Source organism: Mustela erminea, chromosome 3, assembly GCF_009829155.1.
Source record: "Mustela erminea isolate mMusErm1 chromosome 3, mMusErm1.Pri, whole genome shotgun sequence".
NCBI lineage: Eukaryota > Metazoa > Chordata > Mammalia > Carnivora > Mustelidae > Mustela > Mustela erminea.
This window is the reverse complement of record NC_045616.1, coordinates 27,830,360-27,902,448: the sequence shown is the minus strand read 5'-3', so window position 1 is coordinate 27,902,448 and position 72,089 is coordinate 27,830,360.

Genomic DNA, 72,089 nt, shown 5'->3' with positions numbered 1-72,089 from the left:
TTGCACAGCAAAAGAAACAGTCCACAAAACAAAGAGGCAACCCACAGAATGGGAGAAGATATTTGCAAATGACACTATAAACAAAGGGCTGATATCCAAGATCTATAAAGAACTCCTCAAACTCAACATACACAAAACAGATAAACACTCAAAAAATGGGCAGAAGACATGAACAGACACTTCTCCAAAGAAGACCTACAAATGGTTAACAGACACATGGAAAAATGTCCATCATCATTAGCCATCAGGGAGATTCAAATCAAAACCACATTGAGATACCACCTTACACCAGTTAGAATGGCCAAAATTAACAAGATAGGAAACAACGTGTGGTGGAGAGGATGTGGAGAAAGGGGAACCCTCTTACACTGTAGGTGGGAATGCAAGTTGATGCTGCCACTTTGGAGAACAGTATGGAGATTCCTTAAGAAATTAAAAATAGAGCTTCCCTATGACCCTGCAATTGCACTACTAGGTGTTTGCCCAAGATACTGATATACTCAAAAGAAGGGCCATCTGTACCCCAATATTCATAGCAGCAATGGCCACAGTCACCAAACAGTGGAAAGAACCAAGATGCCCTTCAACAGATGAATGGATAAGGAAGATGTGGTCCATATATACAATGGGGTATTATATCTCCATCAGAAAGGTGAATACCCAACTTTTGTATCAACATGGATGGGACTGGAAGAGATTATGCTGAGTAAAATAAGTCAAGCAGTCAATTAACATATGGTTTCACTTACTTGTGGAGCATAAGGAGTAACATGGAGGACATTGGGAGATGGAGAAGAGAAGTGAGTTGAGGGAAATCAGAGGAGGAGATGAACCATGAGAGACTGTGGACTCTGAGAAACAAACTGAGGGCTTTGGAAGGGAGGGATTGGGGGGTTGAGTGAGCCTGGTGGTGGGTATTGTGGAGGGCACATATTGCATGGAGCACTGAATGTGGTACATAAACAATGAATTCTGGAACACTGAAATAAAATAAAATAAATTTTTAAAAAATATATTGGTTCATTAACTGTAAGAAAGATATTACACTAATGTCAGGTGTTGGTAGAGGGGAAACTTTTGGAGTGGTGAGGTGAGAGATGGGCATATGGATTGTTATTTATTATCTGCTCAATCATCCTAGAAATCTGAAATTGTACTTTAAAAAAATGAAACCTAGCAATTATAAAAAATAAGGCAACAAGCACCAAGGGAGTGACCACTGATAAAGAAAAAAAGAGGCTCAAAAGATTTCCTGGCGCACAACATTGTTTGAAGTTTGACAAGATGAGAAGGCACTAGCAAAGGAGATCGTGCGGGAGAGGCCAGTGAATTGAGAAGAAAGAGAACATGATGTCCTGGGAGTAATGTGTTGCCAGGAGGAGGGAGTGAGCAGACAGTACATGCTCAGACATGTCATGGCAGACAGTACAGATGAACCAGGTATACTGAAGGCATTTATCATATTTAGCAAAGAGGAAGACATCATTCACCTTGAATAGTAAAGTTTTGGGGGAATAGAAGGGGGTAAAGCCCTGATTCTACAATCTTAAGAGAAATGGAAGGAAGAGAAGTAGAAATCAGGACTGGAGACAAAGCTTTTTAGGAATCTGGCTGCAAAATGGAGTCAAGAAAGGGCAAAACTCAAGGGGATAGAGGAATAAGAGCAAGTGTTTTAAGACGGGCAAGTTTTCAAAGTGCAGATGTAAAGGAGCCAATGAAGAGGAGAAAGAATGATTCTATGAAAGAAAGAGGGGGAGAAATCCTAAAATGGTGAACCACAAGGAATGGCATCTTGTCCACAAATGGATGAAGTGGGGGACCAAGACCAACACATCCCTACTCATAGCATGGAAAGAATAGTCCATGCGCACAGATGCTGGTAGCTGGGATGACGGAGTCAAAATTCTCAGCGTCGGGGAGTCTATTCTCCCAGATAAACAGAATACATAACTGACCACTGGAATGGATCATGGGGCAAAGGGGGTTGGAGCTTTGTAGAAAAAAGGTATAAGCAGCTATCCAGGGGTGGGAGAGTAAGAGGCAATAGGATTGCCAGTAAGTAGTTGGAGCCAAACTGAAACAGCACAGATTGTAATGGAGGACGGCAGGCACGGTTATGTATTTTTTTCCTAGCCTTGTTCAACTGAAGAGGTACAGGCTGAGGTTAGTCAGTGTGGAATTAAACCACAGAAGGTTTGCTAGATGATTCTGCTCCGAGATAAGACAGAAGGAAGGGATCACCTTGGGCGTTGATGCAAAAGGCACAGAGGTGGGCAGAAGTTGAGTGACGATACAAATTAGGACATAGAAGGGGAAGTGGGCGATAATTAATGAAAAATTTCTAAGAAAAATGGGTATTGTGTCCTGGAGAAGGAGGAACATATTTTTTAAGAGTCATCATCCTGGAAGGAGTGAAGTTAAAAAAAATAGCGGGTTGTAGTCAGGGAGGGAGAGACGTGAAATTGTGAACATGGAAAAGTGGGGGAGACTGATAATGAGAAGCTCTGGGGTATCCCCACTGAGTGAACTAAGCTTGTCATGGACCATATCACTGGAAGACGGGAGGTGAAGGAACTAAGAGACCAGGGTATTCAGAAAGGTCACCTTCCTGGACGGAGATAGGAAATCACCAAGAACTGTTACGTGTGGTGAGCACTGGGAGGGGAGACAGACTTGGCCCCGTGAAAGCTGCTTATGTGGACATATTCAACTCCTGGCAGATGCCGTGTTTGTCACATGAGTTGCAGAATTCTTGTGCCTTCACTCCTGAGGAGATATATTTTGCCTCAGGTACTGTGCATTTCAGGGACCAACCAAAATAATGACACATTTCACAAGAGAACAGGACCAGGATCAAGGTTATGGAATTCAACAAATATGAACTGTCAGATGCTAGAGGATTGGCTTAGTAGTAGAGACCTCAGGGTCAAATACTCAAGTTTCCCTGGAACTAGAGATTCCAATCTCAAAAGCTTCGACTCAGTCCTTCACCCTTTGAAGGCAGATAAATTGGGTTGCACAGAATCGATTGCCTAGGGTCATTGAGATGACACCATAAGACCAAAAGCTCCATCTGCTTTCTTAGGACATCAGGTAATTTGTGGCTTTTTTAGGAACAAGAATTAAATTTAAAATTTGACCAAAATTTTAAATTTGAGCAAATTTTAAAAACTAGGTCAAAGTAATGGTAACATCAATTTTCCTTTGGAATATATTCGCACGTAAGTCACCCCCCCAAAAGTAAGCAGAGAGTGACAATAAGCTGTCAAAGTGAGTAAGTTCTATATTGCTGCCTAGCTCAGTAATGCAGTTGTCAGTGTGTGTATATGTGTGTACATGTGTATGTAAAACGTGTGCGCACATACACACAATCTATTCCACAGGGAACAAAATGTCAACCCTGAACAAGGGAGGTGTTTTGCATTTTTTTAAGGTGGGGGCAAAGAGAATTCTAAGAAACAGAATCATCTTGGGCATTTTCAGAATTATTATTACCATCCCCTACTAGTAATTCAATATAGGGTGGGTGTCAAACAGATTTCATTGTCCTATTTATTTTTCAGCATGGTCTGAGAGTACAATTATCCAGTGAGGCAAACCCATGACCTATAATGAATGTAATTAAGAGAATAGGGAATTTAAACTGCTTGCAAGGGCATCGTATCTCATTAATAGAAAACTGATCACATCCAACTCATCACACGGCCGCAGACTTTTCAAAGTACCAAAAGCAAGTTCAGTGCTTGGAAAAATCGACATGAGTATTTCCAGGTTGCTAAGCTCCTGTGGCACTTATAAATACACGAGGTGTAGGTCAAACTGCAGGCAGGGGCAATGGCTGTGTTGGAGCATCAGGAAATTATCACAGATTGCAGAGAGGAAACTGTCATCAATAATGGCTTTTCTTATACATGGGTTTGTTCATGTTTTGAAATGCATTACTAGTGGGGCGCCTGGGTGGTACAGTTGGTTGAGCATCTGACTCCCGGTTCTAGCTTAAGTCATGATCTCAGGGTTGTGAGATCAAGCCCCGTATCAGGTTCTGTGCTGAGCTTGGAGTCGGCTTGAGTTTCTCTCTCCCTCTCCCTCTCCCTGATGTTCACATGCTCTGTCTCTGTGTGTGTGTGTGTCTCTTAAATAACTAAATCTTTTAAAAATGCGCTACTAGACATAAACCAGCATCCTGACCATGCAGACCTTCTCATGAATTTCTGTCACAAAAGTGGACCAAGGATTCCAAGGAGGACATAGCTTCGGACAAAACAGTCGACCAGTTACCAAGTCGGTTTGGTGAAGTCAAGCGAGGTTGCCTTCTTCCGACATTCCTGCTCTAGAAATGTAGAGCAAGAACTCAAGCACATTGTCCACTGAACCCATTTTTCCCTAACAAATTAGGATTAAATGATGGCCCTGGGTCAGTGCCACTAAGTGACCCGTTAAACAAGCTCTGCCTTCCTTCCATTTATTTCTATCAGGCAGTGATGACTCACTTCATAGCCTATAGCTTATATGGCAGCTATGTAAAGTGTAGATCTGTCCAAAATGGTGGTTACCACCATATTATATAGTTTTTATGAGACCAGTGTGTGTCATTTATGGGGGAGGGGAGGGAAAGCATTTGGAGATGATTAAAAATGAAAACATAACCAGACTGAAAATGAGGACTGTATCTTCACCCTTAGTCATACATAATTACCCAAGGCATTAGCTGTGGCCATGTTCCATTGTTCTTTGTGCTCCTGTGGGCTATAAATTAGTGCTAAGGAAATGGGGCGGGAACTAGAGACCCCGGCCTTTAAGGTAAAATGATACTTGATTGTATCCATGCACGTGGTCCTGTGCTTCTTGGCCATTAATCCTTTATTTTTCAGATGCTAATTCACTAACCTCCTCATGACACTTCATGTGCCAAAACTCTCCTCAATGTATCCTGTCCCATCTTATGATAGAAGAGTCCTGAACCTAGGGAAAGATAAATGCCTTAATCTAGGTGTTGGCTGTATTTGACAGTCACTTGCGTGTCCACAGAAGCAACATTTTCAAGCAAGGTAAAGAAGGGATTTTATGATTTTTAAGTCTAGGCATATGCCTTTTAAATCTAGGCACAATGGCTAATTCTGTTCTGTTAGTGCCTAGTTCTCCTTCGGTGGTAGGGATAGACACAGGAGGATACAACACTCTACAGCTGATGATTATCTTTAATTTGGAGTTCTCATTTTTGCTAAAAGCTACCTTATGCCCTCACCGTCCGTGAAGTTATAGGAAGGCAATATTAAGCCAAATCTTATGAATGTGAATGTAAAAATGACAGCATTGTGGAATTAACCTGAAATTGAAAACACATTTCAGGCCTTCAAATTCCCTTGCCTGTTCTTTAAACCCAGCAGTCAAGGTACGTTCCCCTCCGGCATTGTCTCAAGTAATTTTATATACATTCTTAGGGAGCAAAGATGAGTTATTCAAACTGGCCTTTTAAAAAATCTACTGGTTAAACACTCAGATCAATGCCAAGTCTATTTCCTAGAATATTCTCCTAGCCCCAGGCTGAGCTTGTAGCATTACTCAAGCTTTCTTGCTTCCGAGATGATAGTGGATCCATCTCACAGCAACTGTCATTAGTGGTATTGGGCACTGGTATTGCCCATCACTATCTCCAATGTTGCAGATTAATGAAAACTTTGGCATTCATAAATCAACATTATCACAGAACAGTTATTAGCTACATTTAAAGCACTCTGAGAAATGTAAAACTTGTTTAGTGAAACATTAATTGCAGTTTTATCTAGAAATCCTATGTGATCAGGCTCTTGGGGGTTTCTCTGACACCATCCAATTCTTCCATTCGCGGACACCAAGAGGGCATCTAACAATTCAATTCAATGAGGAAACTCCTTACAGCAGGCACAGACTTGACTGGTTAAGGACTAAGTCCCACAAGGCTGCTCCCACTTCAAATGCCAGCCACAAGCCCAAGGCCACTTACTGACCCACTGGTTATAAATAAGGGGGAGGGGGGTTTCCCATGACCTTGTTCTCAAGTTTAATAATTTGTTAGACCAAACTACAAAACTCAGAAGACATTTTACTTAGGCTTACGGGTTTATCACAAAGGGTACAAATGAAGAAACAGATGAAGAGATTCATAGACCAAGGTCTGGAAAGGTCCTAAGTACAGAAGCTTCTGTCTCTGTGAAGCTGGGGTTACTGCACCCCCCTTTTGGCACATGGAGGTGTTGGTCAGTCAAGAAGCTCCTAAGATCTCACTCCAAAGTCTTTACAGAGCTTAGTCCCGATCCCCCTCCCTGCCTCCAGCAGGTGGATAGATGGGCTGAAAGTTCTAATCCTCTCATCACTTGGACTATCTGGTGACCAGCCCCATCCCTTGAGTACCTAGGGACCCCACCCTCAGTCACCTCATCGTGAAAACTCCAGTGTGATCAAAAATGCTTCCTAATGAAGAACAGAAGATATTCCTAATACAGAAGATTCTGAAGATTCCAGAATGTCTGTGCCAGGGACCAGCAATAGAGACTTCATTTATTTTTATTTCTTACCCTACGAAAGATATCCACTTAATAACTATTCAACTCTACTAAATGAATAGATAACCATATACATATATAGAGAAAGAGAGACTTATTAAATGAATCCTAATTTTTTTTTTCTAAAAGACTGTTAGGTCTGGGGATACAGTGACAGAAAAACGATACTATTGCCCCCCAACTGATGGATTCTAGAGGTAGAGGGAACTGACATTAGTCAAATAAACACAGTGGAAAGAAATATCGAGCACCCAGAGAAGAAAATAATGAGCCACATAATGGCTGGATTGGCTCCCCAAAGGCCGGGGCAGGGGAGAAGTTTTTCCTTAGGAAGACAGCTCTGAGCTGAGTTCATCAGAGTTAGGGGTGAATGACTGAGGGAGGGTGGGCCTGACAAGGCTGCAAGGCCGTGTGGAGGTGGCTAAGCAGAGGCTGACCAAAGCCCAGGGAAGATGTGGTTTTCTGACAAGGAGCCCATGTAGGTGTTTCTTCAAATACGTCATCTTCTTTAGTATTATCATAGATCTTTTCACTCGTTACTATCACAGTTACTTACAAGAACCCACTGAGATCACAGAACTAATCTAAACTATGTTCGTTTGGGCCCAAGAGGAAAAAGGAACAGGGCTGCAATTAAATAGACAATGCGTTTCCACAAAACGTGCCACGGTTATCACCATCAAATGAAGGCGTAAGTGCGGTATCCATGAATTTTCCAGTTATGGGTCCACGACAATAGTTACCCAATATCTTAAGCAAGAAGGGAAAACAGCAGCTCCCTCCTATTTTTCTCGTCTTTCGGTTTTTCTCCACACTGGATCCATTCCTAGAGGAGCTGCTGCCAGGCAGTATCAAGGATAGCCCACGGCAGCTGAAAACATCATAGCTCCCTGTGCCCCCGGAAACGGAGGGTTCTTTCCTCCAGTCCTGCAAAATTCTCAGGAAAGGTTCTGACCGGTCTCGAATTGAGTCACGTGGCCATGGGGAAGCCAATCACTGCAGCCAGAAGAATAGAACACTCGGGGGACCAGCTCAAGGAGCATGCCCACTCCTGGGGCCTCTGGAATGGGGCCAGAGGCTTGCATCCTCCCTGGACAAAGGAGGGACCGTTTCTGGAAGGAAAAGATGCCACCGAACAGAAAAGATGTTTGCATGACCACTCTACTGAATTTAACATTTTAAAAAATCAATGTTCTACCTTAAATTTGCTGACAAGACGCAAGCAATACATATACGGGGAGACTCTTTACAAGCAGGCCTGTGTTTTGATCTCTTCAGAAAGCTCTAATGGCCCTTGCCCACACCCTGAATGGCAGTTCGCCTTGCCTGTCTGTTCTGTCACGAACATGACGTGCTTCTGTCCCTCCTCAGCTTAGGCATCTGCATTTCTAACCGAGCACTCCTGTGTTCCCAACGTCTTCGCCTTCTCTCACGGCGCACCCAAGAGGTAGATCTTACCCACAGACGCTCATGGGAAGATTCTACCACCTCTGCATGCCCAATTAGTTGGCACGGCTAAAAACACGAGGCTTCCGAATGGTTACGACAGACATGAAGAGGGGGAAAAGGAGAGAAAGCCAGTTCTCTGGCTTTCTTGGACCGAAATAGCCAGTAAGTCAAATTTGCCTTTGGTGTTTGCCTCACTGTCGGCTTCTGTCTCTCCAGACCCATGGAGCCCCAGCTTGTTTAAAATCACCCTCACTTCCCAAAACACACTTTCCAGGCTGTCCCTGAAACCAATATTCCCTGAGAAAGAAGAAAGTGGAAATACAAAGAATGCATTCAGTGATTTGTTTTACATTATAAAGGGACCTCATATCAATAACAATAAGGGATAATTAATTAAAACCCTGAAAAATTGTCCTTGTTCCTTGTTGTTCTGCTGAATAATTTACCGCATCATCAACCAACCCCACCACAGCCCCAGTGAAGAAGGAGAGAGCGTCTCTCCCTTCAGTTTGGATGTGGCTCTCCCGCCCCTTCCCCTCCCCTGCCTCCCTCCCCGCCCCCTGAATCCTGTGGCCTCTTGGTCATTTTAGTGCTCATCACCACAGTTTTGAGTAGTTCTCTTTAAAAAACGTCAATGCTTCCTTAACTAGTGAAATGCAGTTCTTTTCCATGGACTTTAAGGGACCAGGAGCCACATAAAAGAGACTCTATGACTTTGCGTCTCAAGAAGGACATATCATCCCAGGAGCCACATAAAAGAGACTCTATGACTTTGCGTCTCAAGAAGGACATATCATCCCAAAACAACCCCCAGGGAACCCACGAGAAGCTCTTCCTGACCTCTGTATGCCATTCAGTCTCCCTCCATGGCTTTGTTATTTTGGGACCCTGAAATGACAGAGTTGCGTGCCAAGCTCTTCCTCATAGCAGGTTCACTTACCAAGATTGGCTGCTAAGTTCCTACTTCCCCCAGCTCGCCATCTCTAGGCTTTAAGACAAGCCTGGGTCTTTAGCTCCATCCAAGACGGCCCCCTCAGTGCAGACCATTAAAATGACACAATGCCAATATCATAACAGAGGCACAGCTTCCATATCAGAAGCCAACAACAAGGTCATCACCAACGAAGGACCAAATACAGGCCGTGTCCGATGTCTTTTTTTTTTTTTTTTTGGCCCCCATCACACAGTTTTCAGTCTTTACTCACAGATGAGGGCATTTTAACGTAACTAGAGATGCGGAGAAGAAAAAAAAAAACCAACACATTATGCAAATGTAGTAACAAATGTAAAATGATAAATTAGCAAGCAACTATTTAATTATTACTGTGACTAATTCCTGGAGATGCCACGGCTAATGAACCTGAACTTGTCCGGGTTGACTGCAGTGTGCTGTTGAAACATTTCCATTTGGTTTGTTTGCTGCTGGTGCAGCTCAGTGAAGTACATAGCATCTGTTTAATGAGCTCCCACTTCATTACAGAGTTGTACTACTTACTGAGTCATTCTCCTTAAGCATGCAGGCTGTGTACTCTGCTGTTGTTTTAAAGCAAATACTAATTTATGATTACCTGTCACATTAGGCCACTGAAAATTGTACTCACACTGGCTCCCATGAGCGGAATGCTAATGAGCTGATTATGGACTGGGGTGGTGTCCCTTACTTATAATCCGCGGACATAAATCCCGACTCCCCCTCCAACGTGGGCTCCAGAACAATAGACGCGTTTTGAGAGGACAGACTGGGAAGTGAAAGGGGTGGGGTGCAGTCATCACATGGAAATGCCCAGACTCGAAGGCTGACAGACTCAGCACTGACCTAATTCAATGTGCACGGATCGTCAGAAACACCCGTTACACTGTGTCATGTATGCAGGAAGATGAATGACTCTCCTGCTATTCACTCCCTGCCATGGTCATTATCTAACTGAAGTCTGATGCCCGAGCCAGGCAGATCCTGACACGGGGACTGCCAGCCTCTATTGTATGGAAGAAATCCTATAGATGTGTCCTAAAAGGTACTTGCCGAGAAAATTCCAATCAATGACACTTTTCCAAAATGCAGCTTTTCATTTCCAAGCCTCATATTTACCTGCAGGCTTCAGCACAATGCTCTTTCACCAGGGTTGTGGTTTTTGAGTGTTGGGGTTTTTTTTTCCCCCTGCCTCTCTCCATTACAAGCATGCCATTTGCCCTTGAAAATAGAGTAGTAAGCAAAATGCCTCATTAAGTCTGGTTTGTTTTTTTTTTTTTCTTCTTAGTTTATCCCTTACAATTTGCCTCCATAAGTTAAGACTACGGGAAGTTAAGTGGCTCTTATTGGCTGTCTGCTCTGTTTTTGTTGTCCCAACTTCATTCTGCCTGGGGACATGGTGGCTTGTCTCTGAGATACAGGACTCCAGACTTCCTTAGTAATGTGTGTACCAGTCAGTATCTGTGCTTTAGAAACACTGCTCCCAACATCCAAGGCGAGGATCAGCACGATGCCGGAGGTGCCCAAGAAACATTCAGCATTGCTTCCCACGTGGAATACTGCACTCCAGCTGCCGTGGGCGGCTTCTGTGTGTGCTCATGTCTTCAGTGAAGATAAGAAACCTAACCAAGGGGAACCCCAGGTGGCTCCATCGGTTAAGCACCTGCCTTCAGCACAGGTCATGATCCTGGGGTCCTGGGATCGAGTCCCACATCAGGCTCCCTGCTCAGTGAGCAGCACACTTCTCCCTCTGCCTCCCACTCCCCCAGCTTGTGCTCTCTCTTCCTCTCTCTCTCTCTCAAATAAATAAAATCTTTTAAAGAAAGAAAAAAATCTATCCAAGTTAGCCATGTGCCTACAACAAGAATACAAAGATGAGTACTATTTTACACCTCTGCTTCCCGAGCCCATCCTTCCTTCCTTTCTTTTTACTTTTCTTTCTTTTTTTTTTTTTAAGATCACCTGTTTAGACCATTGAGCTTTCTTCCTGTAAGAGTTTTTAACATTTGCCCTCTCATTTTTCACACGGAGCTGACCAGGACTGACAACTAGAATGGAAGAAAAAGAATAAAAAAAAAATAAATGCCCACCTTTGACATAGCTAAAAGGAAAAACAGGCGAGAATAAGCATGAATTCTCATCTACAGATGTCTGTGATACATTTTAAATCAACTCCCAACTGGACATCAGAAAGCTCGATCGTGCCATCTCCAGCAGCTCTGGATAATGCTTCCTTGAACAAGTTGGTAATTTTGCCTCCCCTTTGTCTCGCCGCAGTGAGGGGACTGAGCCCTCAACAGACAAGAACAGATCTGGGTGCCTGCTCTGTCCAGTCCCGGTGCAGGCCTTGAACTTTGGGCTTTGTCACTTTCACTAAGAGCAGGACAAACTGACTGCTAAGTTTCAAGCTCTGCTATTCTGTAACTCTCCCCTAACCCTGACTAAAGGAGCCCTAATCCACATGGTATCCAAGACTATTAAATTGCTACTATTAATATTGATTGCATTTCAGGTTTACTCTATCTAGGAAGATGGAAACCATTCTTAAAAATCAGCAATTTGGGGGGCGCCTGGGTGGCTCAGTCATTTAAGCATCTGCCTTCGGCTTGGGTCATGATCCCAGGGTCCTGGGACCAAGCCCCACATCGGGCTCTCTGGTCAGCAGGGAGCCTACTTCTGCCTCTCCTACTTCCCCTACTTGTGTTTCCTCTCTCACTCTATCTCTGTCAAATAATTACTTTAAAACAAACATAGAGATTTTCTGCAATGCACCAAAGAAGTGACATGGCTTCTCATGGCACCTCAGGCACAATCTACACCCTGGCAACCTTGACCCACTCTTTCTTTTTTTTTTTTTTTTTAATAAACATATAATATATTTTTATCCCCAGGGGTACAGGTCTGTGAATCGCCAGGTTTACACATTTCACAGCACTCACCCCAGCACATACGACCCACTGTTTCTTAAAAGAAACCATGTTGACTCTGTCTTAGGCCTTCACACATCTGACTCTAATTACAAATTCTAAATTATTGGGCACATTGGCATATCGCTTTTTTTTTTTTTTAACGAAGGTTGAAGAATCAGGATACCTAGTTGTTCATTTTATTGTCTTACTACAAATATAACATTTTAAAAAAAGAAAAAAAAAAACTGAGGTTCTTCAAGAGAGTATTTTTCATGGTATTTATATCTAAACTGCAAAAAAAAGTGGAAGCAAATTAGTTAATTACTGTCTCCAACTGTATGGGTGCTAACAAATTCCTTTTCCTCACCTATAATGAACTCCCGGTGCCCGCCAAGACGGGGGTGGGGTGAACAGCGGTGTGGGGTTTTTCTGTGCAAGTAAATTGCTTTTCCTGATTTACATGGTGTGGGGGGGTGGAGAGACAGAGTGCCTATTTACAGACTAGATAATCCAATTGGCTTATTTTGCAAAACAGTTTCTTCCCCCTCATTGGCAGCGCTAGGCATTGTGCAGGCTCTCAACTGGAGTGAAAAAGGATATGCATTAGATACAGGGACACACAATGACCGTGCTCAATTTCCTAAATGTGGCAGGGTTCACTGAACAGGAAGGCAGTCATGCAACATTGGGAGCAACATTTTGTTTCATGGTATGAGAGGCATATGCATTAGATGTCCACAATGAAGACAAATAGGGAGGAGAAATCTTACCGAGAGGTAGAAAAAAAATGAGAGATTTACATTAGAACTTTTCATTTTGGGGGGGGGGGCTCTTAAGAGACTTGCCAAATAGGATTTCACATGTTTGCCCAATTCCCAAAATCCATTCTTTGGAGGTTAGAATAGAGCTTACGGCTGTTAAATATTCTTTCATGAGACGAGTCAGATAAAATATATATAGATGTGTAGATACAGATGAAAATGTAGAAACACACATGCCCATAAATCAATAGCCAATGGTATTTCAAAAGAGCTGAGGAAGAGCAGTTGGAAAAGGAGGGTGTGAAGGAAGGAACGAGCAGGGCTTGGAAGGAGGGGGGGTTGGGGGAGTGGGATGGCTCAGTGGACTTTGTGTTCTTGTTTTCCACAGCTCATCAGAGAGGTCACATGCAAAATCCTGCTCCGAGAGTCACAGTCCTGCTTTCACACTGCAGTAGGCTGGGAAAGAGAAGTGCACCTATTAGACATGTGATTTTCATGAGAAAGGAAAATCTGAAATGGTCAAGTCGGGTACACAGGGCTTTCTACACGGGCAGTGACCATGCTGTCAGGGACTCGTCCTCCTAGCAGCCAAACCAGTCACAAAGACAAGAAGAGAAACTGGAATGTGCAGAGACAAAAGTGACCAGCATCCCAACTCCCAGAGGGACCCTCCAAATAGCCCACGATGGCAATGCTGTCACCGTCCGGGCCATCATGGGGTCCCGTGAATAAGCAAAGTGACAAGCAAAACTAATTGCTGGCAGCAGTTGATGAACAGGTGCCCACAGAAGAGCCACCACTGAGTGATTCCTTTCTCCAAGCTCTTGGGGACAAACGAGGCTCCAGGAGAGGCTCCCAGTTGGCAAGAGGGACTGTCATCTCAGCGCATGTGGGTACATGCTTGCACACACAGCGTCAAGGGGAGCACTAGGTGAACACGCATATGTTCCATTCCTCCTGTGTACTTCCAGGATGATACAGCGGGCTCGTCCCAAAGTTCAAATGCCACGTCTAAGAGTCTGCTCTGTCTCGTTGTGCCACACGATAATTTCCCGGGGAATTGTGCTTTCTGAATGTGACCGTCAGACCGGGTCGCAAGAAAGAGCAAAACAGGTGCAGAAACACTTAGCCACACATGCACTGCAAGTTGCAGGGGAGGTCGCATGCTCTGTTAAAAAATCCTATGGCTCCCTTGAAACCTATGGGCTCCGTCCTCACCCTCTGCTTTGCAAACAGTTCTACTGGGCAGGGGCATCTTGGGGTTCTCACAAAAGGCACCAGGTGCAGACACAGTCTTCTCCTTCCGTGAGGTCAGCCTCTTCTGGCCCGCACCTGGGGAAGAGGACCTCCCCACCCCTGCGATGGGGTTGATACTGGGTTGGCCTCCATGCCCTGCAGTCAGGACAGGGACCTTTTACCATGGTGCCATGATGAAGACTCTTGGCCTCATCGTCCTTGCTCTGGGTTTTTCCCCACACCATGATTTGGAACAGGAGCAACACCAGCAGAGAAAAAGAAAAGAAAAGAAAAGAAAAAAGGCAAGAGGCTTCAGAGGAGATGGGAAATCACCAGAGTCCTCGAGAAGAAGGAGAGGGAGTCACAGACTGAGCACAGGAAGCTGCTTTCCTTGGAAGGGTTCAGACATGCCGAAGTAATGATCCCGGCAACATGTTAGCAAAACATTAGAAACACTTTGGTAAGCAAATAATTTAATTACAGCCTTCTCCGAGGCCGCGGATATTGCCTGACCCCTGACCTCATATATTGCTGCCCCCCCACCCCGCTTAGCCTGGGATTCACGCTTCCCATTCTTGTCACAGCATCTCTCCATCTTGTACCGTTTAATATAGTGTGCTCCAGGTGTTCTGTGCTGAATGAATAGTTATATTACTACCTGTCAGACACAATCACACTCTATTCATCATTCTCGGCTGGCTGCATGAGGCCCAGCTTCCAGCAGGCTCCCGCTCTATTTCCTTGTTCAAACGTCTGCGGTGCTTTTGGCCCATCTGTCAAGGCTGTCATTTAGAGGGAAAACAGTATCAGCGCTTTAAATATATGGAGTTCTCTATTGAAACAGTGCTGTGATTGAACTGTCAGCGTTCTCAGTATCACAGACAGTAATTCATGGCTGGTCCGGGCTCCGGTGAGGTTGCGATTACGACGGTGACCCTGAGGGGGTCACACAGAGGGTTTGTGCTTCACAGTTTGGTCTATAAATAGTGCAATTAACCTTTCAGGAATTACAAAATGCTCTTGAATTCTCTTTACCTTCGCTCTATGCCCGCACGGTTTCAAGCAATGGGAAGAAGAAGAACAGAGAGGGAGGGAGAAAAAAAAAACCCTACATATTTGCTGAGATATGGGCCATAGAAGTAAGAAATATATATACATATTGTTTGGAGAGCAAGTATTTGAAATGCATGAATGTATTTTAAGCCACCGTTTGCTGTTTGGGAGCGAGATAACATATGCTGAGATTTCTGCTGAAATTAAAAGGTTTCTGAATCTGAAATCAAATATGATGGATATAAATGAAAGGGCTTCTGTTCAGCCTTATGGAAAGGAAGGGAAGGTTTTCAGCTCTCCGAATTGTTACCTTTCAGAAAACACAGGGCTTCTCACTGCTTCCAGCCCCAATGTCGCAAGCAAAACACCTGCATTCCCCCACCAAACCCAGAGCAAACACTGTCGGGAGCCAAATGCTATCTCTAATCTCAGAACACAATCCCCAAGGAAAGAGGATTCTGGATGCTGGTCAGGCAGCCTTCCGATGATTCCCCTGCATTTGAAAGGTTCAAATCACTGCAAGGGTTTGTCTTTTCTTCTTTAGGAAATCAAGACACCTGCTAAAGGCAGCGAGCAAGGTCAGCAGAGCCCAAAATACAAACCCAGACTCCCCATCTCAGCTTTCTGCAAAGGCTTGTCTGTCTGGCCACCGCCCAGCTTCCCTTCTGGAAACCTGACCAGTAAGACAAACCCTTTCCAGTTATCTCTCTATGGACAATGACAGCAGACTGATTCAGAGGAGTCCCTCATTTTGTTCTGGATGCCGGGGAAAGCTCCTCACAGGAGAGGCTCCTGGTGCAGCACGCTTGCCTCTCAGATGAATGTGTGCTCTGTTTCCACTCTTGCAGGATCATTTCATGACCGTATGACGCCAGTTACCCCACAGCACAAAGACGGTCCTTTCCTTTTGGTATTTCACCAAGTTGTTCCATGGACAAAGCCAGGGAGCATTTTTAATGTGGGACCCAAAGATCGTGCGGCTAAAAATAGCCATTGATTTCTGTCACCGTGTTTGTCTTGCTTCAAAGGTAATTTTACCCCCATTTCTTTCTCTCAGGGAAGGAAAGAGATGCTGTGTGTGTGTGTGTGTGTGTGTGTGTGTGTGTGGTGGGAGGGGGGGAGGGCGGGGGGTGCAGAGGAAATCCTCAGACCCAGCAAATGGTCCTTTATGACACCTACTTAGGTCGACCATCCTCTAAAAGCCAAATAACACATCATTTTCTTAAACATCATCATCACCAAAGAAGTGGGAGTGAGCCAGTATTTCGGCTAGCTTAAAGGCTTACAGGAGGCAGAAGGAAGAGCAGAGAGGTATCAACCTTCCCACTAGAGCTATTTTCTGGGAGAGCCTCTCCCGCCCATCCGCAGCTAAGCAGAAGTAAAAGCCTGTGCTTATTACAGCCCCCGGAACAAGGATAATTAAGAGGTAATTTCCAGTTAGAGTGCACTTTCCTTTTAGGAGCCGGTCATAAAAGGCAGACCAAGGTGCCCGAGAACCCCGTGTTGTCATTGTTGCTCGCTTGCGTGACTGTGTCCTTCTCTTCCTGTCCTCAGTTGGGAAGCACGAAACCTTTGCTTATTACAGAGGCAGAGTAAGTGCTGGTCTCATCCCATTAACCGTCCTATTACCAGGCTCGGTGCCATCCCATCTGAGTTGCGCGGAGCATTCCAAACTGCTTAATTATGTACAGTAAAGACAGTCTGCTGAGACTTTCCTCCTTGATTAACATGGGAGGGGTTGAGGTGGGGGGCTTAAGAGTCACCTCCGTGGCTTCCTCCTGCCTCACATAGAATGAACTCCTTGTGACAAAGGCTTTGGTGAGTTAAAAAATAAATTGAGGCGTGTCTGGAAAGCAAGAGGCTGGCATGGGGGCTAAGACTACTTTTGATTCTGCGGGGCTAACCACAGATATTCCCCCCTGCCTGGTGTGAAACTGCAGAGTGCATTCCTTGTCAATTACACCACCACACGTTAATTACAGAGTGCTGACAGTGCTCGTCCTTACCAAGCCTGCTCAGGCTTTGTGTGCGTGGATTTTAATTCCTGTTTGCTCTGTGGAATGAGGCAGAGCTGCCAAGGTGGCTCAGCCGGGTCACTGCTAACATCCCTCTCTGCTAGTCTCTCACACTGGCTCTATTTTTACCCCGATAATACCCCCTCTCGGGGCACCTGCGCATGGTACAGGTTACAGTCTAGAAACTCCAGCGCCTCAGCTCTCATTGTCCGCCCTTCAAAGCCTGGGGCTGAAGGACCCTTTCCTCCTTTGTCCGACCTCGGGGCCAAAACAGGACCGCTCTGGTCTGAGGGCAAGTGGGGAGGGTCTTCCCCAAATTCGAAGGCAGCCTCCTACCCTCCTGTTTGTGGCAACCGCCTGCGGAAGGGAAGCTGCTCCAGATGGGGAGGCCAAGTCACAACCCTGGCTCCTTCCCGGGCTCACCCACTAAGTTTCTATTCGGGATGGTTGGGTCTAGAACCATCAACAAATATGAACACAGAAATCACACTTTCATCAGAAAAAAACAAAAAACAAAAAACAACAAAAAAAGAAACAACCAACAATAACAACAACAAAAACCCTACCACCTAGTGAGCACCTACTACAACCTGGGAAAAAATGCCAGATTCTGGAAAAATAGGGATGAGTCAAACACAGCCTCTGGCCTCAGGGACTCCCAGCCTCAGAAGGGAGCAGAAGGGTAAACAAGGGATAATTATTCCACGTCAAGGGCGGTACCAGAGGAGACAACTGAATTTCTGTCAGCCTCACCAGCCTGTGGATACAAATGCGGCCACAGTTAACAGTAATCATCCAAATTTCTCTGTTTTGTGCACTCCCCAATTTCTGAGTCCACAGCAAGTAATATCTATCCTGCTGGGACTCCAGCTCTTGTGTCCGGCCTCCTGGTGCCAAATGGTCACACCTCCTGTACCCCCTGGGCCATGGTCTCCTATAGAATTTCTACGTAAGGAGCCCACCCTGCTCTCTAAAGTCATTAGAAAAGAATTCACCAAGTGTCAGGCTATGGGACAGACCTAAGGGGAGAGCACTTTCCTGGGCTCTGACGGGTCCTCGACACCACCACAACCAAGCCTTTCCTACTGAGCCAACCTCCCCATGCCAGACTCCTTCCTCCCTCTGGTTGACTTTTCCCACCAAGTTCCTTTGCCTTTCCCTCCTGAGGCTTCTTTTTGGCTGGGCCCACTCTCACAGTGCCTAGGAAATTCCAGCCACATCTGTTTCTTCTTCACACTCAAGCTTTGACGGTGTAGGAGATGTCTTGAAACACTCTGACACTCCACACATATACACACACAACCCAACACACACCACACATTCTTGGTGAATTGTGGGAAGACACACTGATATGGCTATTGCTATCTCTAAAAATCAGTTGTGGGATACCCGGGGTGGCTCAGTCAGTTAAGCATCTGACTTTGACTCAGGTCACAAATCAGGGTCCTGGGATTGAGCCCCACATTGGGATCGCTGCTCAGTGGGGAGCCTGCTTCTCCCTCTACCTGTCACTCTCCCCACTTGTGCTCTCTCTCAAATAAATAAAATCTTTACAAGTAAATTAATTTTTAAAAATGAAAACCAGGGATACCTGGGTGGCTCAGTTGGTTGGACGACTGCCTTCAGCTCAGGTCATGATCCCGGAATGCCGGGATCGGGTCCCACATCGGGCTCGCAGCTCTAAGGGGAGTCTGCTTCTCCCTCTGACCTTCTCCTCGCTCATGCTCTCTCTCACTGTCTCTCTCAAATAAATAAAATCATTAAAAAAAAAAAAAGAAAATCAGTTTTATGGTAAATAATGTGCAACAGTCCATCAAAGGCTCCTTACTGAAGGAGATGAAACCCATCTTCTGTCCATATACAAAAAAGAGCACAAGCAAGCATACACAATGAGGAGAAAATTACTTCCAAAGAGAGGCCCCCCTTAACTCAAAGTTTATTTTCTCAAAATAAAGTGTTAACTGCACCACATACTCCTTGACCCTTTGCAAAGACTTTGGAACCTAATCCCAATGAGTTCAGAGATACCATCATCTCTTTTAAGACTCAACATTACAAAAAAAAAAAAATATATATATATATATATACATACACATATATGTGTGTGTGTGTGTGACACACACACACAATATTAAGTATTTATTCAGAGGACAGAAGCCTACTTTTAAGACAAAACAGAGTCCACTCTGCCAGAAGGCAGAACTCCCTTCCTATCATTCACCCATCATCTCACTCAGGATATGAAAGCTCTTTTTGATGGCTGCTGTCCACACCAAGGGGGATGGTTTGAACACCCAAACATCAGCATGAAGACTTTGTATCCCTTCTTTAGTCTAGCTCATTTTGTGCAAACTGCAGCTTCAGAATGCATGAGTGTTGCTATAAAAACAAAAATGTGTGTACTGTTTTTATGGGTGACTTCAAACCTTTCCAAGAATAAGCTTGTAATATAGCACTTCTGCTTTGCTTGTTGACTCTTGAACTTGATCCCAACATAAGCCACAACTCCAGCGTAGACACTGCTGTGTGTGTGTGTGCGCGTGCGTGCATATGTGGGTGCACAAACTCATTGTGTAAGCATTCATCTGTAGATTTCCGCATACGGATTTATGACTGCACACTGTATAGCTTCCCTATAACCCAGAAGATCGCTTAATTACACATTAAAGAATGCTCTCCTCAACCATTAGTTACATAGTATGACCTCTATCTTGGCTTCTTAGAACAAACTGACACACCTGACCTTCATTGTTTTCTTATAAAACTTACTTTGTATCAGCAACAAAGATTCCTTCTCTATCCCTTAGTTCCCAATGTCATTCATATATATAATGGTAAATATATACATTGACCCTATATAATGCTATAGAAATAGAAAAGGGCATATATATATACACGAGAAACAGAGAAATCTTTCCCCGGAGATAAAGAATTTCATAGTCCCACTTTATATTCATACCCCCACATCTCTAAAGTAGAAATTTTTGAAGCCACTCCCTAGTTCACAGGCAGTTAAGTGAAACTTCTTTCCATTCATTTTTCCTGCCACATTTTTGCCCTTACCTACCTCAAACAACTAAATCAAATTAGACTCAAGTTTCTTCTCCTACTAAAAAAAATTTTTTTTTTGAGATAAAGACTGTGCTAGTTTTATTTTTTTTTCCTGCTCATCTTTCACATAAATTACATATATACAAAATAAATTATTCATTATAAAAGTGTATCTCTGGAAATGTATTTTTTTTAATTAATTTTTTATTTTTTATAAACATATATTTTCATCCCCAGGGGTATAGGTCTGTGAATCACCAGGTTTACACACTTCACAGCACTCACCAAAGCACATACCCTCCCTCCCCAATGTCCATAATCCCACCCCCTTCTACCAAACCCCCTCCCCCCAGCAACCCTCAATTTGTTTTGTGAGATTAAGAGTCACTTATGGTTTGTCTCCCTCCCAATCCCATCTTGTTTCATTTATTCTTCTCCTACCCACTTAAGCCCCCATGTTGCATCACCACTTCCTCATATCAGGGAGATCATATGATAGTTGTCTTTCTCTGCTTGACTTATTTCGCTAAGCATGATACGCTCTAGTTCCATCCATGTTGTCGCAAATGGCAAGATTTCATTTCTTTTGATGGCTGCATAGTATTCCATTGTGTATATATACCACCTCTTCTTGATCCATTCATCTGTTGATGGACATCTAGGTTCTTTCCATAGTTTGGCTATTGTGGACATTGCTGCTATAAACATTCGGGTGCATGTGCCCCTTTGGATCACTACGTTTGTATCCTTAGGGTAAATACCCAATAGTGCAATTGCTGGGTCATAGGGCAGTTCTATTTTCAACATTTTGAGGAACCTCCATGCTGTTTTCCAGAGTGGCTGCACCAGCTTGCATTCCCACCAACAGTGTAGGAGGGTTCCCCTTTCTCCGCATCCTCGCCAGCATCTGTCATTTCCTGACTTGATGATTTTAGCCATTCTGACTGGTGTGAGGTGATATCTCATTGTGGTTTTGATTTGTATTTCCCTGATGCCGAGTGATATGGAGCACTTTTTCATGTGTCTGTTGGCCATCTGGATGTCTTCTTTGCAGAAATGTCTGTTCATGTCCTCTGCCCATTTCTTGATTGGATTATTTGTTCTTTGGGTGTTGAGTTTGCTAAGTTCTTTATAGATTCTGGACACTAGTCCTTTATCTGATATGTCGTTTGCAAATATCTTCTCCCATTCTGTCAGTTGTCTTTTGATTTTGTTAACTGTTTCCTTTGCTGTGCAAAAGCTTTTGATCTTGATGAAATCCCAATAGTTCATTTTTTTAAAAAATTTTTTTTCACAGATCAAGAACAGTTCTGAAAAATCCATCCTTGGTAGGACCCAATTTTTTTTTTCTTTTCTTTTTTTTTTTTTATGATTTATCTGAGAGATAGAGAGAGAGAAAGAGAGAGAGAGAGAGACAGGGAAGTACAGAGGAAGACAAACTTGAGCAGACTCGATACTAAGCACAGACCCAGATTCGGGGTGGCAGGTTCGAAGGCCTCCATCCCACGACCAACCCAGAGATCACAACCTGAGGGTAGGTCCCATTTTGGAAACACGCACACACACCTTTGCTCCCAGCAGACCCTCTGCCATCAGCTTGACCGCCCCACCCCCGACCCCGGAACCAATGACAAATATTCTTGGGCCCTTGAGGAGTGCTCATTTAAATCCTGCTGGGCACAAGGACTGCTAAGCTATAGCAACACTTACTTTCATTCCTGCAGATTTGCACGACAGCTCTGGGAAGCGCAGAGCCAGTTTTAGACATCACTTCCTCCCCACCTCTCTCAGCCAGCTCACCCCTCAACGTCACACACAGCCCAAGGGTCTGGAGGCGCTTCTGCCAGACCCATAGGCGAGTCCCCACCCTTGTACAGAGCTGCTGTTTCTGTCCGAGATTCAGCAACACACCTGGAGGGAAAGCTCTGACCTCCCCTGTCTGCGTGATTACCAAGCACACTGGGGCAAGCAGCTGTAGACAGACAATGACCTTGGCCCTCAGGCTGGACCTTCATGGACTGCACACTGTAAAGCTACAGAGAGACAAAAGGGGGTTTTTTGTCCTCAAGACCATTCACTCTGGCTGTTTTCCTTTCAGTTCCAAGCAGAGACTAGAATGAAGTGACTCCAGCGCATGACTCCAATCACACCACAATAATGAGGTGTCTTTGGCAAGGTGTCAACCACCACCTGACAGGAGCCGGTTTCCAAAGCGGATAAGTCTGATGGGCTGGGCGCGCTCTCAGGAACATTCCGCTCACCTTTCCCGGTTCCAAGCACTAGCCCACCCCAGGCCCCGCCAACTTCAGCTCAGGAACTGCTGACGAGTGTATCTACGCCCAAGTGACCAGCTCCGTGATTGAAATGTGACAGTGATTTCCATCATGTCTTTCGCTCCCCCAAGGAGAAAGCTCTGCATTGCAACTAAGTGTTTTTACATCATCAGCCAGCTTGTCTGACAAGTACAACCAAATGTCATTCTTCGGAGCTAAAAACTGCGCTTAGCCCAATAAAGAGTCAATCAGGTTTCACGTGTCACGAGACAGGAAGAGTTACCTACAATAACTACAAGTAAATAAAGTAGCTAATAAAATGCATGGTTTGAAAGGCTACCTTATTTTTTAGGATGTTTTACCTCTTCGATGTTGACCCAAGTTTCTACAGTTATGGGGTAAAAGAAATCCTGACAATAAAAACCAGGAGTGAGGGGCTCCTGGGTGGCTCAGTGGATTAAAGCCTCTGCCTTCAGCTCAGGTCATGATCCCAGGGTCCTGGGATCGAGCTCTGCATCCGGCTCCCTGCTCAGTGGGGAACCTGCTTCTCCATCTGCTCCTCCGCCCTCCCCCGGTTTGTGCATACCCTTTCTCTGACAAACAAATAAAATCTTTAAAATAAAAAATAAAAGACAAGCAGTGAATTGCAATATATTTTTTTCATTGTAAATTGTGAGCCCAAAGGGAGAACAGGTGATAATCCGAGTTTGTTCCCAAGAAGGGTTGTGAAATGGAGTCTCCAATTTTGATTTTGTGGCCATGATCTCGGTCCGGTTAACAGACAGTCTAAGTACTTTAAACCTGTTTCATAACCCATTCTGGGGTGATCACTAGCACAAGCACCAGCAACTCCACAAAGACAAATCAGATAGATGATTGCTTGTTGTTTTTTTTTTTTCCCCTAGGAGGACTTGAGAGGGAGAATGTGGCTTTCTCACATCCACTGACTCTAGTACCAGAGAGCTTTTCTGGGCGAAGGCACCAAAGGAGAGTGGGCAGGTCTACTTAGAAAAAGTTTCCCAGGTCACTGTAATACTCTAACTCCTTCCCTTCCTCAGGGAGAGCCAGCCTCTGAGGAGAGGGACCATGAGAATGAATGATTTCAGAGCCCTGGTGACAATGAGGTTTAAAAGAGGAGTCATGGGATCCAGGCTGAGAAAAAGAGGGGAGAGAGAGAATGAAATTATAATGAGTTTATAAACTCAGAGACTAGGGGAAGGTCAAGTTTTGGGAAGGGCTTGATAAATGTGAGAACAAACTAGCTGGACAATTGTGAAGAGACTTCTACTTTGCTCCGTTCATTGGGTGTACTGGGTGTGTCTAACTCTCCTGTACTACTATTTTCCTAACTTGATGAAAGTAAAGCAGAAGAGTGTATTTTGCATTTTGAGAATGTCCAAGGGGCGGAGGTGAGTGAGGGTCAGAGCTAATGTTTCTAAGATAGGAGTTTTTTGGGTTTTTTTAAGATTTTATTTATTTATTTGACAGGCAGAGATCACAAGTAGGCAGAGAGGCAGGCAGAGAGAGAGGGAAGCAGGCTCCCCGCTGAGCAGAGAGCCTGATGTGGGGCTCGATCCCAGGACCCTGGGATCATGACCTGAGCCGAAGGCAGAGGCTTTAACCCACTGAGCCACCCAGGCGCCCCTGAGATAGGAGTTTCTAGAGAGTCCTTGTTACTCAGTCCCACCAAAACCCCGCTGGAGGTTGGAGTTAAGATTTCAACTTGCAAGATAACATACAGGATGCCCAGTTAAATGTGAATTTGAAATGAAAAAAAAAGTCACTTTTTAGAAAAAGCAAGCCATGTGACATATTTAACATTTTTAACATATTTAACATTTAACATATTTAACATTTAACTGTATTAAAAATCCTTTATTTCTAGGTTAAGGTCACATTTAATTGGACCTCCCATACTTTGATTAGCCCAATCCAGGGGCCGGAGTAAAATAAATCCTGAATTTAGCAACTAGCACAAACCATTAATTGGTGCTATTTCTCTTGTAATCTCTTGTAATTCAGGATTCTAAATGGAAAGCTATTTCGCCAAGTAATTTACAGTCCTTCTAGGTGGTCAGTCAAGTCTACGAGTGACTCCTCAAAATTCCTCTTTTTCAAACAAAACCCAAGTGTCAAGAGTCATTTCCACTTTGAGCTAGGTTGGGCCGTACCCTTCTTCAAAAGCTCCCTTCCATTTCACTAATAGGATGACAGCCAACAAGGCGTTAACGTGATCTGTGGCCCTTTGGCAGTGAACGTGCTGCCAGCAAGTTTGCGAAAACGTCCATCATTTCTGTCATGTTGCTGGAACACGCTCCGTCTTGTTTCCTCACTGCCATGACTTGTAATTTAAAAAATTTCTTCCTAATCTGCATATAGAATGAAACTCATTAGAAAGATAAATATGATTTCTGTACCAACTGGCAAGAAATGGAGCACAGCATTATTTCAAAGTGTTGTTTATCGAAGTTGGGGAATTTGGGCTCATGGAGACATATGCAAAATGTAAAGCCCTCATTCAGACATTAGCTGACGTGGGCTTCATGGCAAAACAGTCAGTGACAGCTCGACTCCTAAAACAGAGGTCACACCTCGCTCAGTGACCACACCAGTCATTCTCAACCCTCCCTTGGTACGGTTTAGAACTACCTGGGGAGTTTTAAAAAGAATACTAATGCCTGGACCACAGATGCATGATATCCAGATTCCCTTAGGGGCTTGTAGGGTCCAGAAAGAGCTGAAATCCAAAGTCACAAGTATTACATAAATGCATAGTTCTTTGTTTCATGGGAGCTTGGTTGAAGTTAGTCATCCAAAAATGGCCAGAGCTTCCAGTCATGTGGGAGTTTGTTTCTAAATCTTTATGTTTTAAAAACATACTGATCCTATGAGAACAATTAAAGTAGAAAATATTAAGCTTTAGAGTCTATTTAGGGTTTTTTTTTCCTCTTTACAAAGTAACTTCTATTGTTCTTTACCTTTAAGAAGGTTTTAAATTTGGGGCGCCTGGGTGGCTCAGTGGGTTAAGCCTCTGCTTTCGGCTCAGGTCATAATCTCAGGGTCCTGGGATCGAGCTCAGCGGGGAGCCTGCTTCCTCCTCTTTCTCTCTGCCTGCCTCTCTGCCTACTTGTGATCTCTGTCTGTCAAATAAATAAAATCTTTTTAAAAAAAAAAAAAGGTTTTAAGTTTGAAAGCTTCTGAATTTTGAGCCATTTTATATCCTCTCTATCCAGAATGCTCAAGGCTTGGGGCACCTGGGTGGCTCAATCAGTTAAGGCACAGACCTCCTGATTTTCGGCTCAGGTCATGATCAAGCTCCACAGCTTGAGATTCTTTATCTCCCTTTCTCTCTGCCCCTCCCACCTCTTTCTCCCTCTCCAAATAAAAAAAGAAAGAACACTAAAGGCTTCCCATTCTCTAACACCTCACTTTACCAAGTGAACATGTTATCATAGCATTTTAGGTTTTACCAAAGATTTCTTATCAGTCCAGAAGAACAATCAGAGGATTGCTGTAATTTTTTAATGCAGTCTCTTCTCTTTTCAGGTAAGGAAAACTTACTTTCTTACTTACTTTCGGTGGTTCCCTCAGTGCACTCCCTAGACCCACAGCATCAGCACCACCTGGGAACACATCATCAGCCCTGCTCCTCAACAACCATAATAGAAACGCTGGGTATCTGGTTTCATAAGCCCTCCAGGCATTTCTCAGGTTTGACACTGTATGCTCTTGTGTTCGTACTACCTTATTCTTTCTTTCTCATTTGCAGTATTTCATCATGTCGTCTTAACTTCTAGGAATGTCTGATTCAGTACAGGGGGCTTTGAGAATGGAAGGAAAGCATCTGCCCCCAAAACCTCATCATCCCTGAGCTGAGCTTCATGGGGAAGCATGAAGGTCTGTGCACAGACTCTGTGACCAGATGAGGGAAGGAGCAGCTGTGGAGGACAGAGCTCAGTTGGTCCACGGATGGGGACCTGAGCCCCATCTTTTATGAAACCAGTGCAGGCCAAGTTGAGGGAACCCTGAGGAACACCATGCGTGCCTTAAAGGGTCATTTCCTAGAAGGGAAGAGTGACTGTAACTAGCATTCTTTACAGAGACTAAAGCAAAACCACCACTGCTCTGTTCTATGCACATGTCCTCATCCCTTTTCTGCACGGGGGACTCCGATTAGACTCCATCAAATATTCCTCCGCTGTGAACCCTTCTCTGACACTCCTTCCCTCCACCACACTGAACCTCAGTAAGAGGAGGCATTCTTGCTCGTGTTCACTTAACACCTCCGTTGTCCTTTCTGAAGTTAAAAGCGTCTGCCTCTACCATTGTATTTCGAATTTATCAAAAGCAAGGACAATATCATCATCAGATACTCAGTAAATGTTGGCTTAAGAAATTACAAATAGGGCGCCTGGGTGGCTCAGTGGGTTAAGCCGCTGCCTTCGGCTCAGGTCATGATCTCAGGGTTCTGGGATCGAGCCCCACATCAGGCTCTCTGCTCAGCAGGGGGCCTGCTTCCCTTCCTCTCTCTCTGCCTGCCTCTCAGTCTACTTGTGATTTCTCTCTGTCAAATAAATAAATAAAATCTTTAAAAAAAAAAAAAGAAATTACAAATAAGTAGTCAAAGAAACTTTGGGGTGACAACTGTAGATAACAACATTATCCATAACCAGATGCTCTAATGTTATCACCTACTATTTTTTTTGTCTTTACGAAGAATAATTGAGATACCAGAAAGAACTACCTGTGATTTTCAACAAATTTATCTTTTATAATTCGCAGGTCTTTGCAATTTTCCTGAATGTGGTACTATGTCACCTTAGTAATGTTTATATTCAAAATTAGGGTTTTAAGAAATAAAATATGTAACTGTTCAAATGAAAAGATGGTCCTTTTTTATTTTTTTGGAGAAGCAGAAGCTTCCAAATGTTAACATTTACTTCCAGACCATTAAACACGATTTTTTAAAGAAAATATCTCTGAACCGTATGTTCAATCACATCATGCAAAGTTTTTCATTTTCTTCCATAACAGAATGAACTTTCACCAATCTAATACGTTTGGTACTGAACCTTGCCAGTATTGAAATATTCTGAAGAATACTTAACATTCTTTTCCACAGAGAAGAGTGAGAATGATTGCTCTGAGGAAAGAAACAGAAAGTAGGTTAAAAAGGAATAAAAGGGATTCCCACTAAAGACAAGAGAGGATTGATTCAGAGCTCAAATTCTGAGATTATAGATTGTTCCTCTGAGACATTTTTAGTGCTAGAATTTCCATTTGATCTTTTTTTTAAATACATTCCTCTCTCTAGTAGAATTCTCCACCCTATCACACACTTTTCTGAACATATTAATCACAGTTACAATAATGTCTTGTGTTTCAGGATTCTATTATCTGGGAGATCTATGAATCTGTTTTTATAATTTGTTTTTGGTACTGGCCATCTTTTATTAACAGATTAACATTATATATGAAAGACACGTGAAATACAAATGAACAACAATAGCCCTAGAAAACACCTTGCTCCCAACTCCGCTCCCCTTAACATCTCCTGAGCAGGTGAAATGGGGCATTTCAATAAAATCAGGAAGTGGGGTAACTAGACTGCATCACATCTTTTGACTTCTGGTTTGCCTTCATTTCTAGCCTTTGGCTCTTTAGGCATCTCAACAATGACTGGGAGTGTTTACCAGGGTTCCTCCTCCATGTCAGGTCATGCTCTCCTGTTTGTTTTCTCCCCTTGGCTCAGTGAGAATGTCAAAATTTTAACTCAATGCAGCCTCTCACCTCCTGTACCTTAAGAACTTGGCAAATGCTTCAACAGGAAAACTACTGAGTGTAGGTCTTCCCCTTCTGAACTTCATTCTCTCTAGCCTCTTTGCTCTACATGTCTTCGCGGCTTGGGAGCTCTGTGATGCCTTCACCTGGATTTTCGGTGGCTGTTGTATCCATTCACCCAAGAGAAATCAAAACAGAGAAACTGGAAATTATAGAACTATTGATAATGACCACCAATATGGCAGTCTATATAGATGAGACCAATATAGATTTCCGTCAGCATTCAGAAGAAAACGAAGACTTAATGTGTGCGGCAATTATAATTACAGGAGAGGGTGACCTTGGAAGTATAATTATAAAATAAATCAAAAGTCAGGAGTAGGGAAAGAGAAATTACAAAAAAGTAACAAAGACTTCATAATGAAGGTTCCAATTTTCATAATATAAACATCAACTAGTACTGATGAAATCTGAAACATACAGAGGGTGGAAAACCTGACTCGAATCTCTGAACTTACGTCATCTTTCATCTCATCCCTAATGAGATCAGCTGGAATGCTGCAATCATTTGCAACGGGAAAAAAATTCTTCAATTTTCATCAATTCCTTTGGTGTCCCTTTAGTTTTACATTTTACACCCAAATCAAATTCAGTTTGGTAATTGTTTTTAACATTTAAAAGATACAATTCTCACATGAGTTGGGGCTATTTATCTTGCTGCTTATATCTACCTATCCTATCCTACAGGAATTCATGGAGCGATGATTACTTCATGGTTAAAACAGTTATTTCAGAGTTCTAAAGTTTTAGGATTTCCCCCTTTTTTCTTTGTACATCTCTGTACTTCCCTATCTTCTTAAGAACATGTATTATTTCCATATTTGCTGAAGTGGAAGACTTTCTTTTCCTGTTCTCAAGTTAGTAAATTACGAACCGTAAGCTCCCCCCAATGGATTCTTTCCCCTTAAGCCCAGGGATTCTTGTCTCATTGCATCAACTTGCATCCACTGCTAGTATAGGTATAGCCTAAACACAGCAGGTACTCCACAAATTGTGTTGGCATATTTTTAAATTAAATTTTTAATTGATACTCTTTATCTAAGTTGGAGCTTAAATCTTAATACAAAGGACTGAGTATCCTCAGTTACTGAGGAAGAATCCGGTCTCAAAGAAACTAAGGTATTGTAAAACATCACTCGGTTCACATCTGAATAGAAATACCAACCTGTTTTCTACCACGGAAACTCTCTCTACTCCAAAGCCTGTGCTACACATGTTTCAGTCCAGCTCACCCTCTACTTATTTCTCCTTGTTCACATAATCTGAAAAACATCTTTGCCAATCCTATTTCCTCTTAGCTTCGACCAGTACAGTTACTGCTGAGGACCAGGCATGTGCTTCTCCCTCCTCGGTAGGTCATCTCACTGACTCTCAGCATATTAAAGAAAATGCTTCAAACTCAAGAAGTGAAAATCCAGCTGAAGTCATGAAAACAGCAAACGGTAGTATATGAAGGCACTTGACCCTCTACTTGGAGATATGGAGACACTATAAATCAGAGAGCTAAAAATAGGCAAGTGACTCAAAGTCCCAAAGCTGGCTTAATCTCCAAGATCACTTCAATGCATTTACTTGGAAAACTTGAACAACACCAGCTCTGTCACTGCTTGTAGGAGCATCTACATGTACAAATCCCCAAACACACTACGATAAAGCCAAAGAATCTAACTTTTCCATCGGAATCAACTCCAAACGTGAATTAAATCTTTCTTCATCAGAATGTATATGCCATCCAACAATGCCTCCCCTCTTTGTCATACAGTGGTTCTACCTCTTGAATTCATTTATTTTATGTTTTCTGTCCTGGACACAGAATCTTTTTTCTGAACAAGCTCTTATCTCTAAGTTCACTCACTTAGATATAAAACTCCACACTATCCATCTCTTTCTCCAAACCATGTGCAGGGCATTGTTTCCAATTTTCCTGGGCTCCTACTATGGTGGGCTAGATCTGCGCTCTGCTACATCCAACTCCAGCTCTCAGAATACCAGAATACAGGGGACACTTCATGATCTCTGTTCAGCTCATCACTCCTTTCCTAGAGCAGCACAAACTACACAGGCAAATAGTACAGATTTTAAACAATAAAACTTGGATGGAAACATTCTTAAAATATCAACAGAGGTCATTTCTGGGTCGTGAAATGAAGAATTAGTATCTACGTGATTCTCTTTACTCTATTTTCTGACACTTTACCTATAATGTATGTCATTTGCTTCTTTCTTTTTTTAAAAAATTACTAAACATAGCACCATAAGGTATTATATTGCATAAGCATATGCTAATGTATTCAAATTTGGGGTGAAATGAATCTTTCTCAGCAAACTATGAATTTCAAAAACTTAAAGGTTAGAAAGCTGAAACAATAATAAACCAGGAACAAATTGCCAGTTGGCCAAGTCATTTTCTCCATTCCTTACCACCACCACCACCACCACCAACAGGCTCAATGATCTAGAAGCTGATTTGTGTCAATCTATCAAAAGAAGAAAAACTGTCCATGTCATTTTAACTATTTTAGAAAATAACTCGAACACTCATCTAAAAATCTGAAAAAGTTAGCCAATAAATATATAACAAATTAAACTTACTTGTATATTGTTAGCCAAAAATTTGCTAGGCAATAAATACTTAGCAAATAAAGCCAGGAATTTTTTTTTTTCTAAAGCCAGCATAATCTAGTGAGATTTACTAAAAAGGCAAGGGACATGAAATGTTAAAACATCTAATTATATTCTCATTGCCAAATTAGTAATTCAATGAACAAACACTTGAGGAGAGTATTCATGGAGACCAAAGAAGTATTAGGTATAACATTTGTCAAGATTTAACTTAAAAAATTTGTAGAAGGGGTATATAGAACTTAATTTTTTAAGGTATCATGATACTTACATCATGATACTATATTAAATGTAGTGACAACGCTTTTAGATAATGATATTCTGGAAGTACTATTTACTATAATTAAACAATATAAATAAAAAAGAAGTATATTAGAAAAGTGGCATTAAAAATATTATTTATGCCTCGATGGTTAAGAGAGAGAATACAAGACTATCAGCTAGAAAACTAGAAAAAAATGAAAACTCAAAAAAATTGCTTAGAGTTAAAGCACAAAATCTACTTATTTCATACAGATAATGGAGATTTACAAAGCAGAATAAGGTTTAACCACAGTACCAACAGAAACAATACATTTAATAATGAATTTACAGGAGGAGAACTTACATTTGCACAGTTATTAAAAGTAATTGAGGGAAAAAAAAACTTTATTTAATAAATTTTTTAAAATTTGTATCTTTTTCTTAAACAGAAAGAGTTTATATTGGAAAAATGGTGGGTTATCCCTAAATTAAGCTGTAATTTAATGCTGTCCCATCAAATCCCAATAGAATGTGTCTTAATTTGGCTAAGTTACACAGAATAATATAAATGAGAGAATACCAACAACAAAAAAAAATATATGAAAGTAATGACAATGTTTGGGAGAAGCCATAGAAGTATCTTTGTGAAAGATACCAGAATATGGTAAAGTTAATATGTTAGTCTTCTGCTTTCAGCTAAACACACTAGAAAGTACCAACCATGCTCTCCCACTGAATAAGCCTAAAATCAGACAAAGTCAATGAGGCCACTGCTCTTAGGTATCCAACAACAGGTGGCATCAAACTGTGATTTCTGGCAAAAGAAAAATACATGAGCTGAACCCCCTTGTTACCTTGTTTTTCTGCTTGGGATCCCTTTCTGAACCATGGACCAAGAAGTGCAGCCCAAGCAAAGTAGTCTGAGATTCTGCAATGCTAAAATATTCAAGTTCAAGTTCCGGACATACTGGAATACAAAGACCTCCCCGACCACATTAGGCACTCATTTGAGACCCCAAAAAGTCATACATGAGTAAGGACCACACTCTACAGTAGCACCATGATTTAGGATTAAGAGAAAAACCAAAATAGATACACACAAGCTTATCACAAAACAAGGCCTAAAAACAAGCCATGAAGAAAAAAGAAATTAAGACCAAAAATTAAGAAATAAAATAGCTAATGGAGGACTTCCTGTTTCCATTCTAGCATGTACAGAACTTAGAAGTCTCTACTCCATCCCAATAAGTAAAAACCTGCTAAAAAAACTGAAAAATCAACAACTATTCTCAGATCCATCATAAAAGTGAGGTCACCAGACAAACTGCTATCCTCAGTACTGGACAGACAAACAAGGATACACAGAATCACAGCTTACTAGAGCAGAAACCCACAAGCAGAAATCTCCATGGGAACCAGGGCTGGGATAGGAATAACTGAAGTATAACTGGTAGATCTCCAGCAGCTCAGTGTAGACAAATCTAAGGATTTTTTTTTTTAAGATATTATTTATTTGACAGACAGATATCACAAGTAGGCAGACAGGCAGGCAGAGAGAGAGAGAGGAGGAAGCAGGCTCCCTGCAGAGCAGAGAGCCAGATGTGGGACTCAATCCCAGGATCCTGAGATCATGACCTGAGCCGAAGGCAGCAGCTTAACCCACTGAGCCACCCAGGCACCCAAGTCTAAGGATTTTTTAAAAATCTAGGAGGAGCTCCCACATTGAGTTTTATGTCCAGGTTTTCACGTAAATACTAAAGAAAAATTGTGTTGTGCTGCTGACAGGAGGAAAGCAAAAAGTAGCCATTTTGAAATATGCCAGAGCTTTCGGGTGACTCTTTTTTTTTTTTTTTTTTTTTAAAGATTTTATTTATTTATTTGACAGACAGAGAGGCAGACAGAGAGAGAGGGGGAAGCAGGCTCCCTGCTGAGCAGAGAGCCCGACGCGGGGCTCGATCCCAGGACCCTGAGATCATGACCTGAGCCAAAGGCAGAAGCTTAATCCACTGAGCCACCCAGGCGCCCCTCAGGTGACTCTTAACAGGAATTTCCCTTAAAATAAACTATCTAACCAGATCAGAACCTGCTGGGGTTTTATCAGAGGCTAAGTAACCTGAGGGAAAGAAACATTCAACTCCAGCCAGCTCTAGCCTTCTATGCAAGTTAAAGAAAACACAAAACTGAGATCCCTCTAGCCTTCCACATGGAAGAAGGGAATTACCATACACCAGCACCCTCTAGTCATTTGGTTCCATTTTAGACTGGAAAAAAAAAAGAAAAACTGAGAGGCACTAAAGAAATCCACAGCCCAGGGCCACTGGTTCAATTAAAACCCTAGACTGTGACATAGGACAAGAGAATTACTAAAAGCCTATTTACAAATGTTCCTTTTGGTCAGCATATTATGCAACAATATCCATAATGACTTTAAATGTCAATGGTATAAATATACCAATTAAGAGGTGACAGATTATCAGATGGATCAAATAATAAGACTTAACTACATGCTATCTAGAAGAAATCCATTTTGAATATAAAGATATACAAACACTGAAAGTAGAGATGGAACAAAATGTGCTATGCTAACACTAATAAAAGAAAGCAGGAGTAGCTATGTTAATTTCAGGCAGCAGATTTCAAAGCAAGGCAAGTTATATGGAATAAAGATGGCATTATATAATGATAAAAGGCTCAATTCTCCAAGAGAACCGATCAATCCTTAATGTGTATGTGCCTAACAATAAAGTGTCAAAATACATGAGGCAAAAACTGATAGAACTGCAAGGAAAAATAAATGAGTTCACTGTGATAGTTGGAGACTTCAATACCACTCTATCAGAAATGGACAGATGCAGTGGGCAGAAAATCAGTAAGGACATAGTAGAACTTAACAGCATAATCGATCAACTGGATGTAGCTGTCATCTATATACTGCTCCACCCAAAAAGCAGCAGAATATACCTTCTCAAGCTCAGATGGAACAGTCACCAAAATAAACCTTACTCTGGGCTATAAAACTCACCTGAACAACTCTAAAGGAGAAGAAACAATACTATGTCAGTTTCAAAGCACAACAGAATTAAACTAGAAATTAACAGAGATAGCTGAAAAATCCCCAAATGTTTGAAAACTAAACAATACCTTTCTAAATAAAAAAATGGGTCAAAGGGACGCCTGCATGGCTTAGTCAGTTACACATCCACCTTTGGCTCAGGTCATGATCTCAGGTTCCTGGGATCCAGCCCCATGTTGGGCTCCCTGTTCAGTGGGGAGTCTGCTTCTCCCTCTCCCTTCTGCTCATGCTCTCTGTATTTATTTATTTGAGATAGAACAAGAGAATCTAAAAAATAAATAAATAAATAAACAACCCACCAGTCAAAGAAGAAATTTCAAGAGCAAATTTAAAAACTAAAATATGGTGATAATAATAAAACTTATCAAAATTTGTGGGATTCGGTGAAAGCATTGCTTAGTGGGACAGCTAAGGCATTGAATTATTAGAAAATATTAGAAAAGAAGAAATATTTAAAAATCAATAATCTAAGCTTCCATCTGAGGAAACTAGAAAAGAAGAATTAAATCCAAAGTAAAAGAAAAAATAATAAAAAGTAAAGAAGTCTAGGACATTAAAAACAAACAGAAAATCGATGGGGTAGGGGTGGGGGGAATCAATCAATGAAACCAAAAGCTAGTTCTTGCCAAAAATCAATAAATTTGATCACCCTACAGCAAGGTTAAGTAAGAAAAAAAGAGCACACGAATTACTAAAATCAAAATTAAAGACAGATATCACTACAGATCCCGTTGACCTTAAAAAGATAACTAAAGAAATCTATGTCCACAAATTTGGCCACCTAGATGAAATGGAGTCCTTGACAGGTAGAATCTGCCAAAACTGACACAAGAAGAAACAGACCATATAAATAGGCCTGTACCTATTAATGAAATTGAATCAGTAATAGCTTCTAAAAGAGAAAGCACTGGGTTCAGATGGGTTCATGGGTGAAATCAACAAAATATTTAAGAAATTATACCAATACTCTACAATCTGTTTCAGAGACTGAAGCAGAGGGAATACTTCCTAAATCATTCTATAAACCCAGCATTATCCCAATACCAAACTAGACAAAGACACTAAAAGAAAACTACATACCAGGGTACCTGGGTGCCTCAGTCATTAAAGCCTCTGTCTTTGGCTCAGATCTTGATCTCAGGGTCCTAGGATTGAGCCCCATGTAAAGCCCCCTGCCCAGCACGGAGTCTGCTTCTCCCTCTCTCTCTGCCTCTCTCTCCACTCATGCACTGTCTCTCTCTCAAATAAATAAAATCTAAAATAAAATTTTAAAAAACCCACCAAACTACATACCCATATATCTAATGAACATCAAAATCCTTTAAAAATATTAGCAAATCAAACCCAACAATGTATTAAAAAATTATACACCCTGACCAAGTGAGATATATATATATGAAAGCCTGACTCAGAACTAAAAAATCACTGTAATTTTTTAAAGATTTTATTAACATTTCATTAATATTTCAACACTGTATAAAATTCTAGCTGTTGCAATCAGGTAAGAACAGGAAATAAAAGGCACACAGATAAGAAATAAAACTGTCTTTTGCAGAAGACAATGATCATACATGTGGAAAATACCAAAGAATTAAGGGGGAAAAAACCCTGTAGGAAGTAAGTGACTATACCAAGATTTCAGGATAAAATATTAATACACAGAAGTCATTCACTTTCCTATATACTAACAATGAACAAGTGGAGTTTAAAATAAAAAAAATTAATACTATTTACATTAGCACCCCCCAAAATGAAATATTGAAGTATAAATATAATAAAATATGTATAAGGTCTATATAAGGAAACTAAAAAACTCTGATGAGAAAAATAAAGTAAAAACTAAATAAATGGAGAAATATTCCATTTTTTGGACATCATGAATTCCACAGATAAGAAGACTCAAACTGTCAAGCTGTCTGTTCTTCCTAAGTTTATCTATAGGTTCAATGCAATCTCAATCAAAATTCCAGCAAGTCATTTTATCGATATCAACAAATCATTTTTGAAGCTTACACAGAGAGGCGAAACATCAACAATATCCAACATTTATTATAAAATCACAGTAATTAATGCAATGTGGTACTGGCAAAAGAATAGACAAATAGATCAACGGAACAGAATAGAGAGCCCAGAAACAGACCCACATAAATATAGTCAACTGTTCCCTGACAAATGAGCAAAGGCAGGACAATGGAGTAAAAGATAGTATTCTCAACACATCATGCTCAACTGGAGACCCACACGAAAAAAAAATGTTTAAAAAATTATCAGTTTAGACCAAGACCTTAGACATTTGGAAAAATGAGCTCAAAATGGATTACAGACCTCAATTTAAATGCAAAACTATAAAAGTTCTTGAAGATAACATAGGAGAATACCTAGATAACCTTGGGTTTAAGAATGACTTTTTATATACAACACCAAAGGCATGTTTCATCCAAGAATATTAAGCTTGATTTCATTAAAATTTAAACTTCTCTGCAGAAGACAATTTCAAGAGAATGAGAAAAGAAGCCATATACTAGAGAAAAATATTTGTAAAAAAAACCATCTGGTAAAGGACTCTTATGCAAAATATACCAAGAATTTTTGGAACAGTAAGAAAATAAAATCTAATTTTAAAAATCGACCAAAACCTTAACAGATACCATTTCAAAGAAGATCTACAGATGGCAAATAAGTATAGAAAAAATGCTCCACATCCTAAGTAATAAGGAAAATGAACGTAAGTGCGATACCACTACATACCTGTCACAACCCCAAAATCCACTCTGCTGACACCACCAAATGCTAGCAAGGATATGGAGCAAGGATACTCTCATTCATTACAAGTGGGACTGCAAAATGGTACAACCATGCTGGAATACATTTAGGTGGTTTCTTTTACAAGTAAACCTACTCATACCATATGATTTAACAACTGGGCTCCTTGGTATTGACTAAAATGAGATGAAAACTTATGGCCACATGAAAGCCTTCCCATAAATGTTTATACCAGTTTCATTTATCATTCTCAAAACTTGGACACAACCAAAACGCTCTTCAGTAGGTGACTGGATAAACTATCATTGATCAAGACAATGGACTATTCATCTCTACAAAGAAATGAATTGTCAAGCCATGAAAACACATGAAGGCAACTTTAATACATATTACTAAGGAAAAGAAGCCATTCTGAGGAGGCTATATACTATCTAATTTCAACTGTGTGATTCTAAACAACAACAACAACAACAACCAAACAAAACAGACTACAGAGATAGTAAAAATGTTTAGTGATTCTGAGGGGCTGGGAGTTGAGGAAAGGATGAGTAGGTGGGGGCACTGAGGATTTTTAGCAGAGTGTAACCAGCCTGTTTAACACTCAGTAATGGATACATGTCATTATATGTTTGTTCAAACCCCAAAAATATAGAACACCAGAAATGAACCCTAATGAACTTCAGGTGATAGTGATCTGTCAACAGAGGTTCATCAACTGCAACAAATGCACTTCTTTGCTCTAAGTTACTTATAGTGAGGGAGGCTATGTGTGGGGTACAGATCTGTGGACACCCCCTATATTTCCTCTCAATTTCTCTGCAATCTTAAAAAACCCTGAAAAAACAGTTTACATTACGGGGGAAAATAGTTTATAGAAACAGACTCCAAGATGACAGAGAGGTTAGAATGAGTAGAAAGAGTTTTAATACCTATTATTGTCAAAGAGTTAAAGTAAAAGGCACAATGAACTAATAGATGGGAAATATCAGTGGAGAAATGGAAATGACAAAGAATTAAATGGATTTTAAAAATTCACTAAATAGAGTAATAGAGGGTAAGAAACTATACATTAAGAGTCAATAAACTTGAAGAAAGATGACTAAAAATAATTCAGTATGAAGAACAGAGACAAAAGGATTAAAGACAATAAAGACAGACATGGTGGGCTGTGGGACAATAACAAGTCATCTGTTCCATGTGTAACTGGAGTCCCAGAAAGATAGAAGTGAAATAGAAAAAAATAAAAAAATATAACTGAGAATGTACAAAGTTCAATTAAAAAAGTCAAATTTCAGACTGAAAAAACCCATCAAGCCTCCAACAATAGAAACAAAAAACTTAAGACATAAGCCCATATTTTCTTTATATTTTGAGATAAAATATTAAAATCTGAGAAGGTAAAGGACATTACTTCCAATAGAATTATTTCACAAATGAATTCTATTTGTCATCAAAATGGTGGAGGTGAAAAAAACAGTGTAGTAACATTTTGAAATGGCTGAAAAAAAAGTTTGTGAACTCGAAAATGTATATGTAGCAAAAATAACCTTCAAAACTAAAGGTAAAACCAGATCATTTTTAAACAAAAACAGAAATATTGTTAGCAGTAGACCTAAACCATAAGAAAAGCAAAGAAACCTCTCCAGGCTGAAGGGAAATGATGTCAGGCTGAAATTCAGATCCACAGAAAGAGAACAAGAACACTGGAAATTTAAGAATATAGGAAAATATAAAAGATTGGCTCTTTTTTCAATTTTTGAATGCATTAAAGGCAAAGGTTTAAAAAATAATACTGTATTGTCAGAGGTCATAATATATTAGAATTAAAATACCTGTCATTAACAGCTCAATGGATAGATATAAACACAATTATATATTGTATGATTCTTATTTAAGTAAAACAGTATAATATTAATTCTAAGTAATTAATAATAATTATACATATGCTGAATAATAATCCTGAAAGCAAGCAATAAAGGCCTACAAAGAAGTACAGCTAAAAAGTTAAAGGAAATAAATTGTAGTCAATTAGCCAATAAGGCATATTGGTTATTAGGAATAAATACAATAAAAACACAGATGTAACAAGAATTAAACAGATTTAACTTCATACAGACCAATAATTATCTCAAATGTAACTGACTTAAATGTCCCAATTACAAGTAGAGAATGTTAAAATGGATAAAAAGGAAACAAGATCCAGCTATTATCATTCCTATAGTGGACATTCTTTAAAGATAGAGATGTTAAAGAGAATAATGGGAAAGATATTCCATGTAAACAGGAAGCATAATATTAACTAGTGTGAATTATATTGGTAAGGAGAGATATTTGATAATGATAATATTTCACTGATTATCATCCACATATTGAAAAAACATATTAAATCTAAATGCATCTGCACCTATTAGCAGATATCCCAACTACAGAAAAAAAAAAAGGCAAAAATATAGATGTAGAAAAATCTACAATTATAGTTAGATATTTAAAACCATTCTATTGAGTAACCAATTAGAAAAAAAAATCTGAAAAGTCTCAGTATATATAAAAGATTTAAACAGAACTATCAACCAACAACCTTTAATGACAGTTATGTCACACTACTTACAACAGTCTTTTCAAGTACACATGGTAGACTCATTAAGTTTAACCATGTGCTGGGCACAGAAAATTCAATAATCATCATTTGAAATCTGGCAGAATACAACTTCCAGTAACAATGAAAGTGAACTAGAAAATAATACCAATGAGATTCTGGCACAGTCCCACATATGTGGAAATCAAGGTACATATTTGTAAATAACGTATAGGTCAAAGAAGAAATCACAACAGAAATTACGATGGATTTTTAAATGATTAATAATGAAAACATTATGTATCCATTTAGGTGTAAGGTTAGGTTGTCTTACTTGAGATTTTTCTTTAAAAAAAAAAAAAGATTTTTTTTTTTTATTTGACACAGAGAGAGACACAGCAACAGAAGGAATACAAGCAGGGAGAGTGGGAGAGGGAGAAACGGACTTCCCACTGAGGTGGGAGCCTGTTTTGGGGCTCGATCCAGGGTCCTGGGATCATGACCTGAGCCGAAGGCAGACGATTAATGACTGAGCCACCCAGGCACCCAAAATTTTTCTTTGTTCTTGAGGCAAATTTGGTCATATTAAGGATTTTTACACCTATATTCATGAGGTGGTTTGGTCTGTACCTTCCTCTGCTTGAAAAGATGTTTGCCTGATTTGGGTATCTAGCCAATGCTGGCATTATGAACAATGGACTATTAACTCAACCATCAAAAAAGAATGAAATCTTGCCATTTGACACGATGTGGATGGAGCTAGAGTGTACACTGCTACGCGAAATAAGTCAGAAAAAGACAAATACTGTGTGATTTTACTCAAGCAATGAACGCAACAGAGGGTGGGGTGGGGGGAAGAAAAAAAAAATAGAGAGGGAAACAGATCATAGGTAACTCTTAAAGGTAGAGAACAAACCGAGGATTGATAGAGGAGAGGTGGGTAGGGGGCTGGGCTAGACGGGTGATGGACATTAAGAAGGGCAATTGTTATGATGGACCTTGGGTGTTTTTCCCATTTAAGTGATGAACCACTGAATTCTACTCCTGACACCAGTATTGCACTGGATGTTAACCAAGTAAAATTTAAAATAAGAATTGAAAAAAAGAAAAAAAAAGTCAACATCCACTTGCAACAAAAATTTTCAGTCAACAGGAACTGAAGGGAGATTCCTCAACCCGGCAAAGCGCATATGCCAAAACCTACATCAAAACCACATTTCTAGATGGAATACTAAAGACTTTCCTCCATAATGTATCAATGAAGAAAATGATACAAAAAAAATTGCTCAGCTATTTTTTAAACTTCAAGGATCTATGTTGTAAGAACTAATTACAGATTTAATGTTGTTGTAAATAACAGCAAAACCACAGAAAATACAGAAATAAAATGTGGGTGAATGAATTAGGTGTGATAAAGCCCTTACTAAAGATTAAATTGAAAGCAGAACCTCCACAAAATAATCCATTCCAATTACATTAAAAGGTCAAGGTCTTGAATGGCATGGACAGATGCGTGCACATACACACACAAGCAGATAAAAGTATGGCTGAAGAAAGCTGAAGGGCACTTCAACATGAGAAAATGTATTTGCACTGCTCACTTCTGTCCATCCATAAGTAATTGTCTAAACTGAACTAAACAGAGAACAGTAATATTGTTTCCCATAAAATGAGCAAGAACATGCTTTTTAAACAATGACCAACAAACATTTTTAAAGATACCAACCTCGGTAACGATGAAATAAATGAAAAAAACCTATTTGTATTTGTAGTTTTTGTGGCTTTTTCTTTTCTTTCTTTCTTTTTTAGGGAGCGGGAAGGAGGTGATATTATTGTAGTAGAGATTTGAAAGGCCTGACTAAGCCCAGTGACCGGCCAGATGTGTGAAAATAGACAGTCTCAGAACTGTTGGTGGGAATATAAAAAGGTAAAACTTTTCCAGGAAATAGTTTTACAGCATAGGCTCAATAATAACAACAAAAACAAAGCTATCCATTCTGATAATTTACTATGCATCAGTCACCGGGCACTGCAAACATGAAGTACCTTGCTGTTTTGTACCCACCACAAACTTATTTTCATCCCAATTTTTAAAATGACAAAACGGAGATCAAACAATAAGAAACTTCTGGAATTAACATAGACTAAGGGGAAGAATGCAAGTGCAGACAGACAAACTCCAATGTCTATGATCTTCATTAATTATATACCTCCATATTTAAATCTGTGTAGTCTTTAACCCAGTTTTTTTGTTTATGTTTTTGTTTTTGTTTTACTACTTTTTAATTTAAAAATCAATTATTTAACAGATAGCTTATTATTAGCTTCAGAGGTAGACTTCAGGGATTCATCAGTTGCATATAACTGTTGCATATAACCATAGTGCCTCTCACGCTGTTACCCCACTCAGCCACTCTCCCCTTCAGCAACCCTCAGTTTCCTACGATTAAGAGTCTCTTGTGGTTTGCTCCCTCTCTGGTTTTGTCTTGTCTGATTTTTCCCTCCCTCCCCTATGCTCTCCTGTTTTTTAACCCAGTTTAAAAAGAAAAAAAAAATTTAACCAGAACTGAGAAAGGGAAGAGATATGCACCAGGATATTGATTAAAGGAAGTGGAACATGAAAACAACTTACACATCCATCAATATGGGGTTGGTTAAGTAGATTTGGTTGGCATATACATTCCAATATTATAAAGCTTTTTCAAATGATGGTAAAGATATTTATTGAAAGATATTTATTCAGAAGATATTTATTCAAAACATTACTTCTTATAAAAATCAGTTACTAAGCCAATTTACTATGATCACATTTACATGAAGTTCCAGACCTATTGTGTAGATGTCTATATCCATATATATAGATCTGATGAACTGTTTGGAAACATATCCACCGAAATGTTATCATGTGATTAGCTCTCCTTGAAATCTTTGGTTTAAAAAATTTTTACAACATACTTTTACTTAAAGCCCACCACAGCATGAATTTTGGAGTAAGATTTCATTCCTACCAAGGTCTTTGTTGACAAGTTTTTAAAGCTCTCATCTTCAGATTCTTTCCGTATGAAAGAGAGATAGCAACACCTTACCCAAAGGCCTGTTGAGAAAAAAATTCAATAATAGCCATAAAATGCTCATACGATGTTCACTCAAGGAGTTCAATAAATGGAGAATCAATTTGCCCAGAAAAGCTTTTCACACATCCTTGTCAGGCTTTGCAACCAAACGTCAATGGCTGACTCTACAGAATCTTCCAGCGGAATGGACTCTCCACACAAAGGTCAAATCAAGGAAACACTGGCCCAGCTGTGTCTCCCCCCAGGCGGCTCAAGCTACCGGGAAGACAGGCACAGCACTCCTGCCCTGAAACAGCGCCCCTGTCGGGGGAGCCACGTAACAACCCTCTTCTGACAAGCCTTGGGCTCATCTGTTCCCATACGTTGTCTAGGACAACCCAGCTCTCTGTGTTCCTGTCTGCTGTAAGTCAACGAACATACCCACATCACAAGGGCGCCACATAATGAAATTTCCAGAGTGTGCAAATGGAGCCGTTTTAAGAAGCCCGAGCAGATCCCACTCCTTAGTAAGCAGATGCCGGGTTACAAGAAAACATCACCATGACAGACAAATTCAGACAGTGCCTAAATGGATGAGGAAGAGTTGCAGAGCTACCCAGGTCTCTCTCCTTAGTCAAAAACTCTCATTAAAATAAATGAGCCTGCTCATTTCAGAAGAATTAAAAAAAAAAAAAAAAAAAAGGTTTGGAGCATCGAATTGGAAGAGATGTTCATTCACACTCATCAAAAGGAGCAGAAATCCTTATCCTATAACACCCACAGCTGCATACCACACTCAGCCCACCTCTCCTTATTAATGTTCTTATTAAATGTATTCTGTCCATCTGTGTTCAAGCTCATTTTTCCCCCTTCTGAAACACCATTTCACTTTTCATGTAGGAAATAATTACATTTGTTTATCTCTGGCTAATGCCACGTTGAGTTCAAAGCAGAGGAGAAAGATGTGGGTTACCGCCTTGCCAGCAACTAGTAAGTTTCATATCGGCCCCATACCCTGAACTCCACCGCCGGCCAACTGCTGCTGCTCCTGACTCCCAATCCCCAGCTTCCGTTTCACATTCTGTTGTGCTCACATTCCTTGGTGCACTGCCGACCCCCACGAGCCCCCACGTAAGATCTGCTTGTAATGTAAGAACATGTGGAGAAATTATGTGTTTTTGTCACACCCTATTAAACGGTATTCAAAACACAATGCCCCAGAAACTAAATTGATTGTAGGTTTTATAACCCTTTTCAGGGTAATGGAACAATTCAGGACCATGAAAGAAAGCACAGCGAGTGCAGCTGTGGGAATCTTTGACCGCTCAGCTCCGCAGTCCTGTCCTGGCTTTGGTGGTTACAGTTCAGCTGGATTCCATTCCTCTAGATCTTTGACAAATCATTCCAGATTAATGGGCTACAAAAATGTTCCACTTTTCAGGCTGAGGAGGTGTATCTTCTGACTGATTCTGAATCGGGCGGGAGGCTGGGCAATGTCCAGAGGTAGGAAGACCGTTTCCAGCCACTCTGCTGTTATTGCGTGTATTTTTGTGGTTGTTCTTTTTTTGCATATCCAGGTTCGAAAACCAGGATGCACAGAGTTAAGGGACCTGCTGCGGTCACATTCCCCTAGCTGTCATACCACTGGGACTCTTCTAGTGTGCATATAAAGAACGACTTGGGCTGCAAACTCATGACTCCATCACACTTTGGAATCACGAGGCTGTTGTCATGTTTTTAAAAATGACAAGGAGCATGTCCTTCTCTTTGGCTGACCAGTAACCCCCAACTTCAGAGCTGCCTGGTCAGGCCATGCCTTGATCCTGTCACCTATCATAAGCGATCACTCACTCACTCATTACCTGCACTGCACGTTGCTCCATCAGAAAAACATCTGTGAACATTATTTGACAAATTGATCGCTAAATGAGCCATTAGCTAAAGGGGCTTTCAGATTGCCTCTAGGAAGCCAGAGTGGCCCGCAGAAGAAAAATGCTTACAGATGCAAAGCAGTGATTAGAAAGGGAGAAAGGACTCTTGTCCCAGCACTCCTGGGAGGGTGCTGGGGCGGGGGGGGGGGGGGGGGGGGGGGGAATTGCGGGGAGAGAGGTGGCAATAAACCATATCCTGCGAGAAAATCCACCTTCTCTAAAGGAAACTGTTTATTAGCAGCAGTAGTAAAACTGCTTAATTCCCTCAGCGCCTCAAGGGAGAAACCTAAGCCTTTGTGAATGAAGAGAGAGGGGGCAGTGGAGCCGGTGGCGCCCTCGTCCAGAAGGGAGAGCTGGGAAAACAGCGTTAGTCATTCTACCATCCCCGCGTGCCAAGAGCCGACAGGTGTGCAGTTTACCATTGTTCCGACAGGCAGCCGGATACCACAGTAGAGAATGCATCCTCTGCTCCAGTGTGTGGGAGCAAACAGCTGTCTCCCTGGCTCAGGATACAGGCAGAGGAGCGAGGGAGAGGGAGGGAGACAGGGACACAGATTTCTTCCCCATTAGCCTCCGTTGCAAGGCTTTGATTCACCAACCGAAAACACATGGTCTTCCTGCGAGACGCCTTACATATGGGCAGGTACCTTCCAGGGGCTCCAAAGAGAGCCCACAAACCATAGAGGGAGACTTCAAGGTCAACAAATGTACAGAGAGGCCAAGGTCCGATAGTGCCACACCAGTAAGAAGGAGGTGCACACAACAGTCCTTAAGGAAATGCCTTTTATAAATCCTGCGGGTCTCATACTGTGGACAGATGTTTGTGATTTAGGGGGGGGAGAAAGAATCTTGAATCAAGAAAGGTTATTTTGATCCAAAATGAAGTGTTTTCCTGTCTTGCTTGGAATGGAAACTGTGTGAGTGCCAAATTCCCCGGAGAGAGGAAGGAGAAGCCCCCAGATGCAGTAGCTCTAAGTCTGCAGTCACCAAGACGCCTTAGGGGCTGAGGTCGGAAAGGCTCACCGAGGGTCACCAGGCATCCTGTTCTCCTCTAACAAAGGACGAGAACCAGACATCTGCATCTATGGCTCTCCCAATTGAAAATTTGGTGAATACCAATAAAATCGACACTGCGTCTATTTACAAGGGAGAAAATGGATCCCGTCCAACCGTCCGTGGAACTTGAGAAACGCTGGCTTTCTCCCAAAAGCCCAGGTATTTTTCTAATAAAATAAGAAGTCAACTTCAAACGGCTCTAAACTCATGACCTAATGGTACAATCACACACGGAACCTCTTAGGCTCACCCTGGACCCCACTAACCCAATCCTGCAATGTTAACATAAGCCGGAGGGATTGAATAACCCAGCAAAGCAAGCCAGTTTCAAGGGAAGAACGGAGGGTCCTCCATCGGACAGCTTCTTTTCGGGGCAACGGAGTTTAATCCACTTACTTCCTTTACCAAACCGAAACATCCCGATTCACACGCCTGGTAAATACATGCTGAAGATTTCACGTACTTTTTCTCCAGGTTCCGTGACAGCACTGAGGATGGTCCTTCACGCAGAGCTCGGCTGACTCCTTCCAACCTTGCCTGCCCAGTCAGTAAGCACCGGGTGGGGGAAATCCTGAAGAATGAGGAAGGGCAGTGAGCAACTCCTTTCTGGGTCCCTGAAAAAACTTTTTGGGCTGAAGATGGAGTCGCTCCTGCTGGGGACGCCACGTGGGCCAAGGGAGGAAACAGATTTTTCAGTTCCTGTAAATGCTCTGCTCCACCAGAAGTGCATCACGTGTAGTCAGTCGATCTCCAAACACCAAGCCAACCTGGACCTAATCACCAAAACAAGGCCGACGACTGCCTCCAGCCAGCTGGGTATTTTCTATTCGTCTTTTCCTTGTTTTTCATTCTTTACCCTCTAAGAGCTTCCCGCCTTCCCCTCCATTTTGTAGTCCTCCCAAGGAGACCGTCCTGTTCATAAACTCTTATATAAACTTGCATCATCTAAATTATTGTTCCTGATCATTTTTGTTGTTTGGGGGGTGGGGTGGGGAGGGAGTGTTTGCACACTACGAACTGTTCCCTTATTTTATATCTCCCTTGAATCCTGGGGCGAGTCTTTGGAACAATCTTTCCATACAATGTCTTCTCAGATGGAACTCTGAGGAGGTTGGCTAAGGGAGTATAAGTTATGAAAAAGAATAAATTACAATAAATGGTAAATAAGCCATTGAACTATATGGAATAACCATTCAAATGGAAGCATTTCCAGGCTTTAAAACATTGTCAGGCACTACTGCTTTTGGCCAACATGGAACATCAGAGAGCAGTTTTACCTTCTGTTAAAATTAAATGCAAAATGGAGACCAGACTTGAGAATTCCCAGCGCAGAAAAGACCACTTAAACCATGTTAAGCAAAACTAAATCCATCTTATTTCATGAACATAAGCAAATCTTTAAGTTATTTTTTGTAAATGCCTCTGACAATCATAGAAGAAACTTAAATCATCATCCTGAAGATGGTAGGAAATAATCCCTTTTATCCAATCCCCTGCCTTCTGGAAACCCTCACTGTAGTGACCAATCCTTGTAAAGGGTAAAGATCCTCTCCATGTTCACTTTTTAAGCTGATGTATGACTTCATGCCCAGGAGCTTTCATGTCATTCTTTGAATTTGAAGGTTCCCAGTTTACAAGTTGATCTTCTATGCACAACAAACTCTTCCAAATGTTATTTATTGATTTGGTGGTTTTAATTTTGCTATTTCTGAATTTGGGGCAGTTTCCTGCATCAGAAGGGAGACCCAAAGGAGACTCCCCAATAATTTCAAGGCCAGGGACACTCGGGTGGCCCAGTTGGTTAAGCATCTGCCCTCAGTTCAAGGTCATGTCTTGAGGTCCAGGATGGAGCCCCAAGTCAGGATCCCTGCTCAGCGAGGAGTCTACCTTTCCCTCTCTCTCTGTCCCTCCAACTCCCACTCATACTTTCTCTCTCTCTGTCAAATAAATAAATAAAATCTTAAATAAGAGTAATAATAATTCTGAGGCCGGTGAGCAAGTGGGTGCTCGTTCAGAGCCGACTGAGTCCCCTGCTTTCTTAGCACTCTAGCATTTGAGGATTTCTCTTGAATCTGAGCTCTGCTTCCTCTGTTTCGAATTCTCCATTTTTAACATGCATTCATGTATTTTGTTTGTTGAGGCTTTCTGGGAAGTCGCCCAACTTTGTTCAAAAGAGGGGGAAAGACATGATTCCCTGTGTTCTGTAACAGCTATTAAGAAACAGGGCCCCTCATACTTAAGATGTCTGGGGAACATAAAGGCCAAGATGGGTTCCACCCGGTCTGCAATTCTTTCTCCACTTTCCTCAAAAAGTGCTCCTGGGAAGGGTGCCTAGATGGCTCAGTGGGTTAAGCCTCTGCCTTCACCTCAGGTCATGATCCCCGGGGCCTGGGCTCTAGCCCCGCAGTGGGCTCTCTGCTCAGCACGGAGCCTGCTTCCCTCTCTCTCTCTGCCTGCCTCTCTGCCTACTTGTGATCTTTGTCTGTCAAATAAATAAAAACAAAACAAAACAAAAATCTTAAAAAGCAAAACAAAAAAACCCTGCTTCCTATATTTGTGCCCACTGTGGACCAGGATCTTCTACCTTTTTGAAAAATGGGTGAACGTTTGGATAACTTAAAATTAGAGAGGCCACCCTGGGGAACCTTACACTTATGGCAAGAGAATCTACCTACAGGGGAATCCTTGAAGAGAGAGAATCTGAAACCTCTGAGAAACCTTTGGAATACATACTTTGATCGGGCTGAAGAAGCTACCTAAAGACAAAATGACTCCAAAAATAGCTTCTCTAAAAGAATCTTTAAGCAATTCAGGTGACCTTAACCTAGTCCATCTGCCAAAAACAAAATATGGATGCAGCTATTCTTCAGAAATTCGTATTATTGTACCTGAAACGTGGCTAAAATTTTTCAGTGAAAGCTCTAAGGTCTGTTTGTGTCTCTGTGTTTATGGACATATATGTATATGAATATATTATGTATATGTGTTATTTTTAAAGAGTTCTATTTAATTGTTCTAAAGAAAAATAAGAGCTTATATCAACTGAGTATTCCTAAAACTCTCAGAAATATGGAAAACAACCCGAGTGTTTTGCAAGTTCACATGATCTGAAATAATCTTTGATAAATAAGAGCTGGTTTAGGTTTGTTAGTTTAAGAAAAGCAGGTGAGTCTTCATGTTGTCAACATTAAGTGTAATATAAAGTAATATAAATAATATATTTATATATTGAGAAGCAAATAATATTTTTGTGATCTATGATATTGTAAAATAATAACTATCATTATAATTGATAACATTATACCAGGACATGCCTGATTATTAGGGACTTCATATAATTTCTTGAATATTTATATTAAAATATACACCCATGTAAGTATAATCGAAGAAGGTTAAATATTACTTTTCATTTGACATTTTTTCCCAAAACATTTAATGTATCAAATAAACCCAAATCAACTAACATTTCTCTTTTTTTTTAAAAGATTTTATTTCTTTATTTGACAGAAAGAGATCACAAGTAGGCAGAGAGGCAGGCAGAGAGAGAGTGAGGAGGAAAACAGGCTCCCTGCTGAGCAGAGAACCCGATGCGGGACTCCATCCCAGGACCCTGGGATCATGACCTGAGCCGAAGGTGGAGGCTTAACCCACTGAGCCACCCAGGTGCCCCTAACATTTCTCTTTTATAAGGTGAAAGAAAAACTCTTTTGAGTTCATATATATATATATGAACTCAAAAGAGTTTTTCTTTATTATTTTATATATATATATATAAATAATAATAATAATTTAAAGCTCGTTTTCTACCTAGGTTTATTAGTCAAATAAGCTCATGCTATTTCTTTGTTACAAAATTGGTCAGCAAGAAAAATAACTGGATGGTTAGCTGTTTGATGTCTAATTCAAGTACAACTTTTAAAAGAGTAATTCAAATAGACATAAAAAAGATAAGTTTATGCCAAGTTAAACTGAATAATGGATATTTATTGAATATCTAGATCATTTCCAAGAAAGATAATATACAGAGACAATTGCTAAACATAGTTTATTTACTTTTGACTCTTTAATTTTTTAGAGAGACAAAAGATCTTTGGGTCTTTTGTTAGGTCACATAAAAAATCTATGAAAAACATATATCTCTAATAATTAGACATTTTATAATTAGATATTTAGAAATCTATAAAAAACATATATCTCTAAGAATTAGACATTTTATAATTAGATATTTAGAAATTTGTTAACCTTCTACAGGATGCACATATGGGGTAGTTCAGAACTGCCTGATCCTAATTTTCACTGTAAATGTTATTGATAGTTAAAATTAATAATCAATATATAAAACTACTAGAAACTGCTCTTATTAGAACAAAGGAAACCACTATGTGTACAAACTATGGAAAGAAAATGGGATATATTTTTATATGAAGAATATGCAAGGAAGAGGATATGTTTTTGTGAAGGAAAAAGAAAGTAACGTTGTCTAAAATAAAATCACTAGTTGTTCCAGATTAAGAAAGGAAAAGACTAAGACAAGATCTAAGTAGATATAAAATTGTTGAAACTTTGTGGAAATGAAATGTTTTTTAAAAGATTTTATTTATTTTTTTGACAGAAAGAGAGACCACAAGTAGGCAGAGAGGCAGGCAGAGAAAGAGGGGGAAGCAGGCTCCCGGCCGAGCAGAGAGCCTGACGCAGGACTCAATCCCAGGACTTGAGACCATGACCCGAGCCAAAGACAGAGGCTCAACCCACTGAGCCCCTGGACAAAATTTTAAGTTACAAGGTCAAAGCTGGCTAAATTTAATGGATTTATTTAAAAGGATTTTTTAAATGAGGCCAATAATGTGCCAATAAAAGATAGAGTTTCATTTCTTCTCTGTTAGAGCCACAGAATTTCTTAAATTATTGGTCCACTCTTTTAAAAAGACGATAAAAGATTTTTCTTTATATTTAATGTAATCTGCCTAGGAAACAAGGACTCTTTGTCCTACGAAAATATTTCCTGTGCTCCACCATTGCCTTTATCAGGTTTTAGATTACTGAGAAACACTGAGCCTTTTCTATTTTAAAAGAACTAAGGTATTTTACAACTATGTAACCTTCTGTATTTGCCTATGAAATCGTTCAACCATTTGGTTGAATGGATGACCAAGTAGTGTTTCACAATGACCTGCGATACTATGTGGTCCAGTATTTTAAATCTTTGGACATTTTTAACAAACTTTCCCAAATCAAATTCTGAAGGAAGTATTTTTGACCTTGAACAAACTGAAATTTTCCAGAGGGTTCCTGGAAGATCTCAAAAGAGTTTTTCTTTCCCCTTATAAAAGAGAAATGTTAGTTGATTTGGGTTTATTTGATACCTTAGGTTTTATGGGAAACAATCTCAAATGAAAAGTAACATTTAATTTCTTCGATTATGGGATTAAAAATGGGATGACTGAAAACAAAGCTGTGTATCAATGGAAAACTATAGTATATCCATTAACAAATTCTAGCTTTGTTAAGAGTGTTTTAGGGACGCCTGGGTGGCTCAGTTGGTTAAGCAGCTGCCTTCGGCTCAGGTCATGATCCCAGCGTCCTGGGATCGAGTCCCACATCGGGCTCCTTGCTCGTCAGGGAGCCTGCTTCTCCCTCTGCCTCTGTCTGCCATTCTGTCTACCTGTGCTTGCTCTTCTCTCTCTCTGATAAATAAATAAAATCTTTTAAAAAAAAAAGAGTGTTTTAAAGTTTTGTTATCTTCTCAAAACCTTTGAAGAAATCACCACAACAGCTCATATATGGACCACCTTCAAGCCCGTTGCTGGATGGGTTGATCAAGAAAGTTCAACAGAACACCAGACGACATCATCAAAGTCAAATTACAAACCAGGACAATCCCATCACATGAAAACTGCCATCCTCATTCCATCTTCTAAAGATACTTTGAACTCAAATCTTTTTTTTTTTTTCCCCCAGGATTTTATTTATTTATTTGACAGAGAGAAAGATCACAAGTAGGCAGAGGGGCAGGCGGGGGGCAGGGAGCAGGCTGAGCCATCCAGGCGCCCCTGAACTCAAATCTAGGAATTTTCTCAGATGGATGCTCTTTTGAACTGAAAAATTGAGTTTAGAATTTACTTTAACTATGAACTTTTGTTTTTCTTTCATTTTCATAGAAATTTCTCATTAAATTATCTAGTTGCTCACATCATACAGAGGTCTTCTTTAGGTGAACGTTTACCTGCAACACTGTTTGAACATCCTTATGCTCATCCTGTCCTAAGTAATCATGAGGATAAGTGAATGCTAACACATCAAGGTTTCCCTATGTAAGTAAAAACAAAACAAAACAAACAAGAAAACCCACACAACAACAACAAACCAGATTGACGTAAAAGGGCAAAAGTTCATCTTGAGGGGCACCTGGGTGGCTCAGTGGGTTAAGCCGCTGCCTTCAGCTCAGGTCATGATCTCAGGGTCCTGGAATCAAGCCCCGCATCAGGCTCTCTGCTCAGTGGGAAGCCTACTTCCCCCTCTCTCTCTCCCTGCCTCTCTGCCTGCTTGTGATCTCTCTGTCAAATAAATAAATAAAATCTTAAAAAAAAAAAAGTTCATCTTGACTTTAACCTATTTGAGTTATTTAGTTGGTTAAATCTTAGCTCCTGGAAATCTCTGCTCTGGGGAATTTTTTCCAATCTTGACCATTATTCTCCTTATATTCATCATGTTAGCCTCTCTGGGGTGTTGTGTACTTTCAAAAGTTTTCAATGCCTTTTGGCAGCCACTCACACATCAAATGTTACCCATCAGGATTAAACAACCTGGAAAAACTCAATGGTCTCACCACCTTTGTCCATGATGATGGTACATTTGTTGCTAACAGCAACTACAGGACCCTCTGTCCTAAGGACTCAACTAGAACAAAGGACATGAGCTTCTTCGGCATCAACGGTGGGAACAGATTGTAACACTGTACTAACGGGTCATACTCTTTGCCTATTGAGATAATGACCAAAAGGGGGGAGTTGTTCAAATTAAATACAAAATGGCGGCTGGGCTTCAGAATTTCCTTACCAGAAAAAAACATGTAAGCCACATAAACAGAACTAAGTCTATCTTACTTAGGGAACGCAAAACTTCACTTAGGTTATTTCTTGTAAATGTCTCTGACGGTCATAAAAAAGAAAAGGTCATCTTCATAAAAATAATACAAGATAATCACTTTTAACCAATCCTTTGTTGTCTGGAAACCCCCACTGCAATAACCAGTCACTGTAAAGAGTAAACAATTCCTCATTTGTAATTTGAAGCCATCCTATAAGTTCATGCCCTAGAGCTTCATAGTTCTCAGTCTATGAATGGGAAGGCTCCCATTGTGGAAGCTATTCTGAAATGCACAATAGACTCTTATTACTAAATAATATTTATTGACTTATTTATTTATTGGACACTATTAAACTATTTATCTATTAAACTTTATTGCTTGATGGTTGCTATTTCTGGATTTTTGATACCATGTACCTGCAACAAGTAAAACCACTAGGCAAAATATGAAGCATCCGACTCTAGGACTCAAATAATAAATTCCAGAATTTTCATGGAGAGAAAGTAAAGATGAAAATAATTGTGTTGGGCGCCTGGGTGGCTCAGTGGGTTAAGCCTCTGCCTTCAGCTCAGGTCATGATCCCGGGGTCCTGGGATCGAGCCCCGCATCAGGCTCTGTGCTCAGCAGGGAGCCTGCTTCCCTTCCTCTCTCTCCGCCTGCCTCTCTGCCTACTTGTGATCTCTCTCTCTCTGTCAAATAAATAAATAAAAATCTTTAAAAAAAGAAAGAAAGAAAGAAAGAAAATAATTGTGTTAAAAGGAATTCAAGATGTACTGTGATGAGAGAGAGAAATGTGATCCATGGTCTGAGACAGTGTCTGGCACAGACAGCTTAACAAGTAGGTGTTCACTGAATCAGTTAAATCTAAAAGCTAACAAAAAGTGACAAAATTAAGCTTTCTTAGTAACCATCAAAGGAGTGCAATTAGATATAGATCAGAGTCATCGCAGTGTTGAGACACATTGATGGTGTGAGTCACAAGGTAAGCAGGTGGTTCTGAGGTGAGAGCCTAGGTGAGTCATTTCCAGAGAAGGGGAAGGAAAGTCCCAGCTGATGATGATGACCACAGAGGTCAAGAAGGCCATGCGAGATCTGGAGAATCCAGAGTCAAAGAAGGTTAAGTTTTAAAGCCAACAGATTAAAATCAGCCAAGAAAGATGGGGCAGAGGTAACTCTAACACTTAAGTAAATTTCCTATTAAGAAACAAGGTGGGGGGAACATGGCAGGAACGAGTTCAAATATTTCAGAAATGAAAACACTTTAATAGATGAACAACTCCTTCGAAGAGCTAGTGAGTCTCAGATGAGTTTAAAGAACAGAAAGGAATCCAAGGAATGGAAGATGATACTCCTTCCTACATACTCTCCCCCTCAAGAAGGAAAGTTTCAAGGCCAAGAAACATGCTCCCATCCATGGAGACGAAATCAAAAACAACAGTGTTTTGTTTTTCACTTGTCAGATGGACAATTATGTTAAATAAAGCATTGACACTATCAAGCACTGGTGAGGAAGGGGAGAGGGGAGTCCTTTCCTGTGTTGCTGGGGGGTGAGGTTTAATTGGTACAGCCATACTAGAGAGCCACGGGCAGAATCCAGTGAGAGGGCAAATGCCTGGATTCCACAATTCAGGGATTCCATTTACTAATACACCTGAGAGAAGTTCTTCCATCTGTTCTCAAGATATGGAATGATGCAGCCTAGAGACACCTAGCAATACAGAACCATATACGTGGCTTGTACAAAGATATACTTTGCGGTATAGCTTGTAATAGTGGAAAATGGGAAACAACATATATGTCCATCGATAATGAAATATAAAAACAAAGGGGCACCTGGGTGGCTCAGTGGGTTAAGCCTCTGCCTTTGGCTCAGGTCATGATCTCAGGGTCCTGGGATCGAGCCCTGCATTGGACTCTCTGCTCAGCAGGGAGCCCGTTCCCCCCCAGCCCCCACCTGCCTCTCTGCCTACTTGTGATCTGTCACAAGTCTGTCTCTGTCAAATAAATAAATAAAATCTTTAAAAATAAATAAATAAAATGTGATGCATAAGGGCTCCAGGATAGTTCAGGCGATTGGGTGTGTGACTCTTGATTTCGGCCAGGGTCACAGCCTCAGGGTCCTGGGATTGTACCCTGTGAGGGTTCCGCACTTAGCAAGGAGTCTACCTGAGGATTCTGCCCTCCCTCTCCCTCGGCTCCTATCCCCCATTCACCCATGCATGTGCTCATACTCACGTCCTCTCTCTTTCTCTCTCTCTCTCAAATAAATAAATCTTTCCTAAAAATGTGGTGTAAAATTCAGTGTAGCAGTTAAAATAACAGTATCTACATATACTAACAAAATTGGATTTTTTTTTAAAACAGTATGATTTTCAAATAAAATGCATCGCATGCTACATGACGTATGACACCAGGTATATAAATTTAAGATTACAAAAATCCTACAGTTTACAGTTTAAGAATGATAGGCGTGTATGTAAAAGCATATGCAGAGATGAGAAAAGCACAAAATTCATGATCGTGGGTGCTCCGGGGAAGTCTGGGAAAGGCAACAAGTGTTGGTTAAGAGACCTGTAGCTCTATCTGTGATATTTCATTTCTTAAGAAAAAAAGAGAGAGAGAGAGAGAGAGGATTAAAATGTCAACAGTTACTAATTCTTTGTTGTGTGAATACGTGTTTATTATATCTGTATTCCCTTCCATTTAAAAAGATTTTCAAAAGCGAAAGGCATAGAAGGCAACTTATAATGAAAAGAAAGAGAAAAAACACCCGGAATCATTTTGGGATAAGAATTCATGAAGCTGTTCAATTGGTTTTTGAGAACAGTTCACCTCTAGAGCTATAGTATGATCCTAACCCAGACAGAAAGTATGGAGTTTTTTTACAAGTATGAACATAGCAGAAAAAAAGTACATAATATCTGGCTTAAATGAGGTATATTTAAAAGCATACGACTATATCCCTCTGGATAGAGTGGAAAAACTGCTATAAATCCCAGTTCCTCCCCTAGTGCTCAGGGTTCCCTCCACTTCCATGTTCTCAAGGAACTTTGTTTCTCCTTCTCGTCTTCCCATCCTCCATAATTAATCTCAACACCCTCCATGGGATCATTTCTGTCAACCTACAACTATTCTTGTGTTTTCTTGACTCCAACTGGCCCTCTGGCAACTGGCCCCATTTCTCTCTTCCTCTCATAGCCGTTTTAGGCTTCTCTGGGCTCACCGTCTCTACTTTCTCACCTCCTGTTCACACCTGTTCACGACTCCAATGACCCATCCCTAACCTGCCACTTGAATGTTCTCATTGCTAACCTCAGTGCACACTTGTGTGTCTCCATCATTCCTACCTTCTGGCTCCATTCTCCCTGAAAAGGTCTCATTCAGTCTGGTATCTTAAACCCTGCCCCCTCCCCATATGCTGATAATACCCAAAGTTTATTTTCAGTCCAAGCTTTTCTCTTCCATATTTGTTTATGTGGAACTGTAAACTTTATGTTTCTACTTGATATCTCCTAGGTGTCTTAATTTTAACAGGTCAAGAGAAGAAATTCTTTTCTTTTTTTTTTTTTAAGATTTTGTTTACTTGACAGACAGAGATCACAAGTAGGCAGAGAGGCAGTTGGGGGGCGAGGAAGAAGGCTCCCCGCTGAGCAGAGAGCCCAATGCGGGGCTCAATCCCAGGACCCTGGGATCATGACCTGAGCCGAAGGCAGAGGCTTAACCCACTGAGCCATCCAGGCGCCCCAAGAGAAGAAATTCTTGATTCCTGGGCCCTGACTCTATTCATGCTTCCCCCACCCCACCCCCAAATTATCTCCAGTTGCTCAATCCCCAAAAGTGCTTAAGTAGGCTTCATCCTTCCCTTTTGATACACCCCATGCTCATCATCTCTGTAACTTTGCTCCTATGTTTCCAGAATTTGGCTAGAGTCCCTTTGCTTCCTCCTATCTCATCCAGCCCCATCCCCATCCAAGCCACCCTTATTCCTGCTCAGACCAGGCCAAAGACTCTCTGGCTTGTGTTCTGACTTTCATTCTTGCCCTCTACAGTCTATCCACCATCCACATCACAGACAGAAAGATCTTTTCAAAATACAAATCATGTTATTCCAAACCTTAAATCTTTCAATGCTTCCCATTAACCTGAGCATAAATTCTAATATACTTAAAATGGCCTACAGCACCCTTCGCTATCTAGTGACTGATTTCCTTCCCAATTTCAGGGTGTCCCACCTCTTAACCTCACTTGCGGTGCTTGAACTACAATGTCTTTTTTGTTCATCGATGGCAACAATCTCTCTCACCTCCTTGGCATCAGCCCTAGGTTCTGCATGGTTGGTCCTCTCGTAGGTCTTCCCATAACTGGGCTTCGCTGTTATCTTTCCTGTCTTAGAACGACTATCACCTCCATGGAGACCTGTGCACCCAATGTGTGCCTTCTCCCTTCCCTGAGATTCCTAAAGGCTGTGACTTGTTTTTCGTAACTGGATTGGATGATACTGCATTCAAGTGAACAGGATAAAGAGAGGCCAGAGGAACACCAATTGTTGGGAGCAGTAGTTCTCAACCCTGACTTGCGTATTGGATGCAAGATCCCCTCCAGACTAACTCAACCAGGATCTCTGAAAGTAGAGCAGGGGAGTCAGTCTTTGTATGACCCGTTCCCCTGCCGTAGGCAGATCGAACATGCAACCAGGGCTGAGGGTCACTGGCTTGTGAAGATCACAGGTTTCCTAATGCTCTCCCCTTTGATCACTTGCATGGTGTTCAGCCTCTGCACATTCTAAGTCACCTTAGAAACAATTTTAAAGACCAGTTCCCAAGTCCTATCCTACAGGTACACCAGAAGCCCTGAAGATGCTTCCCAGGCATTGGTATTCCAAACCCACCTGCAGATGATGGCAACAGGCTGTCGTGGTTGAAAACCACTGGCTTAAAGGGTAGCATCATTGGTAAAGAAAATATCTTCTGCTTAGCAGTTGTTTGGAGATGTTCCATCATAAGTTTATCCTCTTGGAGCCTGTGGAACACAGAGGTGAGAGGCACCCCACTCAACATCCATGCTCATTCTGTAATGAAACCCCTTCTCCCCTCCAACACCCAGATCTAACAATGGCAACCTTCCAGTACTGGCTTTGGAAAAAACAAAACTGTAACCTTAAATACACCCTCTCTACCATCTCCACCTGAAGCTTTCGGCAAAAGTTTCCTTGTACCCTAAGAAATTAAAAATAGAGCTTTCCTATGACCCTGCAATTGCACTACTGGGTATTTACCTCAAAGATACAGATGTAGTGAAAAGAAGGGCCATCTGTACCCCAATGTTCAGGGCAGCAATGGTCACAGTGGCCAAACTGTGGAAAGAACCAGGATGCCCTTCAAAGGACAAATGGATAAAGAAGACACGGTCCATATACACAATGGAGTATTATGCCTCCATCAGAAAGGATGAATACCCAACTTTTGTATCAGCATGGACAGGACTGGAAGAGGTTATGCTGAGTGAAATGAGTAAAGCAGAGAGAGTCAATTATCATATGGTTTCACTTACTTATGGAGCATAACAAATAACACTGAGGACACGGGGAGATGGAGAGGAGAAGGGAGATGAGGGAAATTGGAAGGGGAGGTGAACCATGAGAGACTATGCACTCTGAAAAACAATCTGAGGGTTTTGAAGGGGTGGGGGGTGGGAAGTTGGGCCAGCCTGATGGTGGGTATTGTGGAGGGCACCTATTGCATGGAGCACTGGGCGTGGTGCATAAACAATGAATCCTAGTATGCTGAAAAGTAATTTAAAAAATTAAAAATTAAAAAAAAAACTAATAATGTACTATATGCTGGTTAGCCGAACATAAAAATAAAAAGTAGCACTTTAAAAAAAAAAAGGTTCCTTGTACACGGATGGTTGCTTCTACTGCCTCAGCCAGACTGTACATCAAAGGGGACCCGGCAGGAAGCAGTTAACTCAGCAGGCCCAAGAAGCCCAGGCCCTACGCACACATAAGAGAGAAGCCTATCCTGGCACTTGTTGGGCTCCTGGAAGATGACTTCCGAACCTGGGAATAGCCTGCTTGCACACAGTGTTTTGCATGTCTGAGGCCTCGGGCACCATATAGTTTTTGCCTTATGAACGGCAAATGCTGGTTTTTCTGTGTCAGAGCCCACCAGCCATGTTATATCAGTTTGACCTCTCTAGGGGGCAGGAGACAGACCAGGTGGCTGAGATCACGCAGGTGCCATACCCGGCTCTATGACTGACCCCTAATAAAACACGTGGAAACCAAGGCTCAGGGAAGGTTGCCTAGAGGGTAGTCCTGGACACAGGTTGTCACGCATCATGACTGGGAGAGCTAAGCTGCTCCCCACACCCTTCTGCGTCGAGGGCACGCCTGGAAGCTAGTGCCTGGTTTCCCGGAACTTCCCCCCGTGCGCTTTCCTTCCTCTGCTGATTTTGAGCTGTTCCCTTTCTCGGTCATATACCATAAATGGGAGTACAAGAGGCTTTCTGAGTTCTCGGAGTCCTTCTCCTGAATCAGGAAGCTTGAGACTCATCCTGACAGCCGCCGGCAGAGGGATATAAACGTATCCCTTCCTTCAGCCAGGCGGTCCTCTGAGAGTTTGTTAATTGGTTATTTATGACTTAGAAAATACTTGACTCAGAGATACAATGATACAGAGTGGTTGACTGCTCCATAGCTAACAAAACCACCCTCATTTAAATCATTGTGAAGTAGAAGTTACTTAGAACAGGCTTCTTCATTGCCTCATTTGACTATTATCACTGCTGACTCTGCCTTGTGTTCTTACACTCCTGACCCTGCATTCCATTTTAAAAAAAAAGTATTTTGCCCACACCGAGGATGAACAAAGCAATGTTGGCAAGCTGGTCTGGGACCCTAAGCTTCTTTTTTTAATCTTATTTATATCATGAGTTCTTGGAGAAAATACATTCTGTGGCAGACCAAGAGAAAGGAAAACAACAGGTCAAGGAACTCATACCTCCAAACCCCTCCTCCCACTACTGGTTAAATATTACTAGTCACCCAGCATCCGTCAAAAAGCCACTGCTGGGGCGCCTGGGTGGCTCAGTGGGTTAAGTCTCTGCCTTCGGATCTCAGGATCCTGGGATCAAGCCCCACATCGGGCTCTCTGCCTGCTGCTCTGCCTGCTTGTGTTCTCTCTCCCTCTGTCAAATAAATAAATAAAATCTTTAAAAAAAAAAAAAGCCACTATCTTCCTTTGGGTATAGGTCTGTGATGGCAGCCACCAATGCTGTGGACCGCCAGGTTTTAGCCTGCCCACTGAGAAAGATCGTTAGTGAGCAAGAAACAGAACTGCTTCACCAAAGCTGTCTTCTTCATGCCTCCAATACGTACTCCTTTCTCCGCAGATCCAGGTGGGTCTAGATGAGTCATTTGTATAGGCAGTCATTTTTTGCGCAGGTCACATATGTGAAACTCAGATTTCCAATGAACTGCATCTCAAACTCAACCTAATTTCAGAATAGGTCATTCACATCAATGCCCTCTGAGGGCTTTTTTGCAGTCAATCCACAACCCTAAAGAACACTGAAGATCAGGTCTGAGCACAAGGCATGTATGAAGTTCTCAAAGACCATCATCAAATACCAGTTTCTCAAGTTTCTCTTTCATTCCCCTTCAGCAGCACCACTCAAGACTCCTACGAGTTTGTAGACTAGTCAAAGATATTTTCCCACTCATGACTCCAGTGGAAGCAGAGAATGGAGTGATACACTTCGAACATGGAAGGAGGGAACTTGAGTCAAGGAATAGAGACAGCCGCTAGAAGCTGCAAAAGATGGGGAGGCCCATTGTCCCTTCACAGCCTCAGGAAGGAACTAGCCTGGTGGCACCTTTGACTTTATCCAGTGAGACTGACTTCAGACTTCTGACTTCCACAACCTCATGAAAATAAACCCATGGTGCTGTAAGCCGCATTCATTATGGCCACAACAGAAAACTAATATGCCACATTTATGGACCCAAAGCTTCTTCTCCATGGAAAGAAGCATTAAATGCTGTTCACATTGTGGTTGGGGGGCAGCTCTGAAAAGATGTAGATTATATCCATTCAAAGGCTATTTTACACATAGCCTGGCTTTCAGAGGGCTTCTCTTAATTTAGAGATAAAAGATCACAGGAAGGAAAAAATAGCATTTGGTAAATTTTTAAAATTATAACTTATCCTAAAGATATTTGCCGTGGCTAGAGACAGTCTTTGTGGGGCAATTAGCCTTTAAATAGAGAAAATAATGATCCAAGTTTCAGATTCCTGCATTAGGGTTTATTACATGTAATGTCTGGGTTATATTAAACTCCTGGAAATCAGGGTTTATAATGGAATGGCTGACAGACCCTTAACTTTAATAGCCTTTCCAAGTACTGCAATAGTGAGCATTACTTTTTAATGTCATAAAATGATGGTTAAAACACTACAGAATTTTCTCAAGACAGATAAGCAGGTGTTCAAGAGAGCAGAACTATTTAAACTTCATTGATTTATGGTCTATCTTATATTGAAGGCCAAAAGTTTTATTGAATTCTCACAATAGATACTCTGAACTTAATTTCCCAAAATGGTAGGACTATTTCAGTGTTCCCCATATGTATTAATTTCTTCATTTGAACGCTTGTGCTTCTGTGTTTTTAAAGTTACTAGGCATAATGAAACAGAAGCCACAGCCAAACACAGAATAAGTTGTTCTATGTTTTCTTTTTATTGGTTGACTTTTCCGAGCACATTGTGTATAATAAAACCCAAAGCATAGCTACTAAATCATATAATCTAGGAATACTAGCCGCCATCTAATCATTTAATCTTCACAGTATTTCTGTCACCCTTTGAATTGTGAATATGACCTAGCTTCTTATTTAGCGTGAATGAATGTCAAGGCATTTGTTATAACTCCTTCCCTCTCCCAATACCCATTCAACCCACCCCTGATCCAGTATCTCCAATCTTTATGTTCCCCGACGGAAAGCAAAGTGGCCATCAGGAAAGTCCCCATAAACTATCAAACATTTTATATGATGTGTTAGCATTTTCTGCTGGTTTACATAAAAATCAATACTCTTATAACTGTAGGACCCAACCCTAGTGATTTAGTGAAAATTATGTTTACTGTGGAAGGAAACAGAAATACCATTAGCTCTCACAACCAAATTATATTAGAGAAAGCTAGAAGCAAAATAATTACTATTATGTAGACATGTGGATACCAAAGCACCTGATATTCCAACTTATCTTTAGTACAACTGCAATAGCAATAAATTCCTTTTCTGGAAGAACAGCCAGAAGGCAAGGCAGGCGGTGTTTGAAGAGATACATGGCTCACTGTGCCTTCACTCCTTGGCTTTCGCCTGACGTTTCCAGGCTCAGAGAACAACAAGAGTCAAACGAAGAAAATAAAGGTGTTAGAACCACAGAACCAAGAATAAAGTGGCCACAATGTCAAGGGTATTGTAATCACGTAATCATATTGTAATCATGATACTGTAATCAGACAGTCTCTACACTTGTGGTGACCAGAGAATAGTGTAGAAACCTGTCAGATCACTAAATTGTATGCCTGAAACCAATGTAATGTTGTATGTCAACTGTACTCAAAAACCCAAAACCAAAACAAAACCAAAAAAGACAAACAAAAAAAACAAAAAAGTAAAAGAAAAGAATAAAATGGCAATACATAATCAACAAATGGAAAATTTAGCCAGGAGCAGTTCAGGAAACCTTAGAACACAGTTTAATCAACATATCTATGTAATGTCCACCTGTATGAACAGATTTGTAACAATCCAAGAAAACTGCCAAAGACGTGTCCCTTTAAAAATAAATATCAACATACAGTTGTTTAAAAATAATGCAATCATTGCCAGAGTGCACTTTGATACTCTTTTGACAAAATCATTCGTAATATTTACTCAAAATCAATCTGTTACATTGAAATTTCTCATAGTTCATCCAATTCCAAGAACCAAGCAGCTGGATGAAAAGGGAAGCCTCAGTTTTTGAATAAATAATAAAAGTTACATAAAACTGTATAACTTTCTTCTTGGTCAGATCATAAAACATAAAGCTGATTGATTTAGACATAGTTATTCATTATTGTTTATGAGATTCTGTGTCCGATTTCTCTAAAAATATCATGCACCACAAGTAAGATGAAACTGAGCTGTCGTCCCATAGAAAGAACCAGTCGTTTGGCCAAATTCAGATAACTTTATGTTCCCGTCTGCCTTGTCCAGTGAAAGGCGGGCTTCCAGCACAGTGAGAAACCCACAGGTACCAGGATCTAGAATTCTACCCCTTGCTTCCTCAGCGTCTGTTATGGGAAAACCCTGCAGGAGACCAGTATCATTTTGCCACCTAACAATACTCACTGTGCCCCAAATTTTGAGCCGTAATATCCCTCTCTTCTACAGGCAATTTCAATAGTCAGCTATGCTAAAACAATCCTCCACTTTCAAAAATGTGCTTGGATACTTACCTAGCAAAAGTTTTCCAGCTTAAATAAACCTTCACTATGCTTTTTATCTCAAGTGAAATTTCAGACTTTGACCATGTAAGGCTCATTGTTTGAACTTCAATGTGGAATTACTGGGGATGGGAGAAGGGCTAGCTTGCCTTTTCGCTTTGAAAATATATAGGAGAAAATAATGAATAGCCACATTTTCTATTTATCTCATTTGAAATAGGTAACTATGTAATAATTCTCTAATCAAAAGCTGACTTTATATGCATATGCTTTTGAAGTTTATAAGTATATTGTTGTCCCAGAGGACCCACATTAATAGAAGTAAATTTTAATAGCAAGTATGCAACAGGGAAGACTTTCTTCTTTGGTATCCTTATCTAGGGTTTTCAAGATAAATAGAAAGATAGATAGATAGATACATAGATAGACAGACAGAGAGATAAATATAACCAAAAAAAGAATGAAAGAATGGAAGGAAGAAAGGGAGGGAAGGAAGAAGAGACAGAGGGAAGGGGGAGGGGGCAGAAGAGGGGGGATGGGGGAGGGAGTGGAAAGAGACACATAAATATTATAAACACTTGGCTGAAAAGACTATAGTACCCCTCCAAGAAAAACAACTGTTGCTGATCTTTAGGAAACTACCTTAACAACTGGTAACATCTGAAGTATGGGCTCACTCTCTATGGACAAACGTTAGGGGAGAAAAGGTCTTAAACTACTCTGTGTCATGAAGGAAGACAGAACTTGGAGTTACCCACCTGTGCATAGAGAAAGGAGCTGGGACCGTGAAAGAGGGAACTGGAACAGGGGTCAAGAAGGTGGTAACCTACCACATGGCACAGAGCCAGGGTACGCAGAGGGGCATCACTGTGCAAGAATTGTAGGTAAATTTCCAAGAATAATATTGTGATTGGAAAACATTTTCTATCTATGTGATACGGCTTCTTTTACCTCCCCTAAGCCTTTATTTAGCAAAAGCCTGTTCTAAGCAGGGACACTGGCAAAGTGAGCCGGGCCCCAAGGAAGAGCTGCGGGGATGGACCCAGGAGAGAGTAGTGAAGGCAACAAGTACAGTGAGTTAAAGAGACTGAAGAATGGATGGGTGATCATCCACCCCCCCACCTCCCTGTTGGGGGGGGGGTGTCAAGAGGGGAGGGAGAGGCTATATCCTGCCATCCAGAGCTACAGTCTTTTTAGTCAGCAGAAAAGGAAGTTATGAATGGGGAGAAGAGGGTCCTAAGAAGAACCCAAACTATGTCTTCCCCTGGAGTTGAGAAACATCTCGGAGTGTTGGGAAAACTGGGAATGTAGGCATGAAAGAAACCAATCTTTCTGAGGAACTAGTGTGCCTTTGACTTCTTGTCAGCGTATAAACATGCTCACAGGGACGCCTGGATGGCCCAGTTGGTTGGACGACTGCCTTCGGCTCGGGTCATGATCCTGGAGTCCCGGGATCGAGTTCCGCATTGGGTTCCCAGCTCCATGGGGAGTCTGCTTCTCCTTCTGACCTTCTCCTCGCTCATGCTCTCTCTCACTGTCTCTCTCTCAAATAAATAAATAAAATCTTTAAAAAAAAAAAAGTGCTCACATATCCACCCTCTTAAACACACACACACACATACACACACACACACACACACACACACACACATTCACACCCCACTTTATCAAGACTTTAAAAACCATATTGTTCTGCTCTTCCTCAGAGTCCAATGTTTAATTTTTTTTAAGATTTATTTATTTATTTGACAAAGAGAGATATGGGGGGCAGGGAATGGGCATGGGAGAGAAGTCAAGTCAAGCAGACTCCGCACTCAGCACCGAGCCCAATGTTGGGCCCTATCTCATGACCCTGAGATCATGACCTGAACTGAAAGCGAGAGTCAGATGCTTAACCGACTGAGCCACCCATGCACCCCCAGAGTCCCATATTTTAGAAGAGGTGTCTACAAAAGCTATCTCCACTTCCCCACCTCACACGCACTTTTTAATCCATAGCAACCTGCTTCCATTATCATTGCTTCCCTAAAATAAATTTCAATAGGTTCATAAAATGAACACCTTTGAAATTCCATACAGTGAATACCATTTAGTCATTGTCTGTTTTCATATAAAGACAGAGACTCAAACAATTTTAAAAATAAAAAAGTTACTGATTAGTGGTTTCATTTTAACAAGTAAAGACAATTTTGTATTTATATAGTAGGGTTTTTTATATATATTTTATATATATATAGTTATATATATTTCTGTTCACAAAAACTAACAGGCACCTTTTCATTCTTCTCTTACTTTCCCTCTCAGTTGTACTGAGGATTGTACTGTACTCAGGATCCCTCCATCCTATTTTGAAACTCTCCCTTCAACTTGTTCTAATCATCTTAGCTTCTTCTTTTCAACTTCATTAACTCCTCTTGTATAGAGGAAAAGAAGGTAAGGCAGGACTTCATGAAAGACCAGCCAGATGGGTTAAGAGAGGTAAGCCCCTGAGGGTATTACAAGATTAAGATAGTCAGGTTTTTCCCTCAGATCAGCAGGTAGCCAGGCAGCCGTTGCAGTAGATGATGATAAGAATGCAGTAAAATAACAAGATTTCTTATTTTGGAAGGTCACTCTAGAGAAAGTACTGAGGGTACAGAGATTAGAGGTAGGACACCAAGGAAAGAAATGTGGCCATGATGCAACCGTGGTCAGGACATACACACATCCTAGGGAAATGAAGATTAAAAAGTGACAGACTCAAGAGATATTCTAGATAGGGTACCTGGGTGGCTCAGTCAGTTAAGCGTCTGCCTTTGGCTCAGGTCATGATCTCCAGGTCCTGGGATGGAGCCCCGCATTGGGCTCTCTACTCAGCAGGGGGTCTGCTTCTCTTTTCCCTCTGCCTTCCAATCTGCTTATTTGAGCTCACTCTCTATCAAATAAAGAAATAAAATCTTAAAAAGAGAGGGAGAGATACTCTGGGAGCAGAATAGACAGAAATGGGTGACTGACTGAATAAAGAAAAAAAGAGTAGACAACACACTTATGATTCTGACTCCTGCTGAGGGTAGCCAAGTAGATATACAGGCTACCCACCAAGATAACATATATGGGAGGAGCAGGAGGAGACTCGGAGAGGTGGGCTTATGATTAATTAAGTCTGGGCATGTTACATGGAAGGTCCCTCCACCCAAGTGGAAATGTCTGGTAAGCAAGGGGATATATGCATCAGAATCTCAGGAGAGTTATTTGGACTAGAATATACTTTTGGAAATCATGAAAGTCTAGAAAATAAGTAGAGACATGAATATGATGATTAAGTCTCTCCTTTCCTGCATTTACCTCCTTCGTGTGAAACTAAAGAACATAACCATGGTTGAATAGGACTCAAGACTCTCTAAGTCTTGATGAGGAGTGAATAAAAGGGATCCAACTGGAGCTTGAGAAGCCAAATCTTGACCACGTTGCAGATACTGCGTACATGCATCGATAAACATCGAGAGGGGCCAAAATGAAACAACAGAACTAGTGACCTCAGAAGGTCCAAAGATAATTCATAGTGAAAAAGAGAAATGTTCTAGAAATTCTCAGTGATATCATCCAGGCTTTGAGAGTATATCATATCGCTTACAAAGAAACAAATTAAAAGCAGAAGCTGCTATGAGAGGAGGAGTCAAGATGGCGGAGAAGTAGCAGGCTGAGACTATTTCAGCTAGCCGGAGATCAGCTAGATAGCTTATCTAAAGATTGCAAACACCTGAAAATCCATCGGCAGATGGAAGAGAAGAACAGCAATTCTGGAAACAGAAAAACAACCACTTTCTGAAAGGTAGGACCGGCGGAGAAGTGAATCCAAAGCGACAGGAAGATAGACCCCGGGGGGAGGGGCCGGCTCCTGGCAAGCGGCAGAGCAACGGAGCACAAAATCAGGACTTTTAAAAGTCTGTTCCGCTGAGGGACATCGCTCCAGAGGCTAAACCGGGGCGAAGCCCACACGGGGTCAGCGTGGCCTCAGATCCCGCAGGGTCACAGAAGGATCGGGGGTGTCTGAGTGTCGTAGAGCTTGGGGGTATTGGAACCGGAAAGCCGGCTACAGAGACAGAGCCGACAGTAAGCTCACAGCTCGGTGTTACCTTGAACCGGTCGCAGGCTCGGTGAGCTCGGAGCGCGGCCGGAGGTCAGGCAGACGGGAGTAACTGGGCGCTGTTCTCTGAGGGCGCACTGAGGAGTGGGGCCCTGGGCTCTCGGCTCCTCCGGGCCAGAGACCAGGAGGCCGCCATTTGTATTCCTGTCCTCCGGAACTCTACGGAAAGCGCTCAGGGAACAAAAGCTCCTGAAAGCAAACCCGAGCGGATTACTCACCCCGGCCCCCAGTAAGGGCAGTACAATTCCGCCTGGGGCAAAGACACTTGAGAATCACTACAACAGGCCCCTCCCCCAGAAGATCAACAAGAAATCCAGCCGAGACCAAGTTCACCTACCAAGGAGTGCGGTTTCAATACCAAAGAGAGCAGCAGAATTCCAGAGGAGGAGAAAGCAAAGCACGGAACTCATGGCTTTTTCCCTGTGATTTTTTTTAGTCTTGCAGTTAATTTAATTTTTTTTCTTTTTCATTTTTTGTTTTTTTTCTCGCCTTCTGGTAAATTTTTTTTTAACTTTTACCTTTTTCTTTTTTAACGTTTTTTAACTAGTTTATCCAATATATATATTTTTTCTTTTTTATATTTTTCTTATTTGTTTCCTTTTTTTAAATTCTTTTCTTTTCTTTTTTTTTCTCTTTTCTTTTTTTTTCTTTCTTCCTTTTTGAACCTCTTTTTATCCCCTTTCTCCCCCCTCACGATTTGGGATCTCTTCTAATTTGGTTAAAGCATATTTTCCAGAGGTTGTTGCCACCCTTTTAGTATTTTCCTTGCTCCTTCATATACTCTTATCTGGACAAAATGACAAGACGGAAAAATTCAACACAAAGAAAAGAACAAGAGGCAGTACCGAAGGCTAGGGACCTAATGAATACAGACATTGGTAATATGTCAGATCTAGAGTTCAGAATGACAATTCTCAAGGTTCTAGCCGGGCTCGAAAAGGCATGGAAGATATTAGAGAAACCCTCTCGAGAGATATAAAAGCCCTTTCTGGAGAAATAAAAGAACTAAAATCTAACCAAGTTGAAATCAAAAAAGCTATTAATGAGGTGCAATAAAAAATGGAGGCTCTCACTGCTAGGATAAATGAGGCAGAAGAAAGAATTAGTGATATAGAAGACCAAATGACAGAGAATAAAGAAGCTGAGCAAAAGAGGGACAAACAGCTACTGGACCACGAGGGGAGAATTCAAGAGATAAGTGACACCATAAGACGAAACAACATTAGAATAATTGGGATTCCAGAAGAAGAAGAAAGAGAGAGGGGAGCAGAAGGTATACTGGAGAGAATTATTGGGGAGAATTTCCCCAATATGGCAAAGGGAACGAGCATCAAAATTCAGGAGGTTCAGAGAACGCCCCTCAAAATCAATAAGAATAGGCCCACACCCCATCACCTAATAGTAAAATGTACAAGTCTCAGTGACAAAGAGAAAATCCTGAAAGCAGCCCGGAAAAAGAAGTCTGTAACATACAATGGTAAAAATATTAGATTGGCAGCTGACTTATCCACAGAGACCTGGCAGGCCAGAAAGAGCTGGCATGATATTTTCAGAGCACTAAATGAGAAAAACATGCAGCCAAGAATACTATATCCAGCTAGGCTATCATTGAAAATAGAAGGAGAGATTAAAAGCTTCCAGGACAAACAACAACTGAAAGAATTTGCAAACACCAAACCAGCTCTACAGGAAATATTGAAAGGGGTCCTCTAAGCAAAGAGAGAGCCTACAAGTGGTAGATCAGAAAGGAACAGAGACCATATACAGTAACAGTCACCTTGCAGGCAATACAATGGCACTAAATTCATATCTCTCAATAGCTACCCTGAATGTTAATGGGCTAAATGCCCCTGTCAAAAGACACAGGGTATCAGAATGGATAAAAAAACAAAACCCATCTATATGTTGCCTCCAAGAAACTCATTTTAAGCCCGAAGACACCTCCAGATTTAAAGTGAGGGGGTGGAAAAGAATTTACCATGCTAATGGACATCAGAAGAAAGCAGGAGTGACAATCCTTATATCAGATCAATTAGATTTTAAGCCAAAGACTATAATAAGAGATGAGGAAGGACACTATATCATACTCAAAGGGTCTGTCCAACAAGAAGATTTAACAATTTTAAATATCTATGCCCCCATACGTGGGAGCAGCCAACTATATAAACCAATTAATAACAAAATCAAAGAAACACATCAACAATAATACAATAATAGTAGGGGACTTTAACACTCCCCTCACTGAAATGGACAGATCATCCAAGCAAAAGATCAGCAAGGAAATAAAAGCCTTAAACGACACACTGGACCAGATGGACATCACAGATATATTCAGAACATTTCATCCCAAAGCAACAGAATACACATTCTTCTCTAGTGCACATGGAACATTCTCCAGAATAGATCACATCCTCGGTCCTAAATCAGGACTCAACCGGTATCAAAAGATTGGGATCATTCCCTGCATATTTTCAGGCCACAATGCTCTAAAGCTAGAACTCAACCAAAAAAGGAAGTTTGGAAAGAACCCAAATACATGGAGACTAAACAGCATCCTTCTAAAGAATGAATGGGTCAACCGGGAAATTAAAGAAGAATTGAAAAAAATCATGGAAACAAATGATAATGAAAATACAACGGTTCAAAATCTGTGGGACACAACAAAGGCAGTCCTGAGAGGAAAATATATGGCAGTACAAGCCTTTCTCAAGAAACAAGAAAGGTCTCAGGTACACAACCTAACCCTACACCTAAAGGAGCTGGAGAAAGAACAAGAAAGAAACCCTAAGCCCAGCAGGAGAAGAGAAATCATAAAGATCAGAGCAGAAATCAATGAAATAGAAACCAAAAAAACAATAGAACAAATCAACGAAACTAGGAGCTGGTTCTTTGAAAGAATTAATAAAATTGATAAACCCCTGGCCAGACTTATCAAAAAGAAAAGGGAAAGGACCCAAATAAATAAAATCATGAATGAAAGAGGAGAGATCACAACTAACACCAAAGAAATACAAACTATTATAAGAACATACTATGAGCAACTCTACGCCAATAAATTTGACAATCTGGAAGAAATGGATGCATTCCTAGAAACATATAAACTACCACAACTGAACCAGGAAGAAATAGAAAGCCTGAACAGACCCATAACCAGTAAGGAGATTGAAACAGTCCTTAAAAATCTCCAAACAAACAAAAGCCCAGGGCCAGACGGCTTCCCAGGGGAATTCTACCAAACATTTAAAGAAGAACTAATTCCTATTCTCCTGAAACTGTTCCAAAAAATAGAAATGGAAGGAAAACTTCCAAACTCATTTTATGAGTCCAGCATCACCTTGATCCCAAAACCAGACAAGGATCCCATCAAAAAAGAGAGCTATAGACCAATATCCTTGATGAACACAGATGCAAAAATACTCAACAAAATACTAGCCAATAGGATTCAACAGTACATTAAAAGAATTATTCACCACGACCAAGTGGGATTTATTCCAGGGCTGCAAGGTTGGTTCAACATCCACAAATCAGTCAATGTGATACAACACATCAATAAAAGAAAGAATAAGAACCATATGATACTCTCAATAGATGCTGAAAAAGCATTTGACAAAGTACAGCATCCCTTCCTGATCAAAACTCTTCAAAGTGTAGGGATAGAGGGCACATACCTCAATATCATCAAAGCCATCTATGAAAAACCCACCGCAAATATCATTCTCAATGGAGAAAAACTGAAAGCTTTTCCGCTAAGGTCAGGAACACAGCAGGGATGTCCATTATCACCACTGCTATTCAACATAGTACTAGAGGTCCTAGCCTCAGCAATCAGACAACAAAAGGAAATTAAAGGCATCCAAATTGGCAAAGAAGAAGTCAAATTATCACTCTTCGCAGATGATATGATACTATATGTGGAAAACCCAAAAGACTCCACTCCAAAACTGCTAGAACTTATACAGGAATTCAGTAAAGTGTCAGGATATAAAATCAATGCACAGAAATCAGTTGCATTTCTCTACACCAACAGCAAGACAGAAGAAAGAGAAATTAAGGAGTCAATCCCATTTACAATTGCACCCAAAACCATAAGATACCTAGGAATAAACCTAACCAAAGAGGCACAGAATCTATACTCAGAAAACTATAAAGTACTCATGAAAGAAATTGAGGAAGACACAAAGAAATGGAAAAATGTTCCATGCTCCTGGATTGGAAGAATAAATATTGTGAAAATGTCTATGCTACCTAAAGCAATCTACACATTTAATGCAATTCCTATCAAAGTACCATCCATCTTTTTCAAAGAAATGGAACAAATAATGCTAAAATTTATATGGAACCAGAAAAGACCTCGAATAGCCAAAGGGATATTGAAAAAGAAAGCCAACGTTGGTGGCATCACAATTCCGGACTTCAAGCTCTATTACAAAGCTGTCATCATCAAGACAGCATGGTACTGGCACAAAAACAGACACATAGATCAATGGAACAGAATAGAGAGCCCAGAAATAGACCCTCAACTCTACAGTCAACTAATCTTCGACAAAGCAGGAAAGAATGTCCAATGGAAAAAAGACAGCCTCTTCAATAAATGGTGCTGGGAAAATTGGACAGCCACATGCAGAAAAATGAAATTGGACCATTTCCTTACACCACACACAAAAATAGACTCAAAATGGATGAAGGACCTCAATGTGCGAAAGGAATCCATCAAAATCCTTGAGGAGAACACAGGCAGCAACCTCTTTGACCTCAACCGCAGCAACATCTTCCTAGGAACAACGCCCAAGGCAAGGGAAGCAAGGGCAAAAATGAACTATTGGGATTTCATCAAGATCAAAAGCTTTTGCACAGCAAAGGAAACAGTTAACAAAATCAAAAGACAACTGACAGAATGGGAGAAGATATTTGCAAACAACATATCAGATAAAGGACTAGTGTCCAGAATCTATAAAGAACTTAG